The 72,089-nt window shown below is 32.7% G+C and overlaps 2 protein-coding genes and 1 long non-coding RNA gene across 5 annotated transcripts; 1 reads left to right on the forward strand and 2 right to left on the reverse strand.

Annotated features, from left to right (window-relative positions):
* Positions 1 to 20,318: 20,318 nt before the first annotated feature.
* LOC112291522 (uncharacterized) lies at positions 20,319 to 24,089 on the forward strand. Of its 2 annotated transcripts, XM_024539062.3 has the most exons (9): positions 20,527 to 20,660; positions 20,940 to 21,009; positions 21,292 to 21,669; positions 21,836 to 22,056; positions 22,288 to 22,446; positions 22,724 to 22,754; positions 22,957 to 23,092; positions 23,304 to 23,387; positions 23,684 to 24,089. In XM_024539062.3, exons 1-9 carry the CDS (start codon positions 20,595 to 20,597, stop codon positions 23,748 to 23,750), a joined length of 1,212 nt encoding a protein of 403 aa, XP_024394830.1. In that variant the 5' UTR covers positions 20,527 to 20,594; the 3' UTR covers positions 23,751 to 24,089. The 2 variants fall into 2 exon arrangements, with proteins under 2 accessions (XP_024394832.1, XP_024394830.1); XM_024539064.3 differs by lacking the exon at positions 20,940 to 21,009 and having other exon boundaries at positions 20,319 to 20,532; positions 21,073 to 21,669.
* On the reverse strand, positions 24,039 to 27,814 carry LOC112291517 (putative inactive receptor kinase At1g27190). Of its 2 annotated transcripts, none has more exons than XM_090255842.1 (2): positions 26,902 to 27,814; positions 24,039 to 26,328 (listed from the first exon to the last, which is right to left on the reverse strand). In XM_090255842.1, the coding sequence occupies exon 2, from the start codon at positions 26,115 to 26,117 to the stop codon at positions 24,279 to 24,281; it is 1,839 nt and encodes a 612-aa protein (XP_090111968.1). In that variant the 5' UTR covers positions 26,118 to 26,328; positions 26,902 to 27,814; the 3' UTR covers positions 24,039 to 24,278. The 2 variants fall into 2 exon arrangements, with proteins under 2 accessions (XP_090111968.1, XP_090111969.1); XM_090255843.1 differs by having other exon boundaries at positions 24,039 to 26,752; positions 26,902 to 27,165.
* A 21,405-nt stretch (positions 27,815 to 49,219) lies between these two features.
* LOC141046158 (uncharacterized) lies at positions 49,220 to 50,550 on the reverse strand. The gene is made up of 2 exons (XR_012218886.2): positions 50,005 to 50,550; positions 49,220 to 49,576 (listed from the first exon to the last, which is right to left on the reverse strand). It is a non-coding gene; the product is annotated as an uncharacterized LOC141046158 (long non-coding RNA).
* Positions 50,551 to 72,089: the final 21,539 nt, after the last annotated feature.

Raw genomic sequence — 72,089 nt, forward strand, 5'->3', positions numbered from 1 at the left:
AGAAGACTTTAACAACAATCAAATAACAAGGTAGTCTTCCTTCTTTGATATGGAACACTATTAATGGCTAAGAGGACCTATCAACCATCTTTAAAGAGAACAAAGATCAAAGTATGTGGCTAATACAATTTACAGCATCTTAAATTTTTTCAACATATAATGACCGCTCTTTGTAGAACTTATTCCTAAAAAAGAGGGAGGATAATATCTCGGACATATATATTTATTATAATATATATATGATTAAATAGAAGTAAATAAAAATAAATTTATTTAATAAATATTTTCTAGAAAAGCTTCTTAGAAGCTTCATAAATATTTTTTTGACTTTATATATGTTTATAGTTGATTAATAAGATAGAAACTTAGTCAATAAGTTAACCACATGTTTGTAGCTTGTGAAATAAGATAATTATGTAGTATACATATAGAAAACTTACCTTGCAAGTAAAGATACGTGTCTTGCAAAGTCAACACGTTTTAGAGGTCCTATAGGATATTGATACATAGCTCCTATATAAGTTTATATATGGAAGAAAGAGTGAAACTTTTTTACTCTTTTTAATGTCTTTTTAATCTTTAGTCTTTTTTAAAGACTTTTTAGTTTTTTAGTTTCTTTCAATAACCATTCTAATTTAATACTATATCATCTTTGAATGACTTTCTAGTTCTTTAAAGTGAGATAACAGTATATTAAGAATTTGTTTCTTTGAGCTTTATGTCCTTAATATTAATGCTCCTAAATCTAATAAGGTAAAAGCTTTGTAATTTTTAGGTCCTAAAACAACATTTATTATAAAACAAGGAGAGGATTCTAAAGAGAGAATAGAACCTTCACTAGATATTGTACAAGGTTTTGTCAAGGACAAGAACTCAATGAAAAAACAATTTAGACAAGTGAGCCTTCACTCAAAGAGAGGTAACAAAATATATATAAACAAGTATATATATTGAAAGAGAAACTAGAATGGCTATTGCCAAAAGACAAGAAAACTAGAGACCCTTGAAACTAGACTAGAAGCAAGAAAGGAGTTGACAAGAGTGAAGAAGCCTTCACTCTTGTCTCTATATATACTATCTAACTAGGGGTTACGTGGCGACATTCTATAGGACCTCCAATATGTGTTGACTTTGTAGAACACATGCCTTGACTTACAAGGCAAGTTTTTCTACGTAAGGGCCACATAGTTAGCTTGATCTTCAAGCTAACAACATGTGTGGCACATGGCCAACTTGTTGACTACGTTTCTAATCCAAAAAGTCAATTAAAGACACCTATGAAGTCAAAGCAGCGTCTAGGAAGCTTCTAAAAAGCTTCCATATTAAATATTATAGAATTAACTTACTTTTACCTACTTTTACTTACTTCTACGTATTTATATATGTAATTATTAGCTTACATGATTATGGTCGTGACATTACCCCCCCTTCTAGAGACGAGTTCCATGAGGAGCGATCATCATATGTTGAGGAAATCTATGATGCGACGAATTGTATTCGCCACATACTTTGATCTCTGTTCTCTTCGAAGATGATTGATAGGGCCTCTCAACCATCGGTAGTGTCCCATACCAAGGCGGGAAGACCACCCAGTTATTAGATCATTGTTGAGGCCTTTGTAACTTCCTTCGAATAGAATATTTGGAACACCATTAGGAGTTGTTCCTACCTCTAGCAAAATCACCAAACATCGGGAGTCCCTTCCTAAATCGTGATACCAAACGCACTGTATCTCACCATCTATTCGAGGAAGAACATGTCATTCTTGAATATCTTCATCTCGATTGCGTCATCTTGAAGGTTGTGACAATCGTAATGTCTCGTCCGACAGGTCAGCAAATGAAGGCTCTTCAGTTGAATTCGCTGGTTATTGGTTCTCCATCTCTTGAGCGCCACTACTACAACGAAGCTACGAACAAGAATTGAAAGTAGAATGTTATCTTGCCTAGATGTTGTTTCTTTTATAAAGAAGGTTTTCATCTTGATTTTGATGGATGTCGTCGATGAAAAGCCTCCAACCGCCTTTGCTGCATTTGCAAGATTCTTTATTGGCTCCCATGTGCGTTCACTAATACCATATCCACGCCAATGGACAAGATATTCTAATTTATTTCGGCGTCGCCTTGTATCTAAGACTTCTTCTACTTCAAACTCTTCATTATTGTCCACTTCTATAGGATGAGGTGGAGCTTGTCGTCTTCTTGGTATGTCCACTGTCTTGTATGGTTCAAGAAGATATACGTGGAATACTGAATGGATTTTTATTGACTCCGGTAGATGTAAACAATATGCAACTGGATTGATTTGTGCAGAAATAGAAAATGGTCCCAGCCTTCGATAGTCCAACTTGTCATAAGGACGAGTGGTCTTGATATTGCGACGAAGTAGCCATACCTTATCACCCATGACGAATGATGGTTGTTCCTTTCGATAGACATCCACATTGGCCTTTTGTTGTTCTTGAGCCTCTTTTAACTACGCCTTCATCGTTGTATGTAGCTCTGATACATGAATTGCCAAATCTTTCGCAGCAGGATTATCAACTTTTGAAAAGTCAAAAGTATCAAGTCGTGGATGATAACCATAATTAGCAAAGAAAGGTGTTTGTTTTGTAGAAGATTGTACCGTGTTATTGTAAGCAAACTCTGCCAATGGAAAAAGAGTTGTCCAATCATCTTATTAGTAATTAATGGTACATCTTAAATATTGCTCCAAAACTTGATTAACACTCTCCGTTTGTCCATCAGTTTGAGGATGGAATACCGAAGATAGTTTTATATCCACTTTAAGAATCTTGAAAAGAGTCCGCCAAAATCTTGATACAAATTGAGTTCCCCTATCTGATATAATATCCTTGAATAATCCATGATAGCGATAGATATTGTCAAGAAAGAGCTTAGCTGTTTCTTCATCTATGATAGATTTTGTACATGATACAAAATATGCCATCTTGGTAAAACGATCTACTATCATGAATATAGAATCATAAGAACCTGAGATTGGAAGATCCATGATGAAGTCCATAGAAACAGAAGACCATGGTTGTTCTGGAATGGGTAATGGCTGAAGAAGTCCAAAAGGTCGATGACGAGGAGTTTTTGATCTTGAGCAAACTCCACATGATTGTACAAAATCTTTAACTGCCTTCCACATTTGAGGCCACCAAAAATCCTTAGATATCAGCTCCAAAGTCTTATTATATCCGAAATGTCCTACTGCTGAGAAGTTGTAACGAGCTTGAAGAACACGTAAACGAGCTTTTCCTTCTGGAACATATAGGCATCCTTCGAAATAGAGTAGGTTGTTCTTGAATTCAAATTTAGATGGATCATGAGATTTAGAAGAATTGTTCTTGATATCATGAATAAGAGGGTCTGAAGACATACTTAACTGGACTTGCTTAAGGAAAGTTAAATCAACAGTCAATGTTGATTTTATTGCTCGAAGATGAAATTATTCCGGCTTCAAGAGAACCATTCTTTGTTGCTCAAAAGCTGCATCTCCTTCTTTTGGTACAAGATAAGAACGTCTAGACAAGGCATCGGATAAACCTTATTATTTTCCTAGCCGATAAGTGATGATGAACTCGAATCTTGATAAAGACATGCTCCAACGAGCTTGGCCACGATTTAATACTCGTGCTGACATAAAATATTCGAGGTTCTTGTGATCTGTATATACGGTGACTGGACTAGAAGCGCCTTTTAGATAATGATGCCATTCTTGAAAAGAATCCACAATTGCAAAAAGTTCTTTGTCGTGGATCTCATAATTGATTTCTGCTGCTAAGAATTTTCTTGAATGAAAGGCTACTGGATGAAGTTTGTCATCTGTTCCCATTTGTGATAAAACCGCACCCAGAGCAAAGTCCGATGCATCTGTTTCCATAAAGAATGCTTTGAAAAAATCAACACGATACAAGATTGGTGCAGAAACAAATGCTGACTTCAAAGATTCAAAAGCAACTTCCGCTTCTTGATTCCATTGGAGTTTGTCTTTACAAATCAAATGTGTAAGTGGAGCTGCAACTCGAGAGAAATCTTTGATGAAGATCCGATAGTAGTTGGCAAATCCCAAAAAATATTGGACATCTCTTACCTTTTTTGGGATCTTCCAGTCTATAATAGTTTGAACTTTCTTAGGATCCATCATAAGTCCATCATTTGAAATGATGTAACCTAAGAAATCGACTTGAGTAGTGTAGAATACACACTTTTCTATCTTGGCATAGAGTCTTGCATCTCTTAATTTTTGTAACACACGACGAACATGAAGTTCATGTTCTTTTGGATTCTTAGAATAGATCAAGATGTCGTCTAGATAACATATCACAAAATCATCTAAAAACTCTTAAAAAACATCATTCATTAGATGTTGAAAAGCTCTTAGTGTATTTGTAAGTCCAAAAGGCATGACGTTGTATTCAAAATGTCCATACCTAGTTCGAAATGCAGTCTTCCATTCATCTCCTTCTTTAATGCGTACTAGATTGTATGCTCCTCGAAGATCTATTTTTGTATAGATCTTAGCTTGATTCAGTTGATCAAGAAGTCTGGATATTAAAAAAAGTGGATACTTATTTTTTATGGTAATCTTGTTGAGTCCTGGATAATCAACACACATCCTCAATGATCCATCTTTTTTCTTCACAAATAGAATTGGAGCTCTTGCCAGAGATTTAGAATGGCGTATGAAATTCTTGGCTAGATTTTCTTCAATATACTCTTTGAGTTCAGCCAACTCATTTTGTGATAAACTATAGATTGATCCGAATGGCGGTTGTGCTCCTTCTTGAAGGTCAATTGAGCAATCATAGGGACGATGTTCCGGGAGTGTATCTGCATTTTTTTTTTCGAATACATCTTGAAATTCTTGATATTGGCTTGGAATGCCACTTGAAGTCTTTTCACCAGTAGAAATAGGTGTAGCATAAATAATGTATGGTGATTCTTTCATAGCAGCATGCAAGAAAGCTTTTGCACCTATAAATATGGATTTAATTGAACTGGACTTATGACTCTCTACTTGCTTAACTACACTGTTAGTTATACTTTCAGAGAAAGTGAGAGTTCGGGAAATCCAGTCTATTTGAGGGTTGTATTTTTCTAACCACGATAAATCTAAAATGACTGGATTAGAGGAAGATCTAATGATATTAAATACTACAAAACTATTATGACCATTGATTATTACTTCTATAGGAAGGGTTTCATGAGTAATATCTCTAGAAGACAATGGACGACCATCTATGACTTCTACATGAACAGGTTTAGTTTTCTTTACTAAAGATATGCTATGTCTTTTAGTAAATTCTTCATCTAAAAAATATGCTGAGGCTCCTGAATCTAACAAGGCAGAGACTTTATAATGTTTAGGTCCTAAAATAACATTTAATGTAAAACAAGGAGAGGGCTCTGAGGAGAGAATAGGATCTTTATTAGAAGTTTTGCAAGGTTCCAGCCGCACGGTCCCTATTGTAGCTGGATAAATTCGTTTTCCGACATATTATCTTCTTTCACAGCCATACTCCTCATTTTGTGATTGCGTCGTTTCTTTGGACAATGCTGAGCAGTGTGCTTTGGTTCTCCACAATATAAACATAATCCTTCTTAACAACGATGAGTCTTTTCTTGCTCAGTAAGAGGTTTGAAACGTACTGCATTAATTTGCATATCCTCTATTTCCGAATGTATGTGTTGAAGAGATGTTGGTGTTGCCATTGAATTATAGTAACGTTGAGGTCCACTTATATGTTTCTCAGATCGGAATTCAAAAAGGTGATTGTTGCACTTCATAGCAAAGTCAATTGCTTGACTCAATGTTTGAGGATCACGTAAGTTGAGCATTAATTTTTTTACCTCATATTATAATCCATAGAGAAATTGGCTAATAAGTACAGCATCATCCCACTTGATATCAGTTGCAAGTTGTCGAAATTGTGAAGCATATAACGTTACTGATCGATTGCCTTGTCATAAAATACGGATCTTATTGGTTGCAACATGAACTGCATCATGTTCTTTATACATGGATCGAAACTCCGCCAAAAAAGCCTCTAGATTATCCAATATTGGATCTCGTCATTCAAGAAAGGATGAAAACCACGATAGTGCCGAACCTGAAAGAAGCGTACCAATGAATGTAACTTGTGATCCTGGAGTTGGATAGCTTCGGGGTTGAAGTTCAATCACAAGTTGCACTTGATTGATAAATCCTCAAAACTTGGATCTGGTACCATCAAACTTCTCGGGTAGGGCAATTCTTGGTTCTCTAACATTTGAAGGGCGTTCCACCATAGGAGAAAGGACATGGTTTGGTGCAGATGTTGAAGCAGCTCCAACCATTTCTATATCTTCACTTCTTGCCAATCTTGTTGCTCCTTGTGGTGGTAAATTGAGTTGATGCATTACAAGCATTAATTTCCTCAATTGCTCTTGCATTTGTGCCATTGCACTCTTCATTTCAAGAAGTTTTGCTATAATAACACTTTGAAGAGAGAAGATGTCTAATATCGCTCAAGACAAATAAAAGAGAGGACTTGTGGACAAAGAAAATACTAAGGACAATATCAGTTTAGAAGAGGGTAATCCGCAACTTCTAATATGCTTATATCTTATCAAGAAAAAGGGGTAATCTACTCTTAATCAAGATTAGACAAAGCTCTGATATTGTAGGTGTACTCTTATCAATCTGTCAAGGACAAGAATTCAATGAAAAAACAATTCAGACAAGTGAGCCTTCACTCAAAGAGAGGTAACAAAATGTATATAAACAAGTATATATATTGAAAGAGAAACTAGAATGGCTATTGCCAAAAGACAAGAAAACTAGAGACCCTTGAAACTAGACTAGAAGCAAGAAAGGAGTTGACAAGAGTGAAGAAGCCTTCACTCTTGTCTCTATATATACTATCTAACTAGGGGTTACGTGGCGACATTCTATAGGACCTCCAATATGTGTTGACTTTGTAGAACACATGCCTTGACTTACAAGGCAAGTTTTTCTACGTGTGGGCCACATAGTTAGCTTGATCTTCAAGCTAACAACATGTGTGGCACATGGCCAACTTGTTGACCACGTTTCTAATCCAAAAAGTCAATTAAAGACACCTTTGAAGTCAAAGCAGCGTCTAGAGAGCTTCTAAGAAGCTTCCATATTAAATATTATAGAATTAACTTACTTTTACCTACTTTTACTTACTTCTACGTATTTATATATGTAATTATTAGCTTACATGATTATGGCCGTGACAAGTTTCAATGTCACGATGTCGTACTACATGAAGCCTTACTTATAAATATATCGAGCACTTGGTTGTAAAAAGTAGAAAGAATATTGCAACAATAAGATTTTAATTCTAATAGAATCCTAAGTAATTCCAATTAAATCTTAATAATGTTGATGAAGCATTAATCAATCCAAAGAAATCTCAAAGAAATTATTAAAGAAGCATAAAGAAATCTTAAAGAAATTCAAAAGAAGTATTAAAATAAAATCTAAAATATATCTTAAATAAATTTTAATCAAATCTTATTTTAATTTTATTTTAAATCCTAATAGCCCTTATTTAAATCCTAAGTCAAATCCTTACTAAATCTTAAACAAATCTTAAATCCTAAATCAAGCCTAATCAAACTAACTTAATCCTAGGTAATTTAGAACCTCAATACCTATCAATTATATTGTTGATCTTACTTAAGATTTTATACTCTTTTCAACAATTAAGTTAGCAATAAGCACAAAAAATTTGAAGAAGATTGAACTTACTAAATAGAAGATTGATTCTAAATTTTGCTTGAGTATTACTTGGCCTCTTACTCCAATTTGTATGTTGAACTTCTAGTTCCAATATTTCCTTTTTGAATTGTTAAATTGCTTCCAAAATATACTTAAAATATAGAAAATCAAGTCTAGTCTCTATATAAAAAAAATTATTTCAATCCAATCAATAAATTATGAAAGATATTAAAAATAGTCACTTATCTTTAGATTCCTATTTTTGAGACCTCAACCAAAAAAAACCTTTATACACTTTGATCTAATCATTTGATTGACCTCAAAATCTTTGCATATGCTAACAACTAGAATACCAACATATTATCCGAAATTCACTTATACATACACCACAAAACTCAAGAAATCTTTAATTTTGTGAACATAATTTTATTTTTTAAAATCTAATCCAACCAAAAATATTATTAATTTTGAAAACCTCCCAAAAACTAAGTATTGATTTCATTGGCAAAAAATCAATCTTCAAAAATCTCTTTGCTAGTTTTCTATCAAGTCTTACTTTTTGATCTACCAAAAAACCTTGTAATTGTAATAGGTACGTGGTTTTGTGCCTCAGGATTTGGTTTTGATCTAAGTTGATAATTAGTCCTCTTCAGGTATTAATATTTGATAAATTGAGTTAATTTTTACTTGAATATATTAGTAATTTTCTTCTAAATATGTCTATATCAATTAATTATTTTATTTATTTTAATTGAGGCATTGATGCTCTTACAAAAGAAATAGAAGCTCTTTTTCTAAAAGACAGCATTAAAACTAAATCTTTTATTACCTTCCTAGTATTTATCCTTATTTTTCTACTACATATTTCTACTAGGATCTTCTATAATAACATCTATGTTTTTATTTTTCACCATATAGTCGTGTTACAATACAATATCTTGTGGCTAGAATCTTGCATAACTCCTAATCAAGGTCATATTCTCTTTTCAAATTCCTCACCTTGTTTTATGATAGAAGTTTATTTAGTACCAAAAAATCACAAAATCTTAGCTTTATTAGATTCAAGAGCCTCACCTTGTTTTATACATAAAAGTTTTGTCAAAAAATAAGAAATATTGTTATTCAAAAAAACTAAACCAATGCATATAAAAGTCATAGTTGGTAGTTTGCTATCTTCTAGAGAAGTTACACATAAGACTAATCTTTTAGATGCAACAATTAAAGATCATGATAATATAATAATATAATAATATTTAATATAATAAGATATTTATCTAATCTAATTATTTTAAAATTATATTAGATAGAAAAAAATAATCCTCAGATAGATTGGATTTTTATAACCTTAATTTTTTTGATAATTTAATATAAAATACCATTAATCAAGTAGAAATACATCACTCTAATACATCCAAATCCTTATTAAGAGGTGCAAGAGCTTTCATATATGCCATAAAAAAAGGTTATTTTTGCTATATATATCATGTTCATTTCTCATAGTGAAGAAACAAAAACTAGTATTCCTAGCTAGTATCAAGATTTTTAAGATGTTTATAAAAAGAAAAAATGTAGATGTTCTTCTAAAGCATCATTTTTATGATTAATCTATTGATTTTCATGAAAGAACTCAACCACCATTTATAATAATCTCCAACCTATCACAAAATAAGTTGGATGCATTCAAAGAATACATTAATGAAAACTTGGCTAAGAATTTCATACTCTATTTTAAATCTCTAATTGAGGCTTCTACCTTATTTGTGAAGAAAAAAGATGGATCTCTACAAATGTGTATAGACTACAAGAAACTCAATAAGATCGCTATTAAAAATGAATATCTATTACCTTTGATTTTAAGACTTCTTGATCAACTCAATCAAATAAAGATCAATATAAAAATAGATCTACGTAAAGCATATAATCTGGTATGCATTAAAAAAGAAGATGAATAAAAAACTATATTTTAAACTAAATATAGATATTTTGAATATAATATCATACCTTTTGGATTCATGAATACACCAAGTACTTTTTAATATCTAATAAATGATGTCTTTTGTGAATTTTTTAATGATTTTATTATCTATTATTTGAATGATATCTTAATCCATTCTAAAAATATAGAAAAGTATGCAATTCATGTTTGTAGTGTGTTATAAAAATTTAGAGATATTAGATTACATGCCAAGTTAAAAAAGTGTGTATTCCACACTACTCAATTTGACTCCTTAGAATACATTATTTCCAACAAAGTGTTAATGATGGATTCAAAGAAAATCTAAACTATTATGAATTGAAAGATTTCAAGAATAATAAGAAATGTGCAATACTTTTTGGACTTTGCCAATTACTATTAGATCTTCATCAAGAACTTTTTTCAAGTTGTAGCTTCACTTATTTATTTTATTTGTAAAAGCAATTTTAAATGGAGCTAAAGCATCATTTGATGGTTTAAAAAAAAAATTTAATTTTGCACCAATTTTATATCATGTTGATTTTTTTAAGGTATTTTTTATGGAAATAGATGCATTAGACTTTGACTTAAGATATAGTATTATGACAAATGGCACCAAATAACAAATTCCATCTATTAACTTTTCATTCCAAAAAAATTTCAGCAATCAAGATTAATTATGAAATCTACTACAATAAAGAACTCCTTGCAATTGTGGATTCATTTCAAAAATAGCATCATCATCTAGAAGGTGCCTTGAATCCAATCACTATCTATACAGATCACAAGAACTTCTCATACTTCATATCAGCATGTGTTTTGAATCATCGCCAAGCTTGTTGGAATATGTCTTTATTAAAATTTGATCTTAAAATCACTTATTGATCCAAAAAATAATAAGGTTTGTTGAACGTCCTTTTTTAATGTTCTTATCTTGTACCAAAAGAAGGAGATGCAACTTTTGAATAACAAGAAATGATTTTCTTCAAGCCAAAGTATTTTCACCTTCAAGCAATAAAATCAACATTGATTGTTGATTGAATCTTTGTCTTTGATCCTCTTATCTATGATATTAAAAATAATTCTTTTAAATCTCATGATACTTCCAAGTTCAAATTCAAGAACAACCTACTCTATTTTGAGGGATGATTATACATTCCAGAAAGAAAAGTACAATTACATATACTTCAAATATGACTTTCTAACAACTACATATTTTGGATACAAGAAGACTTTGGAGCTAACATGGAGAGATTTTTGGTGGTATTAAATGTAGAAGGCAATCAAAGACTTTGTATTATCATGTAACATTTGTTCAAGATTCAAAACTACTTGCCGTCAACCTTATAGACTTCTTCAGCTTTTATTAATTCCATAACAACTATAGTCTTTTGTTTTTATGGATTTTATCATGGATCTTTCGGTCTCAGGTTCATATGATTTTATATTCATGGTAGTAGATCATTTTACCAAGATGGCACATTTTGTATCATATACAAAATCTATCACAGATAAAGAAATAATTAAGTTTTTTTTTAACAACATTTATTGCTATGACATATTACGTAAAGATATTATATTGAATAGAAGAACTCAATTTATATCAAGATTTTTGAGAATCTTTTTGAAGTTTTTAAAGGTGGATATAAATTTTTCTTTAGCTTTTCATCTTCAAACTAATGGATAAATAAAATAAGTAAATCAAATTTTGGAGTAGTATTTAAGGTGCACTATCAACTATCATCAAGATGATTGAAAAAATCTTTTGTGATTTATAAAGTTTGTGTACAATAATTTCATACATTCTTCCACTCAACAAATACCTCTTTTTTGCCAATTATGGTTATCATCTATAATTTGATATTTTTAACTTTTCAAAAATTAATAATCTTGTAGCTAAAGATTTGACAATTTTTTTGTTAAAAATATATGCAATAATGAAGGCTTAATTAAAGGGAGCTCAAGAATAAAAAAAGGTTAATGCAAATGCCTATCATAAGGAATAACCATAATTCAAAGTAGATGAAAAAGTATGGTTACTTTGTCACAATATCAAGAATATTTATTCTTGTGATAAATTAGACTATCATAAGCTTGGACCTTTTTTTATTAGTGAATAAGTCAATCATGTTGCATATCTATTATATCTACCAAAGTCCATAAAAATCCACCTCTTATTTCATGTATCTCTTCTTGAGCCATATAAGATAGTGAATATCTTGAAAAGAAGACAAATGCCATTTCTTTCTATAGAAGTGGATAATAATCAAGAATTTGAGATAGAAGAAGTCTTAGATTCAATGCAATGTCAAAATAGGTTAAAATATCTTGTTCATTAGCACGGATATGATATTAGTGAATCTACATGGAAGCCAACAAAGAATCTTGCAAACACAATAAAGAGAGTAGAGACTTTTCATTCACAACATCCATCAAAATCAAGATAAAGAATAACAAATCTTTATTATAAAAGAAACAAGATTTAAAAAAAATAATATTCTACCTTCTATCTTTCTTTGTAGCTTTTATATATTTGTGATGCTAAGAAGATGGAAAACCAACAATCAATAGATTCAATTTAAAAGCTTTTAATTATTGAATTATTGAACAAGACATTGTGATTGACACAATCTTTAAGAAAATATAATCAAGATGAAGATCTTTAAGAACACCATATTCTTTCTTGAATAGATGGCAAGATACAACATATTTGGAATCATGACCTTGGAAGTATCTCCCAATGTTTGATGATTTTATTAGAGATAGAAACAACTTCTGATAGTGTTCTAAACATTTTATTTGAAAAAAGTTATAAAAGCCTCAATAACGATCAAATAATAGGTTGGACTTTTTGCCCTGTTATGAGATACTATCAATGGCTGAGAGGACCTATCAACTAGCTTTGAAGCAAACAAAGATCAAAATATGTAACAAATATAATTTATGAGTTAATTCTATTTTTATTTATTTTATCCTATTTTGTGATGAAATTTTATGTTGTTGTGGAATAGAAGGATCTTGGATTTTTGAGATAGTTTGGTTCTGTTTCATTAGGATCAAAATAAGTATTAGACTGTTTACTTTTGGTAGCGTGTCAATAGTCATCATTTAGTCTAAGATTAGTTATTGTGGTCATATCGGATATTGTATTGAGGCTACCACGAGCTACTCTTAAAATGTCAATCAGGAGAAAAAAAAATATTATAATAGTAGAGTCGAGTGGAGAAATTATAGTATAGGAGACATGGCAAAGAAATCCTAGATTGAAGCTCAAATACAACACCTCTTAGGCCAATTAGCTACTTTGCAAGGGCAAATAGAAGCCTTGAAGACAAGAAAGTCGACATCGACTAGGTTGAAATTGAGTAAGCTTAGTACATACTCTAACTTCAAGATAAGAAGATGTATGTCAATGGCTCTTCAACATGCAATAATACTTCCAATTATTTGAGATAAATACCATTGAAGGAATTATATATGCAGCCAACTATTTGAAAGATGCGGCAGCCATTTGGTGGCAACATTGAGTTCAAAGCTATGGAGCTCAAGGTGGACTTTGTGACTAGGAAGAGTTTGAGACTAAGTTTAAGAATCAATTTTGGCTCATAAATGCAGAAAAGACAATATGTGATCAGTTGGTAAATCTTATACAAGCTAGGTCGATGCAAATTTATGTCTCCAAATTCAAATTCATATGTCTCCAAATTGACAATGTTTTAGAGGTAGAGATGATAGATTGATTCCTACAAGGTTTGAAACTTGGAATCCAATAAGAAGTGGAGCTAAAGGATCTATAAACATTTGAAGAGGCAATTTGGATTGCAGAGAGAATCGATACTATAGATTTCAAAAATTGTAGAGCATGACCTACAGTACGAAGTTTTATGTCGCTATCTAATATTACGACACAAAAACCAATACCAATGGAAATTGATGCCTTATAAGAGTCATTGATAGTATAAGGATGACAAATATTAATATAAAAAGGATTACATTTTTATTGTCAAGAGCCAAGCCATCAAATTGAAGGTTGTCCAAAACTTCAAAGTACAAGTATTAGCAAGACAAGGCAGGTTCATAGTTTCAAAATTCACCAAGCTGATAATGAATCAGAACAAGAAAATGGGGCTCTTTAATAAAGGCTCTGAGGACCAATATTAGGGATAGCTATCCTTTCTCACAAACAAATGGCATAACCTTGGACAACTATAAAAAAAAATTAACTAGTGCATCTAACGGGACTACTAAGAGGACAACCATGTCGAGTGCTTGTAGATTAAAGCTTTACAAAAAATTGTATCTCAAATAAAATTACCAATTAGTTTAGAATTAAAATCAAAGAAATCAAGGGAGGAAGTGTATACCTTGCAAAGGACTGAGAAAACGTATTGAATGAAACATATGAAGAAGAAATCTTATGATTGATAGACACCTATGTCTTAAGACAGAGATTTAAGGTTACAAAGTTGAGGTATGATACTATCTTTGGTATATCATGGTTAGAGATGGAAAATAACCAAGTTGATTGGATAATAAAGACAATCTCCTTCAAAGATGGAAGACGTAAGGTGATTCTTTGCACCTCCACATCAAGTGAAGAGAAAAGATAATCTGCAATCAAAGACTTACTTATATGGACAACATTTGTGAAGAGGCAACTATAATATGAACAACCAGTATATATATGGTAGTTTCAAATCTCATGTGAGTAGTAGAAAAGATAGTTGAAGGAGTAGAATGGGTAGAGCAACTTATATAAGAATATCATGATGTCTTTTCAATCAAGCTATCAAATGGCATACTTCTTAATCGAGGTGCTACCTTTCAAATAGAACTATTGTGTGAAGTCAAATCAGTAAATCAATCAATTTATCACCTAGTACTAAAAGAAATTGAAGAGCTGCAAAAGACATTAGACGAACTCTTAGAGAAAGGCCTCATTAGAGAAAGCACATCAGGATGGCGAGCATCTATACTCTTTGCATGTAAGAAAGATGGTGGACTTTGCCTTTGCATTAATTATTGAGGTCTCAATAAGCAGACTATTAAAAATGCATATCCACTTCCACGCACAGATAATCTTCTTAATCAATTTTGAGGTTCAACCATCTTTAATGAATTGGATCTTTAAAATTACTACTGGCAAACACCTATTGCAAGAGAGGATGTAGAAAAGATGATATTTTGTATGTGCTATGGACATTTTGAATGGTTGATTTTACTCTCTAGCCTCACTAATACTATAGTTTCTTTCATATATCATATGAGCAGATTATTTTAAGACCTTTTAAAGAAGTATATAGTTGACTTCATTGATGATATCTTCATATATAATAAAATTCTTGAAGAGCATAAGCAACACTTACAAGAGGTGTTGTGCCAACTACAAGATAGTCACTTCTATTGCAAGTAGTGAAAATGTGATCTTTGGAAGTTAGAAGTCACGTTTTTGAAGCATGTAGTATCCTCCAAAGGCATGCGTATGGAGCAAGATAAGATAAAAGCAATAAAGGATTGACCAACTCTCAAGGATGGTTCTCAAATTTGCTCATTTTTAGATCTTGTTGGATACAATTGCTATTTTATTTGGCGATTTGCTCACATTGCTACCTCATTGATAAACCTATTGGAAAAAGATGTGCCATTTGCATAGAAACTGGAGCAGCAAAATGCCTTTTATAAGTTGAAAGTGGTACTCATTACCGCTCCAATATTGCAACCATATGATCTTAATCTTCTTTGTGTGCTTGATGTTGATGCTTTCGACTTTGCTATTAGAGTGGTCTTTCAACAAGACTTTGGTAGGGACCTTCAATTTGTAGTGTATGAATCATGGAAGCTCAAAAGGATAGAGTACCATTACTTTGCATATGATCGAGAGCAATTAACAATTGTATACGCCATAAAGATGTAGTGATACTATCTATTGGAGAAGCCAATGGTTGTTTAGACTAACCATCGACCCTTGTTACATGATTTGCATCTCAAAAACATGAAATCTTAGTATTATCGTTGAGAAGAACAGTTGCATCTTTTTGATATCCAACTTGAGTATAAACAAAGGTGACAATATATTGTACCAAATAGTTTATTATAGAGAGCAGATATGAAGGACAAATCAAGAGATGAGACAAAATTTACTACTATTAATAGTATCATTTTAGATCTAAAGAGATAGAATAGAAGAAAGCTATATAACAGATGCTTATTTCAAGATGGTTAGCGATCGGCTAAAAGTGGACAATATATAATATTAGGATTATACTTTTAGTGATGGCTTGCTCTATTTTAAGAAGCAAATTTATGTATCCGACAATGCCAAATTCTAAATGGGTATACTTCACGAAAGACATGACATTCCAATATCTGGACATCTAGGATGAGAGAAGACCCTAGAATAGATCTTAAGGACATGATTTTGGGTAGGTTTGGACTATGATGTTTGAACCTTTGTACACTCCTGTGGATCATGTTAACATGATAAAACATGCAACATAGCATCTCCTGACTGTTGTAGCCAACAATGGCTTACAACGACCTTACAAGAAGCATGGCACCACCACCACCAGTTGCAATTGATGATCAACAAGAATATGAAGTGGTCAACATTTTGGAACATTGCTACCTTTGTCATGGCAATGGACATCCACAACTTCAGTACAAAGTTCTTTGGAAAGGTTATCCCATTCACAATGCAATGTGAGAACCTACACAAAACTTCACCCATTTTTAAGAAACAATTTGGAGATACCATTCGGAACAAAACAAAGATGTTCCGTAGTAGTGGAAAGGAATTAACTATAACATGGTATAAATAAGATAATTATATAGATAATTAGAACCATAGAAGTTTCTAGAATTGAGATTAGGTTAGTGGACCGTATAGGATCCATTAAGGAACATTCTAAAAAGAATTTAGGATGGTTTTTTAGATGGATTCTATGATAGAATCTTCTAAAAAAGGCTTAGGATAGTTATCTAGGTGGAACCCATAATAAAATATTCTAAAAAAAGAAATTTAAGGTAGTTTTTTAAATAGAGCCTACTATCTAAGAACATTATAAAAAGTTGAGGGTGGTAGGACAAGGTATAAATAGGACTAATCAGGGCCTTTTGGGACATCTGGTTAGATATAGCTTTAGACTCTTTCTCTTAGTAAAGTTTGATTTTGCATCCTTTTGTTCAATTCTGTTCAATTCTGTTTTTGTTTTTTCAGTTTGTCTTTCATTTTTTATTATATTTAGTTCTGTTCAATTTTATTCTCCTCTAATTTATCATATTTTGTGATGAGGTTTTATGTTATTGTGGAATAGAAAGATCTTGGATTTTTGAGATTGTCTAGTTTTGTTTCAATACATATAAAAAAACTAACCTTACAAGTTAAGTTACGTGTCTTACAAATTCAACATATTTTGGAGGTCTTATAGGACATCACTATATAGTTCTTAGTTAAGAGTATATATGGAGGCAAGAGTGAAGCCTTCTTCACTCTTGTCAATGTCTTTTTAGTCTTTAGTGTTATTTTAAGACTTTTTAGTCTTTTTATTTTTGGCAATAGCCATTTTAGTTCAATACTATATGATTTTTAAATAACTTATATTTCTTTTAGTAAGAAAAGAGTCTATTGAGGATTTCTTGTTTTAAGATTCATGTCCTTGACATCCAACCATATAGTTGCTATTGTAGCTGGACAATTTTTTTTTCTAATATATTATCTTATTTAATAGTTGTACTTTTTATTTTGTGGTTGCATTGTTATATGGCATAATTTTCTATTTAAAAATATACTAAATATCTAGCTGTAGAAAGTTTAGCTTTAATTTATTAGACAAGTTTCAATAAGTAATGTTTTTTTTATTATAGAGATTATAAAAATATAATAATATTTAAAGATATTCTATTGATAAAAATTTTTATATTTAAAAAGATTTATACATAAGACTTCCTAAAGTATCTAGAAATTTCCTAATATCTTTTGCTACACCAAATCATAACTAATTTTTTGCTGGTAAGTTTGATTTTCCATAAGTTCAAAGAAAATATATAATCTTCTTATAAATATCCATCTTTATATCATAATTTTTCCATAGCTCCATATCTCTATCTTTAACATATGTATAAAGTCTTGGCTCCCAAAAACCCCTTTACTTTGTATAAAATACTCAAATTGTAGCAAAACCACTTCAAAACATTTTTTTTGTGCAAAGGGTTTTTTTTCTTCTCTGAACTTTAGAAATTGATATCTCTTGATTCAATTGTTCAATTTTTTTCATAATTCTAGATAATGTAGAATTTACCTTTAAAATTTATTACTAAAAAAATAAACTATAAATCTACTACATATCATCTGGTATCTTAGAAATCCTAGTAGGTGCTTTAAACTTAATATACAAGCACCCAAATACTATTTTCTCCATATCTCAAAAATCTATATTTCAAATGTCATAAAATTTATATATAAAGTTTAGTTACATAATAACACATATTATTAGAAATTCTTAGCCAAAAGCTTATCAAATTGCTTAAGATATAGCTCAAATTACAACCACTAGTAAATTAGGTCTATGCTTAGATTGCAAGCATTGAATTCAACTTCCTATAACTCCTTCATTTCAACTTAAAATTCATCAAAAAATATACAAAATATATAATCTAAAAAGTACTTTCTTCAATTCCATCCATTGATTTTTTATTACTTTTTGTGCGCATGTGTTATATCCAAAAGAATGACAATAAGTACAAAATCCACATCTTAACTTTAAGTGCCTATATCTTTTTCATAAAAATTCCAAATCATCTAAAATTTGCACCAAAACCATAGCTAAAAACCTAAAATCTTTGATTCTAGCCTCCCAATTTGAATTGCCTTCAAAAAAGTAACCCTAATTCCTAATAAGGCCTCGAATGTCCTCCTTGAAGTCCATTGGACATGCCTTTAGGCCAATAGCAATAGAGATTTTTATTATCCATCTCCATTCATCCATATGAATGCCCTAATTACTCTTTTTGCTACCAAAATTCCTTTCTAATTCTTTTTTTATAATATTTACATAATATATGTCCTAAACATCAAATAAAAGAAACAAAATAAGATTTCAAGAGTCACCAATGTCTAATAAAGGTCGATCTAAATATATGAAAACTATTATCAATATAAAATCAACCTCAATAATAGCCCTTTTAAACAACCACTTTAAATTAATAATCTAACCATATTTTGTAATTAATTAAAATCTAATAATATGGCTCTTACTACATTATATAGTAAATTATACATTAAATATTTATATGTATTATTTTAACATAGTAATTGAACTACAACACAACAATGTCGCTTCTTTAAACAATGTTGAGTAATATGCTTAGGTTCTCCACAATATAAGCATAATCCTTCCTAACAACAATGAGTTTCTTCTTGCTCAATAAGAGGTTTAAAACATATTGCATCAATTGCATATCTTTTATTTCCAAATGTATGTATTGAAAAGATGTTGGTATTGCCATTGAATTAAAGTAATGTAGAGGCGTACTTGTGTAACTCTCAGATTAAAATTCAAAAAATCGATTGTCACACTTCACAACAAAGTCAATTGCTTGACTCAATATTTGATTTATTTTATTTTATTTTATGTTTTTTAGTGCTACAAAAGTCTTTTGCTTCTTTAAGGTTTTGTTATAATTCATATCCTTGACAATTTCTTCATAAAAAAAAAACTTCTTATAGATGCCCTAGCCTTTTGATATAATATAAAATAAGAAGATTCTATGAAATGGAAAAAATAACATTTTTATTACAAATCTAATGATGTCAATTTATTTCTTGATACAACTATTAGAAAAACTTGTTTATTAAAAATCAAGATTTTTTTTTGAATGGTTATTTCAAGTAGTTCTTTGATCTTACTTTTGGTTTTTCCTAAAAACTACTTCTTAAAATAGGCGCAACAAAAAAAAATTAAAGAACAAAGTTTTTTATGTTATGTAGAAAAAATATACTTTCTATCTTATTTTTCTTGTTTGGACATTTGGACTAGTATCTCTAAATATAAGGCTAATCTAGTGAGGCTTCTTAATTTAAATTAATAAAAGAGTTACAAAACTATAACCTCTCCACTTATCTTCAAAGAATAAATTCTCTTTAAGAGTCTAAAAAACTAATCTACTAATCTATATGGAGATTTCAAGATTCAATGCTAGCATACTAGATCAATTTCAATACTTACCAAAAATACAACAAACTTTATACCAAATAACAATTAAAAGCTAAAATATTCTAAAAATAAGAGTTCAAATTTTAAACCACTATTCAAGAATTATTCTAATCACAATCAATATTAGACATGGTACATATACAACAACATGCAAAATACTAATCATCAATGTGCAACAACTGCATTATAGCAACTTCTACATATAATGTTTCCTCTTTTGTAAAAACATATTAGAAAGGCTTCTCTAACAAAGCAAAAGACATAAACCTCCTCTTACGATGAACTTCTCACGAAATGAAGAAAAGTCCATTATCTTACTCATCCATTCCACAAGCGCCACAAAACTCAGTGGAATATACGAAATGGGTGGGGAAATGAGTGCGGAAATGGGTGCCGGTGAGCGCCGCCGGAGCTGCATCGAAACACTAAAACGGAAGGAAGAGTGAAGGTGAAGAAAGGAGAGCTATGGCGGCAAACCTCGCGAGCAGCGGGGAGGGCATGTGGAGCCTGCTGGGTGCCCAGATGATGCTTTCGAGGCTGCGCTGCTGCTTCATTCATTGCGCCTCACCCTGACCTTCTCGCTTTCCCTCCACGTCCCAAAGACGGCGCAGCACCGCTTCATACCGCCAGGTATGCGCAGCGTTGCGTGATTGCGTTTGCATTCTGGTTTCTGTTGTTGGCATCTCCTCTCCATGGCTTTTTCACCACTTGTTGCGGCGCAGAGGGTGAATGCGTGCTGTGCGGCCAGTGGGAATTCGGTTTGTTTTGCGGTTTTAAGCTTTGGTTTTGGATTTCTGAGTCAGCCCTAAGTGTGCTTTCAGCTCCCAGTTGCGTCGTTCGTGAATTGGGTGCTGAGATTAGTGTAGTTGTGGGTTTGAGGTTTTTAAGGTAAGTTGGTTGCCTGCGAAGGGGAGGCAAATGGTGGATCGCCGTAGGAATGTCATGAACTTGTGTGGGAGGTTTTCTGTCCCATTCGAAGGTTTGAGGTTTGCTGCATCGGGTGTTGACTGATTAGAGTGCAATGTGTAATTGCTCAGGTTTTGCAAAGAATTGTTTGCCAGAGGCTGCCACTTTGGAAGAAGCTGAGCGTCAACATTGCCTGGATTGGTATGGGGATCTTGTTGGCCTTGCTGGATCCATGTAACTAATGCATTTGGATCTTGTTTGTAGAACCACATTGGAGACACCGCGTGCTACTCCATTCGACAGCCTTCTTCCTACCGTTGAATCGTGGTTAAATTCCTTCGGAGTCAGAAACTGTGAATGCCGGAATTGTTGTTCATGGTAGCTCGTATGCTTTTGGCAGTGTGACGTGCCTCGTTGTGGATTTGTGTAAATTTAGGCTTAGCATAGAAATCGAAGCGTTTTTAATTAATCATTGATGGGCAGACATGACGTCTCAAAAAAGTATTTCAAGCTTTTTCCAAGCGCCCAAGAGATTGAAAGTGGTAGAAGAAACCGCAGCAAGCGCGAGGTCAAAAGAAGATTCTTCCAGCGATGTTACTCCAACGGAAGAAAATGACGACGTGTCTGTTGAAATAGCGCCGCCTGCGGAAGGCAAAAAGAAGCGGAAGGAACGTGAAGACAATGAAGAACAGGAAAAACCCTCGACAGAAGTGCCGGAGTTAAAAGATAGTGTTGAAAGTCAAGAGAATGCCTTGCCTGAAATGACCCTGGAGCAGAAGCAGAGAATGGAGGCCAATAAGGCGGGAGCACGAGCTAAGCGAAATCTCAAAACTTGTGAAGAGCATGTAGCTAATGCAAAAGGTAGTGGTCTCGGTGTCTGCAATACTATTTCCTGATAGTTTTTACTTTCATTTGGGTGTTTCTTGATTTCTAGGTGGTGGGTCTTGTTTCATAAAGCATATTATATCCTATTTAGAGGGCATGTCTGTAGATTGCTGTACTCATGTCATACTCGTGAAATTGGCAGAGGCTGGAGTTGCATTTCCGAAGTTTTCTCTGTTGCTGGTCGATGAGAGCTGGCTTGAAGTATTGCGAGAAGAGTTACAAAAGCAGTACATGGATAAACTGTATCGGTTTGTACTGGAAGAAGCATCTGGCAAGTTTCCCATCTACCCTCCTGCGGCTAAAGTGTTCAATGCTTTCAACACCTGCCCATTCAACTCTGTGAAGGTTGTCATTCTTGGTCAGGTGAGGACCTGTGTTTTAATGAGAAGCTCAAATCCTCTGAGTGGATTTAATCACTTCATAAAGTGGGGACTTGTTGCTTTTACAACCCATTTGTAATGCATACCTCAAGAACTCCGACATATGCATCTATATAATTATTGTCTTTAACCATTTGTGGGATGATTATTGTTGTTTCTCTACTCGCTGGATCCTAAAGGTCTAACACGCGTCTCATGGGATAAACACTTGCAGGATCCTTATCATGGTCCTGGGCAAGCAATGGGCTTGAGTTTTTCAGTTCCGGAAGGGATCAAAATTCCATCGAGTTTGGTCAATATTTTTAAGGAGATTAAAAATGATGTTGGATGTCCTATCCCTAAACATGGCAATCTGGAGAAGTGGGCTTATCAGGTGCGTAGCATACTGCGATGCCTCGTTAAAGTAGTTCAACTATACAAGTCCATTAATATTTCTCCACTTCTGCGGGTGAGGCAAGTGCATGACGTCCCACTTTTCTGCTTATTTTTTCTGTGTGCTTCAGAAGGTCCTCATGACTTAGAAGCTTGGTGTAATATATGGTAGTTTGATTTTCTTCTGCCGTTGGCCTTTCTATTTCGGCTAGCAGTGGTTTTATTGCACGAGATGAATAATGGTTAGCCATCCTGCTTAAACTGCTATGTACTTGCAGGGCGTGCTCCTTCTCAACACAGTGCTTACAGGTATTGTACATTGGGTAAAGGTTGGCACGACTGTGCTTTTGCCCATGCCTTAAGAAATTAGTCTGTCGCAATTACAGTTGATTTGCAATGCTTAATATTTTTGGTTTGACTGCCCAATTACATGCTATATGTATGTTACTCTTGTAGACGATTCAAGATGTTGCAAAATAATGAAGCTAATTGATTTCTCTGAAAATTGCAGTGCGAGACCATCAAGCAAATTCACATGCCAAGAAAGGCTGGGAAATGTTCACGGATGCTGCAATACGTGCCCTATCTCAGCAAAGGAAAGGCATTGTCTTTATTCTATGGGGCAATTCTGCACAGGAGAAGACCAGGTAGCTCCTTCGATTTGTCCTCATTCGACAGTGTAGGTCAATTTTCTGGTTGAGGGGTAGCCTTTTCTGGAAGGTTTTGAATGATGGATGCCTTGCTTTTCATTATGCATTCCTTCCTGTATTTGGTCATTTTGGACTTGAACGCCATGCTTTTTGTCGCAAAAAAATATTTAAAGGCGTTCCGATTACTCCTGGGTGTCATGTGAAACAGGCTGATTAATGCCAGTGCTCACCACATCTTGAAGACAGCTCATCCTTCTGGTCTCTCAGCAAATCGAGGTTTCTTTGGTTGCAGGTACATATTTTAATTTCCGCACTTCTGATCTGGTCTTTTATGTGACTTTTTTATTTGAACCGTTTGATCTTTTGTTGCATTGTTTATTTCTGAACAGAATCTCAACACAAAGATTCCTTAACAGTATCGAAATGGCAGAGGCCGAACTCCATAGCAATGTGGTTATATTTCGTGAAGCTCAAGGACATAGTGTGATGGCAGAAAATATTCTCAATAATCTCGTGCCTTGATTGAGCTGCCGAGAGATTGGGATTTCAATTTTCTGTCAGAACTGACTGCAATGAATCTCTTTGCAGGCATTTTTCTCAAACAAACAAGTTTCTAGAAAACGCTGGGCAATTGCCAATCGACTGGCAGCTGTAATGATTTCGCCGCATTGGGCAGTGCACATACACTGCCTCGACATTAATGCGTACCATATCGCTTTGTGATTAGTATAGTGAACATTGGCTTGGAATTGCTATCCTTCAAGATGTTGGGGCACGACTTTCCGTGCAGTTTGGTGAACGGAAAACTTAGGACTTTTTGATCATGCGTGGTGTTGTCACTTGTGAAAAGTTGACGCTATCTATTTTGTATTTATCAGTTTAATAGATTTGACAACATATCTTCCTGGATAGATTTTATCTGTTGTCTTGAGAACACAGTATGTTACAGGGATTTGTTCACTCTCTTTAAGTAATGTCATCAACATTTTTTTGACATGGGTGAACTCTTAAAAGTATGTAATCAACTGTCATACCCGCACACTTTGGTTCACCTATTCAAATATCCTGTTGCGAATTCAACTAGATCCTATACATCCACTCAATCTGGTACAGTAACCTAAAGACCTACATGTTAAGACAGTCTGCAGGAAAAGATGGAAGCTGCTAGTGAAATCAACTTATGTTACGTTACAGATACAACGAGTCTATTGTATCGTCTCTCCGTCTCGGGAAACACTGGGAACTCATCACAGTCGTCGCTGAAGTTGTAGTGCTGGCCAACAGCATGGAGCAATCCCGACACCTGATACATGGACGGTCGCTCTCGTGCGGCGGCCTGCACGCACGACAAAGCGATTTTGAGAACTTGCAGCATTTCGCCGTCAACCCCCTTTCCTCGAAGGGAGCTGTCCAAGGCATCCGTAATGCAGCCGCTGGAGACCAGCACCCCGACCCACTCGACCAGAGTGCCCTTGAAGTCACTGTCGACTACATCCACGGGTTTTCGCGCAGTGACAAGCTCCAAGAGCACGACGCCGAAGCTATAGACATCACCCCGCATGGTGGCCACGAGGGTGCGGACATATTCCGGCGCCACATAGCCCACGTCGCCGAAGTCGCCACTGATGGCAGTGTTGATGTGTGTATCAACCGGTTTCATGACACGCGCGAGACCGAAGTCGGTGATCCGGGGCTCGAATTCATCGTCGAGGAGGATGCAGTTGGAGCTAATGTTGCGATGAATGATGCGGGGATTGCAGCTATGGTGTAGCCATGCGAATCCCCTCGATGCGCCGATAGCAATCTTGAGGCGTGTCTTCCAGTCCAGTGGCTCCTTCTCGAATGCGTCGTGGAGGCGGTCGTTCAAGCTCCCGTTGGACATGTGCTTGCAGACCAAGAGCCGTTCCTGGCCAACGACACAATACCCAAGTACGGGGACGAGATTGCGATGGTGAATCTGACCGAGAGAATCCATTTCGCCTCTGAATTGGCGCTCAGTGCGTGTGGGACCTTGCAATCTCTTGATTGCCATGACGGATCCATCTGTGAAGTCGCCTATGTACACTATCCCGGATCGACCAGACGCTACGATGTTCTCCTTGCTGAATCCGTTGGTGGCGTCCATCAAATCACTCAACCTAATCATGACCAGCGGCTTTTCGAACATGGACACGATGACAGACTTGGGCGCCTTAATGCGGGAAGCCCACTTGCTCTCATCGCGTAACATTGTGGCTCTCTTCTTATTCGTGCTGCGAACAATGCAGCAGAATATGATGGCCCCGATGAACAACACCCCGACAGCGCTTCCAACTGCTCCTCCAACGATCACCTCCGCGGTTGCTCCCTTCCGGTCCCCTATCCTCGCACATTTATTTTTGAGTGGGCGTCCACATAGGCTTGTGTTGTTCAGAAAACTGCTGGCGTCGAATCCAGACCGATTCTCGAACTGACGCTCCACCAAAGTGCTTGGAATGAACCCTTCCAGTCTGTTGCTCGACACATCGAACCTCTGGAGGCGGTTTAGATATCCAATCTGCTCGGGAATTGTTCCCGACAATTCGTTGTTGTTTAGCAAGATGTCATTCATGAACTTGCATTCTGCGAGGCTCGAGGGAATACTCCCTTGGATCTTGTTCCGCGAAAGGTCGAGGTCCACCAGATTGGGGAGGTCCGAGCATAACTTGTTCGGAATAGGTCCTGTGAAGCTGTTATCCGACAAATCCAGCCGGGTAAGTGCATTACACCCTTTCAATCCCTGCGGGAAAGAGCCATTAAGACGAGACCCTGAGAGTTTGATGAAGTAGACAGGAGGTGCGTTGTTACCATAGCATGTCACTCCATACCACGTGCAGATTGAACGAGGAGAGGAGGTTGTGTTCGTCCATGTGATGAGGTGTCCCTCGGGATCTCCTACTGACGCCTTGAAATTTAGCAGACAGCTCAAGTCGTCTCTTAGTGCACAGGCTGTTTGTAACATTACCAGCATTCCTAGACAGAGCTGGATCAACAGCAAAGCCATGTGGATGGCCGGATTGAGTCGCACTCCTCAAGTATTTTGATCTCGTTGTTGCCGCCAATTAGTATTGACCAACTTCTACTTTGCTACATGATCATGTCTACCCTGAGCTTCGCCTCGATGGGTGCGCATTTTCATGCCTCTCAACCTCTTGGAGGGGTTCAGATTACAGCAAATGAAAAAACGCGTGTTTTGCAGGTGTCATCCGACTCTCCTGCATTGTAAAGATCATCACGAGAATATTAGCCTTGCAACATTGGCTATGGTGAAAACCATTTCAGCTTATTGTCCCACCTTCTACATCCACGTGGTATAGCTAATTAGAGGATTCAGAATGAATTTTTTTGAAGAGGACTTTGGTGGTGATTCTCTTCGAACATCTAACCATCGCATCATCTTACATGTCACTTTGTCCAATTTGCTTTAAGAAAACATCAATGAAGAGCGTGCGCACCATGCGTGACAGCATACTTAAGAAGAACCCTAGGCGAAAGGAGTTATCATTCACGAAAGCATGGCCACAGAAACTATTTGGATCACTGTTGACAAATATGTTAGCGGGCAGTAACATGGTCTGGTACTCAACAAACCGAGCTGTGTAATCGGCCACCAACATTGCCCCCAATGAAAAGCTAGTGCTGCACAAATCCACGTTAAGTGCTTGCTTGAGAGTTTTGAATTCCAAGAGTGATTGCAGATAGCACGCTTATTACCTGCAAACAGGTTTTGGAAGCATATGCTACCGAGATCGTACACATAATCACAGCATAATGAAGTGAGGAGGTACCTTAGAACACTAGGAAAGCTTGCATGTGCGTTGCTCACACACCTTGACGCTTTCCTCTCCAATGATAGGCACTTCTCATTATGGCCAACTTTGGGAGTCGCGAAGGAAAGAGCAAATCAGGCCCTAGTGTAAAGCACTAAGCCAGTACACCGCTCATAGCACACCGAAAGACGTCATCAGTCCAGCACCTTCACAAGAAGATGAAGCTGTATATTCCCGTGGTATTCGAAGTGCTGGTAGAAGTACAAAACTGGACATGCCTCCCTTGAGCCAGAAAAGAAAGCAGGCAAAGCGTGTAAAGGTTTAACCACATTGTATAGTCACGAGAGCTGTCATCAAGTCACAAGAGACATAATCAACTCCTGTCTTCTCCCCATACCTTGCGACACCTTCTGACTTCACAAAAGTACCGACTCCAGGATGTTCCACGACTCCAATATGATTCACACTGTCTTCACAATGCCCACGGGGCTACCTCGAGCTAAGAACATCGAATGTAAACATCAACCACCAGGAAAATTTGCAGCACAAAACTCTGCAAACACCTTCCACTGCCTTCAAACCTCCATAGTTGTCGCCATTACCATCACTACCTCTCACCAGTTCGGCTCTCTCGACAAACAAACAAACTCGGCCAAAGATATAACATTTCTAATCACTACTCCTACCACGCTCCCACAAACAGCCCCTGGAAAACAAACAAACAAACAGAACAAAACAAAACAAAGTTGAAAAAAAAAAAAAAAAAAAAAAAACACACCCCTCCGTACTGAACTGCAGCAAGAGGAGGCAGCCTCCAATGCAAGCTTTAAACAAGAAAACGCATCCCCGACGTCAGCTTGCAGTGGAACACCGACCCAGTGGGAAAGAAAAGGCAAATACAGCTAACAAAAGGGGGGAAACAAAGTAGTCATGTCTAGAGCGGTGGAGAACCTCTGCCACTGCTGCTGCTGCTGTTACGTCAGTTGTTGCAACAAGGTTTTGAAGGGCAGCTCCGAGGAATCAAAATGAGAGCTGGGTGACGAAGACAAAAGCAGGCATTGACTGAGGTTGACTGACTTCCTGACTGACTGCTTGACTGGCTTGGCCCAAACCCATCGTTCATGTCTTCCTTCCCATTCATACTTACTCTCTGCTACTCCTGCTGCTGCACACATGGTGGCCAGAATCCTCCTCACCTATTAACTCTCATCCACTTATTCTTCTTCTTCTTCCTCCTCCTCCTCCCTCCTGCTCTCTTGCCTTCTTCATGACCTTGCCCTCATCCTGCGAGAATCACTGCTGGTGAATAGTTTCACCTGCAGGGATGGACACGAAGTTCCGTTACCACTGGATTAGGGTTATCTACTTACTGATCAGTGACAGTCTTGTGCAATGCTGTGGTCTCATGGTTGCGGTTAGACTTGGGTTTTTTCAGTAGCTGCGGTCTATTTGTTTCTCAATCAATCTCATGTGTAGATTTGTGTGTTTGAGATGATCATTTAGAAATAGAATAATTGGTTTGGTTAGTTGGATTGTTATGGAACTTGAGCTTGGATGTTGAGGTGGGTTGCTTGTGTGTTATGGTTGTATATGTGAGTATCAGGTTGGATTAAAAGTTCAACGCAATGTGAAAATGTGCACTTATTGATGGATTAAATAAATAATGCACTATTTGTTAATAAAGTATGAAAACTAGTTACACTTAAAAGATTTATGATTAAATATATATATATATATATATATATATACACACACACACATATATATATATATATATTATGTTAGCTTAGCTGAATAGGTTTTGTCATATTAATCAGTACATCATTGGCTTATGATGACTTGAGTGGCTTCTTTTTATTTTGAAATAAAATTTATGAGTAACTATAAATTTTGATGTTTTTAAAAAGACTGAAGCACCAAATCCTGGATTTAGAGTTTACAAGACCTTCATTCAAAACACAACTTGATATTTTAAAACAAAATTACCAATTAGGTATTTAATAAATATAAGATGTTCATGTGAAAAACTTATGTTAAGCATTATGTATATATACATATATATATATATATACATATACATATACATACTAATCAATCAATCAAGCTACAAGATGGATTAAATAAATAAGACTTCACACAAGGTTAATGAAATTCAAGATAGCTTCAACCTTGCATTTATCTTTATTTGCTTACAAGTTAAGAGTTAAGAGTTAAGAGTTATATTTTTAATTATTTTATATAATTAATAAATCACAATTTATTTGAAAATAACCAAAACTTTCAAAGGATTTTTTTATTTAATGTTTTCATAAATGGTTAAAGAATTATGATCTTTAACTTAACTCATAACATAACTTAATTATAATTTTGGCATAGATTTGTAAAATAAATCAAATCAATTAAAATTATTTAAATTCTATTTATTTATTTCTCAATAATTTTAAATTTTAAAATAATAATCATCTATTTATTGAATATAAATGATAAACTGTATAAAAAAAAATTGCTGTAAAAGCTTACAAATCAAAGAAAATTGTGCTAAGAAATAAAAACATAAAATTTGATTTTTTTGAATTATTCTTTAAATAATAAAGCAGTCTTAAGACAAAATATTATCAAATATTATGTATGCAATTCTATATTGTAATATATATGTACACAATGTATTACTAATGCCCCCACAATTTTTGCTATTGCCAGTACAATTTGTCATCTACTCAACATACTTCTAATCTTTTTTAATCCAATAAAATAAATTAAAATTCCTAATACACACATATATTTTTGAAATTAATATATATATATATATATATTTAATTAAAAAATTATGAATCAATAAGGATAAATTATTTTACCAAAAATTTAGTAAAAAAATATTAAGAAAAAAATTATTTTTAAAATATTAAGAATATATAAATGATTAAATTAAATTTAAATTTAATATATTTAGTATTAACAAAGAGTGTGGGTGGGCATGGGGTACACGGCAGATTGAGGTGGCAATAGCAAAAGTTATAATAACATATAGTGAATGGCTGGTGGCATTAGTAATACTTTGTATATATATATATATATATATATATATATACATTAGATCACCTAAATTTAAAAAATTTAGAGATCACAAATAGAATTAAAATCAAACTTGACAAGTAATAATAAACTTTGAGTAGATTGTAACTAATTGGTGTATTACACAAATTGCAATGGTTTCTTCAAAGGAGATATTATAATATGTGTATTCATAATTAGAAAGTTACAATTCTAAAATCCAATAATATTAAACTACATCTGTTCTTAAACGTGATGTCTTGAGGTTCAAACATAGAACACATTATCTTTTTTTAGAATGTTGTTAATAAATAAATAAATAAATAAACTGAAGCCATAAAGCATTGATAATTTACAAGACTTGAATCTCCTAAATCTCTTCAAGTGTTAAAAATCCTGGTATGGTATTAGAACTTTAAAGGCGCCAACTTGAACAGAAGAGAATGAAAAAGCAGTAGAAAAAAATGAAACAAACAACCCAAAGATATGTGTGGAATCATTCATGCAGTGATCTGCTTTCTGTTGTCCAAACAACGCAATAATACAAAATGAAGCCTCGGCGTTGAATGCTGAATTGTTGGGGCCCTGGATTCAGAGAGAAGAAATTTGTCATTTGGCACCAGTTTAAACAGCCATAGCAAGTTCAAAGGTGGAGGAAGATCCACAAGCATGACAAGAATAAGAATCATAGTCAGCTCGCCATCGTTCGAAGCCAACACAACTACAAATTCAGGCGCACATCAAAACATACTAATCAACATCTACATCTACATCGACGACGCGATGGCCAGGGACACCAAAGCCAAGTCCATTAACACAAAACCCCTCTGATCTCCACTCCCCTGTCGAAGACAAGAGCATCAAATAAAACAAAATACCAGTCACCGAATCAATGAACTGTTCAGTGTGGACAACTTCGATGTTTCACCAGACAATGCAAAACGTGACACACGACTTTCATGCAGTGTTCACTAAGATAGTAAAGCTCATGGTAGATGTTCGCATGAAGAAGACCACGGAGTTTTCTCCCCACATCCAATCGTATGAAGCTGGATCATGGACAAGACTTGCAGATTTCTGAATCTGGATTAGATGAAAAGAACTACCCATCTGAGTGAAACCAGTGAAAGTGTTGCGAAACTCACACAGGGTTGTTTGAATCAAAAAGGCTTTATTAACGAAGTGGATCAATATACACAGGAGGACAGTCTTGGTCCACTACTAGAGTGAAGCAGATCGACAGTTTTCATCTACACACAGGGGAGACAAAAATGGATGCTTTAGAGTGGCGCCAATGGAAGCAATTGATTGTTTGGATGCATTGGCAGAAGAAATGGCATTAGTACGTGTTTTTTGTTTTCTTGAACTGCACATGGTTGTTGATTTGCAAGTGTTAGCAATAATGCTCTATTTGTGTTTGGTGCACAATTTCAACTGTTCCTTCTTGTTATGTGGGTAGTTTCTCTTGTTTGTCGCAAACTGTGCAATAAGTCGTTGCGGACTTTGCTGTCATGGTTGGTGGCATCATTCACTCGTGTTAGAGTTTCTATAAGAGTCAAGGTCAATTTTGTGGAGAGGTTAGAGGTGCAGAGCTTACAAGACAAGAAAGGAAGTTCTTTAGGGTTTGAGTTACCTTACCAAGTAATCCATTGATCTTATTAGGATTCTTTTGCAAATTAGAGAGGATTCTAGGTTGGTGTTTATTTATCATTGCCAAAGTCTGATGCATCTGTGAAGGAGTTTTGTAGAGCATCTTTCAAGAAATTCAATGCTAGGATAGAGGTAGAGAGGTTTATAAGCACCAAGTCTAGTAATTGCTTCTTTCTTTCTATTGGGATGTCCTTGAGTTTGTTGTGAATTAAAATAAACCTTCATTAGTTAGAAGACAATTATCATCTACAAATGAGTTTTCATTTAAAAATTCATTCATTCAACTTTCATCCATAATTTATCATCTGAATTGATTGAAGTTCATCTTTGATTAAAATTCATCCAACATTCAATTGTTTATTCAAACTAACATAATTCAATCTTTACCCTAAATTAACTTCACCACTTTCAGGTCTTACAAAGGAGAATTGTGGATGAATATTGGTCATTGTGTTGCCACCATAGATTCCATCATCTCGTCAAGCGACAGTCACAGTAGGTTGCAACTGTAGTGTTGAGGCTTATAGTGTTTAAAGTTATTGGTCTTGTAAATGAATGTAGGAGTGTTGAAATAAATAGCAAAAAATAGGATGTCAATGCAAGAATGGATCTTTTGTAGAGTTTTCTTTGAGAAGAAATTTTGAAATAAATTTTTTTCCCTTAAATTAGCTAATATATATTTATGATTTTTTAATTGTAGTTTTTATTGTCATTAAAATATTAATTGAGCTCCTTGATTCAGGATCAAAATTTTAATTGAGCTGTGACTTGCTTCAGAATCAAGATCAGTGTGACTAGTCTGGTAGAGGTAGAGAAAGAGGCGAGTGATCGGCTAAACTGTTGGTGTCAAGGTGTACGCCCATTGAAAGTCACTCGAACAAAATCCGACAGAATTTCATGTTGTGAGGCCTTTTGGTCGATGCGCACAACATGAAATTTGGAGAACTTTGAGAGAGTCAAGATCTACGACAGGTTTGGGAGCTTGTTGCGTGATTACTCTGCCATCGTAACCCGATCTCCTTCCCAGTCGTCGCTGCAATTTGTCGATCTCTATCCTCCCTTGAAATCCTTTCGTAGCATCGTGTTGTGTCATGTGCGCAATCGTCACTCTGACATCGCAGATCGTCAGTTTTGCTATAGTTCTGATGGTCGCAACAAGAGAGGGTTTTGTGAGTTGGACGGACATCAACCCCATGCTCACGAGTGTTTGATTTCTTGGTGAATGTTGTCGAGAAGGTGCTTCATTCGACCTTAGTCTCTGTTATCGGTCGGTCGATCACGTGGGTAGGCTCATGTCCTGGTTTGTTCCGTTTGCAGTATCTATTTTTGCAGTGATTTGTTGTTTTGAATCTCTAGAATTATTCATGGAATGTTTTGGTGTAGTAGTGCACTTAAGTCGAGTTTTATTAGCTCCTTTTTTTTTTGATCGTGCTGTATGCTTCTTGACGGAGATTCTTCGTACATGACGGATCTTCAAGCACATTCTCTGAGGCGCAGCTAGTTTGTTTTTTCTATTAAGTTCTGTCATTAGTTCCTTCTTGCCATTAACTAAATCTCGTTGTAGTGAACTAGCGCGTTCTATTTCCAGAGGTTGAGAACCGCCGTCGATTTTTCTACTGCAATCCGTGGTTTTTTTTCCACAATTCCATTTTTGCTTGCATCCGTGAGAGGAATCCTCAACTTTTGGGATCTTCTTGGGAAGGTGTGTAGTGGAGGTCGAATACCTGTGGTTTTAACCACACTGCAGCTTTCCACCACTTCTCACACTGGTGATTTGGAACTTGGGTGAGAAGTAAAGGTCTACAGCCGCTGTGGTTTTGTGAATCTCCCTCGCACGGAGAGAAGCATGTCCTGCTGGTTTCTTCGCACATAGGCTTCTACTGCACCTTCAGTCTTTTTTTCTACCTCGTCCTCAATGAGGAGGTGTGTGTGATCTCAAACAGAGATGGATTTAGGAGTGGCAATGAGGAGGTATTAACATAGCGCCAAAGTCAAGGTTCTTGCTGGGTTTTGTTCGGATTCTGCTACTGTGGCGGCTTGTCTAGTACCAGAGGCGAGTTCTCCATCAATAAGGAGTCGACTTCTTTTGACCTGGTGAGGCTCCCAAATGGACGAAGTTAAATTAGAACAATTGAAGTAGATTTGGATGAATTAGATTAGAATAAGTATAGGTTATATTGGATGAAATGTTATTGGATGAAAATTAATGAAGTGGATGAGAAATTATTTGTAGATGATAACTTATATTTGGATGAATTTTTGGGAATAGATGAATTTTAATTAAATAAAAATTAAATTAAATTAAATTAATTAAGTGTTAAGAAAAGAAATTACATAGGGATGCATTTTGTGAATGATTCACAATTGTAAGTGTGATTTAGTGGTAGAAGTTGATTGACTACTTAGATGATTTAAGGATTTTAAAGAGTGATTTAATTTGGATTAAACAAGAGTTAAAAATTCTAAAATTTACATAGTTGTTTTACTTGTTGTGAACTAAAATAAACTTCTAATTAGTAGAGATTTAGTTAAACTCACAATTATACTCCAATTCTTAAGCCTTATAGTTTTGAGAAGGTAACATATCCAATGCTAATCAACCACACTCTATTGCTTCATAGCTATTTCACAAATGCACTACTTACTTCTATTTGAACACAAAACAATGTGTATTTGCCTTATAACCAAGCTAATCCAACTCAATGGTAATTCTAAATAGATATAACAAAAAACTCTAAGTCGGTGTAGACTTTGATAGAAGTATAAGCTACTGTAGTACTTAGAAATATGAGAGTTTCTTGTCCTTCTTTGCTTTTGCTGACTTGGTTTTGAATGTTGATCTTTCTTGAAAAAATGGTGAAACTTGAACTTGTGCTCTTAAGATTTAACATCTATAATCTTCTTATTAGTGATTTGTTTTGATTGGAGAAGGTAATGGCAAGACTTGACGTAAGCTCAAAAAAAAAAAAAAAAAAAAAAAAAAAAAAATGTAATTTTTCAAGTGTACAAGTCTAAATTAGCATCAAATGAGTTAAGCCTTGTTTGAACTAGGAAATTAGCAATCAACAAGCACAACTTACACATTTTCTTTAAAAAATTATCATTGCAAAATTAATGTCTTTTTGCTATAAATTTATGCAAGACAAATCTTGCAACTTCTAATATGAAATAGTTAAAAAACTCATCTACTAATTAGTGTAATGAAAGCAATTTACAAAGTTGTCAATCTCCTTTTCTTGAGTACGATAAGAACTTAATTGAAAGAATATGCTTGCATTGTCAATATACAAGTTGAAGAAAATATGAAGTATCTCCATTTGGACTGCACCCCTCAGTTACATCAATCCAACAACACCAAAAGAAAGAACAAAATAGGAATCATGTTAATATTATTTCATTGCATTACATTATATAAATTGATTGATGTGCACAAAATTCCTTAGCGTTGCCATACAAGACCTAGATATAAGTAAGAGTAGAGAAATAGAAAAAAGAAAATTAGAATAATAACCAAGGTAAATCTTGGTTGCTATAACTTGGCCAAGCTACCGTTGAACTGCCAACAAAAAGAAATGCAATCAAGAATACTAGTACCATAGCTCCCCCTCTCCAGTACAATTAGTAGGAGATATATCACTTCCACTACACAAAGTCGCACTTCTAGTGCCAACATCTCCATTTCGACAATATTAAACCTCGGAACTTCACAATAATCATAGGAAAGAAATAGTATTCTATAATATTCCAATAGAACAAAGATCCTTCATAGTTACACACATATAGAGAAATATGAATCGCTTATTGCAAACCACTTCAATATCATACACCAATGAAAGAACAAAAGAAAAAGAAAAATAAAAATAAAAATAAAAATAAATGATTTAGGCCAAATTTCTATTGTAGTAGCTCCATTGCAATTAAGGAGGCCTTTGCCATATTGAGTGTCAAACTCTGCCTTCTTGAAATTGGGTGTCATGTTGGAAAGTGTTATAATATGTAAAAATAATATAAAATATTATAAGAATTTATTTTGTAATAAATAAATAAATAAAATAATATAAAAAGATTAAAAAAATGATAAGGAAGATCAAAAAAATGAAATAGAGAAAAAGAAATTGTGGTTATAACCACAAATTTTGAATAGACTTCATTTTGTCAAAATTCAAGGAATATGAGACCGGTTGATTGTATTATATTTCTGCCTATTATTTATAATAGCAATTCCAAACCACTCTTCAAGGTTTTTTTCTAAATGTTATTTTATAGTAGATTTAGAATTTGGAATTGAAATTTTGATGAGTTGATCTTTTTTTTATAAGCTTTTTAAAAAGATCTTACTTACTTTAAGAGGATTTAGTATGATGCTATTATGCTTTTTTGGATAAAAAAAGAGCCAACCAATCTTTAAGATTTTTCTTTAGAAGTTTTTTCATAGTGAGTTTAGAATAATGGATTTGAAAATTTGAGAAGTTATTTTTTTTCTTTGTAAGCTTTCCAAAAAGTTCTCACTTACTCTGAAAAGAATTAGTTTGAAGTTGTGGTGTCTTTTTTTTATAAAAAAAAATCAATTATTATTTGTTAATATGATTCATGGCTTTATTTGCTTATAAAGTATGTTATAGAGAATTTTAGGAAGTGAGATTTGATTTATACATATAAAGATTAAATAGTTCTTTAAAGAGCCATTACATGCTCAAATATAATGATATATGAAGTTATAGTATTTATTTGAGTGTAAAAGGGGTGTCATTTGCCACATACTATTAAGAACTACCATATATACATGAAGTGATGGAGTGCATTTGAATAAAAGATAATATTTGACTATATCTAATTACAATAAAAAATCCTATATTTTCTTGAAGAAAATTCTCTCACCTTAATATTTGGTGCTTCTAATGAGAGAAGCTTTAGGACTATTAGATTGATTAAGGCAAGATAGGAGATATAGAGTAATAACGCTTAAATAGAAGAAATAGTCAAAACCTTGTAGAGGAATTTTTAAGAGCTATGCAAATATTTATAAGCAAACAAGTTGCTAACATAAATAGGCAAGATGCCACCAAAGCATTGAAGAATATAGTTGGCAAAGTGAAAAGATTTTATAAGAAGAATATCATTAGATTTTTGAAAGTTCACACTTGTAAAATAGAAATCTATTAAGTTCCAAAAGAAAGGATGATTGAGATCTTTGATCTAGCAATTATTTCAAAAACCAAAAAAAAGGTGAAATAAATATATCAAAGCATCTACTTAGATATATGGACTAGATTTGAAGAAAGATTAAGAGATGAATACTTTGATGAAGATACTAAAAGAATGTCTAAGAGAGATTTTCTTGATTGGATGGAACAACAATCAGGCAAATGTATTGGACCAAACGAGCAACTAATGGACTTTGAGAAGAATTTTGGACAACTTCCATTATCTAAGAAGTGCCTTCTAGAGGTGAAGAAATCAAAGTTGTTTCTACAAGCTGCATAAGAAGCACTAGAAGATTGTTTTTTTCTCTTTCTTTAAGATGAAACAATAGAAGGTGATTTTTTCACCAATTAGAGAAGGTTAGGGAAAGTAGTGAGCCTCATTGCCAAATAACATCATTGTTGTGATGTAATACGACTATATAGTGAAAATATAATCAAAATTAAATATTTAATTAAATATCTAATTATCTTGATTCAATAATGATTCAAGATATTTAAACATGGCTCTTATAAAAGCCTCTTGATTTATTTTCTTGTCTTAATAGTTATTAGGTTGAAGGTTGGTTATTAATTTTACCTTCTATGATGTAAAGACTCTTTTAATGCCTTAAAAAGACCATAAATTGATAAAATCAGATTAGAAGAAATAAATAATTAATATGGTTGATACTAGGATTAATTTGAAGGTAGGATTGGGCTAAAATATCCCTAGGATAGATTAGATTGATGCCTAGAGGTTGACGTTTGTGAGACAGGGTTGAAATCAGATCTCTGGCAACCAAAACAATTGCCTAGGGCAAAATAGAGATTTATTTGAAAATTAGAGATTAGGATTTAAGAATTAGCTTGAAACTTATTCTAGAGACATAAGGCTTGTTTTTTTAGGATTTTTTGGGACTTTGCAATTGTTGTTCAAAATCAGGGTTTGTATTAGCAACCTGAGATATATGTAATACAATTAAGGCTAGTACTCTTGACTACTTGTAAAATTGGTGTCACATCTATGATTTAAATTTTGATAATTCTTGGTTAATTGGGTGTACTAAGTGTAAGTAAAATTTTGTAATAATCCAACAGTGTAATTAAGAGATATCTGGGTTTTGCTACAAGAAGGTACCGGAAGTTGGCAGTTTGGAATTGGGTAGGATTTCTATGATATCTAAAGATTTATTAGTTGGATCAAGGTGAAATTTGACATCATATTAGAGAACTTAAAGTTCAAGCTATGCACCAATTTTGAATTAAATTAACAATTGGAGAAGGAAAAATCATTGTTGGAATATTTATATCAACTTTCAAGTTGGCAACTAAGTAATATTAGTGTGATTTTTGGGCATTTTTTCATGATTTATAAATTGGATTGGAGTGAATTATTTTTGAACATATAGAATAATTATAGTGGCATTTTTGTACAAAATTTTGTTTCAAGTAGATGGTTAGATTAGGAGCTATAATTCTCTAAAGCTTGTTGATTAAGATTAAGGTTTGTAAAGAAAATTCAAAATTACTTAATTATGAAAGTAATAAGGCAAATCGAGTTTTTTTATGATTGAGACTACCAAGAAGAGTATTTTTGATAATTTTTATTGGATTTAAGCACTTTTGAATTAAAGTTCAAATTACATTCTTCTAATAAGGGTGATACAAATTAGAATTCTTAGATACTTGTAAAACAAAATCCTATCTTCCAGAGTTAGATGCTCGGTGCATTTCCAAATAGGACGACACATAATATAACACCATGTGAAAGCTAGAAGATTAGAAGAAAGAATTGAAACAATATCAAAGATAGTTGAGAAGGCTCCTACAAAAAATTTGTCTGCTTCTATTCTAACAAGTTCTTCAAAGATAAGACTATAGTCAAAGACATCTTTGAGGAGTTAATGAAGGGCATGAAAGAATGAAAGTAGAAATGAATGCTTTGAAGAAAAATACAAAGTTAGGTACTTCATGATTAATTGAAATATCAAAGAAGTTTGTGATTTAGTATATTTGACATAATGATCCAAATCACAAACTTGGTAACTGTAGATCATATGAAGATGCCATAAAAAGTTGTATTATTACTTTCAAAGAAGAAAGAATTAGAGATGCTGCAATGGATGAACCTTTAAATATTAAATTTTAAAAATATGGTATGAAGAAATTGAAAGAAGATAGATTTTAAAGGGACAACTTTTCAATTGGTAGAGAAGAAAAGACTATTATTATTGAAACTAAATTCAGCAAGGTGAGAACCATTATACATGTATCTAAAAAAGTGATGGTGAGGAAAGCATAAACTATCAAAAGATTAACTGGATGGAATGATCCAATTGATGCAACCACCATCAAGGCCCATTTGATGAGATATATAGTGAGAAGGAATCCTATGAAGTATTAGTGGATGTCAAGAGGAACAAAATTAGTAAAAAAAAAAAATAGAATAGCTAATTAATTTGAAAAAGGTTCCAAGTAGTAGAAAGGCTATTCCAAAAGATGGACTAATAAGCAGTCTAAGGCAAGAAGCACAACCTTTTGTGAGCCATAAATTATGCACCAAAATTTTATTTAATTAATTTTTAATATTTTAATAAGATATAATATTAAGTATTTATTGATTGTAAAAAAAATTGAAGTTGTTAGGAAATATGGAATTAATTTTAGTAAGAATATAGTTTAAAAAAAAATGTGGGAAGTTATTCTACTCTTAAAGCCATAAGAGATGGTAAAAGAAAAATATGGAGATCTATTCTATCTTTTAACCATTATTTCCACAACAACAAATTAAGTTGGCTCCTAGCAAATTCCTTTCAAAAGTTAATAAGTTTTTTTACATATTTTTTTGGTTAAATAAGTTATTAGGAACTAAAACCTATCCATTGATTGATATTCATGGTGATTTATAATCACATTGTGGTAAATGGATGCCAACCATTAGTTTTTTTTGCAAATGACTAATGGTACTAAAAATATGAATTGATTGAAGTGACATGCAAGTTATCGGACTTGCAAAGATTAGTTAATAGGAAGGCTCCTAAATTAATTGTTACTTGCAAGTTATTGATAAAAAAAATCGCTAAAAAATGGCTTAAGGCCTTGGGTATATAAGGCCCTCTCAAAGCCTTGTTCTTCATTTCTCTTTCTTTCACCTTTGATTTCAGCCTTTAGTAAGAGTGGCCTATTGAGGCACCAAAGAGTTGTAGTGTTTTATTATTATAAACTTATGTTATAAGTTGCTTGTTTTATATCCTTATTGGTCCTCTTGGAGTTCACTGTTAGTAGGATCTTTTTTTTCCTTTTTTCTTTTTTTTTCTTTATTCTGATTAAATATGTTCATTATGTAAGGAAGAAAAAATCAGTAAGATTGGGTGAAAGAATCATGAAATTTGGAGTTGAAATGAAAAAGTTATGATGGTTTGAAGTTGAGAGGTTTTTTTTTGTGCTAGTACTCTACCCTGGAAGTTTGCTACTGCTATGCATTGTTTCCATCCTACAATGTTGTTTTCATTTGATAGTGCTATTTTCATCCAATAGTGATGTTTCATCTAATGATATTGTTTCCATCCAGTAGTGTTATTTTCATCCAATAGTGATGTTTCATCTAATGGTATTATTTCCATCCAGTAGTATTATTTTCATCCAATAATATTGTTTTATCTGGCAGTACTATTTTTATCTAATAGTGTTGTTTCATCCAATGGCATTGTTTTTGTCCAGCAATATTATTTTCATCCGATAGTGTTGTTTTATCTGGTGGCACTGTTTTTTTCTAGCAGTGTTGTTTTTTGTATAATAGTGTTGTTTTCCATCCAGCAGTGTTATTTTCATCCAGTTGCTTATTCTCTCTTTTCTTCACATGGCTACTTCCATTTTGTTATTTGTATCTCATTCTTTTCTTTTCTTATTTTATTTTTTATCACTTGGTTTATATTACATCAAATAGTAATCATTGCTTGAAAGACATTATTCAAAGAGTTGGAACTACAAGTACTTGATTAACTAACTTACTATTAAAGTAATTACACAATTAATCTCTACTATCTTCCAAACTTATTGTATAGTTATTTTTCTTCTTAAAATGGATAGAGAGGATTTTTGCTCAAACTTTTTGCTTCACATTTAAGGGCTAATATTTCACTTTCAAAAGAAAAGTTGAAAAAAAGCATGAACAACAGTAAGAACAAAGGTAAGGCAGCAATCTATAAACTCCAATCTAATATTGAATCTTCAATTGACATGAAGAACATTTTAGAAAAGAGGATTTTAGATACCAAGATTAAGTTTACTTTGAGAGAAGCTCTTAATATTGTCAAAAAAGATTTTTATGAACTCATCATTAATATAATCATGATGAAGAGAGAAATGACAATTGAAATAGTAATGATAAAGATACTGTATATTTTAGTAATCAAGAAAGAAGATGAAGAGATTAGAAAAGTATTTGACTTGATTTGTGATAATTTCGACAATAGTAACCAAAGCAAAAAGTATGGAGTTATTTCCAATAAGACTCAAAATATAAAAGTTGAAATCATGGAGGAAGTTTTATTTAAAGAGATAGAAGATGAAGCATTACAAATATTTTTATATGATGAAGTAGCTAATATCAAGGTGAAAAAAAACACTAACAAGAACTAAGAAGAAGGAGTTACAATGGAGGCTAAGGTGTTACAATGTAAAATTAATAAATTATAGAAGAATAATGGTGACATTTTGATAATTTATACTCATCTATATTAAGGAAGAGCTATTATAGAGACATTTGTAAAGATTAGAGGCCTTGAAAAGTTAATCTTAGCATTAATAGATTATGGCTCTAAAATCAAAATCTAATCTAAAAAAATTTATAAGAATGGCAAATGGCTAATTAATATCAATGATAGATGGATGTTGAAATTTTCTTATAAAAAATGATGTAACTTTTATAGAATATGTCCAATAGTGGATATTAAAATTAATAATATGGAGGTGAAGCAAAATATTTTTTAAAAAAAATCAAAGGAGTTATCTAATCATTTTAGAATAGTTATATATCATTGCAACAATGATGGAGACCAAAGTATTGGATGATGGCTCGCACTATGCTAAGATGTGTAGTTGTAATGATAAGAAATTAGTCCAAATTCTCAAAATAAGGCTAAATCATCAAAAGCATAGAAATCAAATTAGAAAAACTTCTATGGACTATAAATATAATAATTTTTTTTATTTTTAGATTGCTCATGTAGAATATGTTATGGCATAGATGTAAAGAAGGCATTTAGTGTTACATGCTTTGATATATAAAATAATGGATATATATTTTAGAATTTAATATTAAAAAAGATTTATGAATTTTTAGAAAGTTGAGGATTTGGATTCTATGTATAGAAGATCAATTAAGAAGATTGAAAAAAGATTAAAAAGAATTGGTATAATTTTGAATTATGAGTTTGTATTTGGAATTGAAAAAGAAAGATTTTCAAATGATTTTTTATAAGTTTTAAAGATTCTATAAGAATAAGTCTATATCTGATAATGTAGTAATGGAGATTCATTTAAGAGGCTTACATAAAGAGATATGGAAGATAGTTATTGAAGCAAGATTAGTTGGAAGTTATAGCTTGAAAATTGAAGCAATGGTGAATATTAAGTATAAGATAGTAGCAAAAAGATGAAGACGGTGGCAACTTAACTACCATTGAATTCTAAAGATCATATTAAGAAGGTTGAAGAAGAGCCTACATTCAAGAAGACAAGAAAGATTAGGCATAATTTCATGGAAGAGACATTAAACAAGCTTAAGATTAGAGAGAGTGAGTTCTAAAAGAACTTGAAAAGAAAAGGTTCTAAGAAATGATCTTGAAGCATGATTAGTTTTTTGTCTCTTCAGTCGATGAAATTAGATGTACTAATTCAAAGGCTATTGTATCAATGGTCATTTTTATTATTCTATATATTCTTTAGGATTTGAAGCTAATTCTTATGCCAAAAGTATTGCTATCTTAATTAATGAATCTATTAAAAGATAAAATATATAGAAAGATATTTAAACCATCTATAATTTCATACTATAATCAATGGTTTATAATGTCAAAGAAGTTTAAAACTTTGAAGTTCATCCAAAACATACAATAAACTAATAAAGTGAAAATTAAAAAGAAAGAATCGAGATTTATTGTCGATGAAGTTGTTGAAACTTTTGCAAGACATGCCATCTATTCTATTAGATATCTTTATTCTAATTTTAATAAGTTTCAACTTGCATCAAAAAATAGAGATTTGCCAACCAAAAAGACTCCATTGGAACTTATGAAGATGTATACTTTACCTTAAGGTACCACAAACTTAGTAACTCAATGTAGAGTGCCATGAACTAAATCTTAAGAAAATTTGTACTTAAGAAGACTCTTGCTTTTGTGGATGATATACCTATCAAAGGCTACAAAAAAGAGACCAAAGACTTCATATTGGATGTTGATGGATAAAAAATATTTGTGAAGGATTATATTAAAGATGTAGAAAGGATTTTAAAGACACTTAAAGATGTAGATGTAATCTTGTCAATTAATAAGTCTAAGTTTAAAGTAGATGAAATTATGATGGTTAAACACTTGTGTGAGAGATATGGTAGAAAACCTAATCTTGAAAAGATTGATGCTATTACTAGGATGAAGGCATATAATAGCACTATTAAAGAAAGAAGATTTTTTGGAGTTTTTGTCTTCTATCAAATTTAAGTTCTGTATCTTATTCATATAATTGAGCCACTATACAATGCCTTAAAAAAAGATACTATTTTTAGATGGAATTAAAGTAAGAACTAGCCACAAAAGATTTGAAAGAGATTTTGAAGTTACTACCAATCTTGAGGCAAGTTAACTATAATTGTAACAAATAAGTTGTTACTATTGATACAAGCCCAATTATTATTGGTTGGACTATTGATTAAGATGATGTAAAAAAGAGAAGGTTTTCTATCAAATTTGGAGAAAAAAATCACAAATAGACAATGCACATATCCTCAAGTGAAGAAGGAGCTTTTGGAAGTATTCACAGCTATGAAGAAAAATGAAAATTACTTAATTGGAACCAATGTGGTATTAGAAACTAATCTCTTAATATTATTAGGTATGATTGGTAATTATTCTAGTCATGATATTATCATGCTAAGGTAAGTAGTCTACATTAGATCATCCAAATTTATATTAGTTTACATTTCTATTAAGATGAATACTATGGAAAATATGTTATTTAGAACTAAATATATTTATAAAAAAGAGATGGAAACATAAGAGATTGGTGAAGATAATAAAAGATGAAGACTATAGCTATATATTAGCTATTAATAGAAGAAACCTAAATAATGAAGATCATCATTTTAAAAAATATCTTTATAGAAATAAGTTGAAAGATATTGGCATCTATTTGAATATGATGAAGAAATAAGAAGGTTAATCAAACGAAGCTTTGAAAGACATCAAACACTAATCTTATGGCTATATTGCAATAGATAGTTTTTTGTAGATGAGGCCAAAAAAGAAGAATGGAGTACCATTGAGAGTGGTAGATGATATAAAGACCAAGAACCAAATTTTCAAAGAATTTCATGATATACTTTAGATGGGCCACAAAGGAGTTTAGACTACTTACTATAAGATCAAAGAACAATGTTGGTGGAAGGATCTCTACAAAGATGTGAAAGACTTTGTAGCTTCTTATATTGAATGCCAATTATAATCTAAAGTTAAATTTAGAAATGAATTGCATTCTACTTATCTACTTACTATATATTTCCAATGGATGATTGTATTGGTGGTTACGCTATTGGGATTATGGGACATAAGGTATCTTATGTCAAAAAAAGAGCTCTCAAAGTATGTTGAAGTTAGAACTTTGAAGGCTAAGACCAAAAATAGAGTATGCAAATTTATCTTAGAGATATCTTTGACAAATATGGTAGTATTGGAAGAATGAATGTTGATTAAAGAAAATAGATGAATGTAGTAGAGGCTAGAATATTTTTTCAAAGATATGGTGTGAAATTGAAGTTGACAATTGCTTATAATCTTAAGGCTAATGGCAAGAGTAAGAAAGAACATCCTACGATTATAAATGCTCTTATTAAAGCTTACAAAGATAAGTCAAAGTAGTAGCTAAGACTTTTATCATTTATTTTATAGATAGATAGAATCACTTATAATACTATTATTAGTTATATACCTATTGAATTGATGTTGGACTAAAAGCCAATTATGCTTATAGAAGATTTTGTACCTACTTAGATGTTGCTAGATTTAAAAGATGATATCACAACAAAGAGATTATTGGAGCTTTGAATTCAATAGCTTGAAAGATTGCTTGAATATCAAGGGATTGCATTGAAAAAATTAAAAGCTGTTAGATTGAGCAACAAAGAGAGATTTGACAAAAATCACAATTTGAAATCAAAATCAATTGAAGTTGAGGATTAAGTATTAATATTTGATAGTAGTTTGAAACATCAATATAGTACTCTTAGAAATTTTATTTGAAGATACTTTGGTCCATACGTGGTGGTGATAGTATATGATAATACTATCTATTTTCTTCATAAGTTGGATGGCACAAGGCTAAAAACACTTGTGGTTGGAAAATAAATAAAGGTATTTAAGAGGAGAAATAACAAATTTAGTTCAAATGATCTTGTAAATTTTTAAAATCTAAATCTAGACTATGCAAAAGATAAAGAGATATTTGAAGAAGATAAAGAAAATGAAGATATTTAGGTTAGAACATTTTGAAGGATGTATAGGTTTGGAGGATGTAAATGTCATACTAACAAGTAGTATAATATGTAAAAATAATATAAAATATTATAAAAAATTGATTTGTAATAAAAAATTAGAAAATAAATGAAATAAAATAAAATATAAATATAAAATAAAATAATGAAGATCATAGAAATGAAGTAATGAAAATAATGATTGTGGTTATTACCACAAATTTTTGTTAGACTACATCTTGTCACAATTCAAGAGATAAGAAGCCGATTGATTATATTATATTCCTTTCTACTATTCACACTAGCAATTCTAAGCTACTCATCAAAGATTTTCTTTTGAGGTTTTTTCTTAGTATATTTAAAATTTAGGTTTGAAATTTGAAGTATTTTCCCTCTTTTTATAAGCTTTCAAAAAAATTTCACTTTCTCTAAGAAGAATTAGTTTGAATTTGTAGTACTTTTATTTTTTAATAAAGAAAAGTTAGATGCTATTTGTTAACATGATTTGTAGCTTTTTTTTCTCATAAAGTATGTTACAAAGAATTTTAAGAAATGAGATTGGTCTATATATGTAAGGGCTGAATAGCTCTCTAAAGAGCCATCATAAATTCAAATCTAATGAAGTATGGAGCTATGGCGTCTATTTGAGTAAAGAAAGGATGTTAGTTGTTACATATTATCAAGAGCTACTATATATATATATATATATATATGAGGTGGTAGAATTTATTAGAATGAAAGGCAATGTTTGATCATACATAGTTGCAAACAAAAACCTTTTTGTTTTTTTGAAGCAAATTCTTTTACTTTAATATCACATGATGAGATTTTTTCATAATTGATACCTTCATAGATTATACTTGTACTAGATTTGGTATAATATTCCTATTATATACTTTATAATATTTATTTTTTTATAATATATATAATATAATATTTAGCATATATTTTTATTATATATAATATAATATTTAGACTATATTTAATATCACATATCATTATATATGAGTTTATATTCCATATAGAATTAAATACCATATCTTCTATATATTCAATTATTTATAGTTATATCTAGGCTGTATAATATTAATATTTTAAATGTTATAGATTCTTTCTAAATACTTTTAAGATATTGATGCCTTCAAGATAATTTTTATATAAAAAATTCTATTAGATTTTATACATTAGACTATGCTTTATCTATTAAATCTAATTGCTTTTATCTAGCATCCTCTATATCTAACTTCAACTATCAATTATTACTTCACATTCATATTGCATTGTTTTATCCTAAAACATTCTATGAGTCAAATTGGTGACTTATATTTATACTTTGTAGTCATTGTCAAATTTGTAAAGTAGACAAATGTAGTTTACAAGACTTTGTACTACAGTTGATAACCTTTTCAACATGATTGTTTCTTTTTTTGAATAACAACTAATAGTTCCAATAGTTTCATAAAAATGTCTGCTTGTTATGCTCAAGTTGGAACTTAGTTAAATTTGACACTTATATTTTGATGCTATTCTTGGATGTAATTGTGATCTGATTTAATATATTTGGTGTAGTGATGCATCATGAGATTTTTCATTAATTTAATGTTGTTCATATTGTTCTATAATAATGGAATAGATTTATATTCTTTGAATTATAGTTCTTTTAATAATTTCATATTATATGTTATATTATTGGTTATTTTAGAGAATAGACAAAACTTTGTTTTGATCAAGGAGATAGCAATTATAGATTGTAGTTTGCTTGATCATACTATTGAAGAAGAATCTAATTTGTACAATATATTAGATATAGATTTTTTAAAATCTAAATCTCTTGTTTAGTCTTTATGTGTAAAAGTGAATAATTTTCTTATGTCTTTGAAAAAGTTAAATATTCTAAATTCTTTAGTAATTTTTAGGTATTTGAATATGTTTTTTGATACAACCATGTATGTCAATTAAAGTTTAAATATGAATCTAGAAATATATTCAACGTCATATTATATATTCTATCAACTAATAGTAACATACAATAGCCCTTCTACTAAGCTTTGATATATTGTAGGATCAATAAAAAGTGTTATAGTTTTTTTTGAAGTTTTGTTTTCCAATTCATAGGTATTTTTGATAGTTTACAATGTGTGAGGTTGAATCTTTCCAACAATCTATCTATGTATTATTTTTGATAAAAATAGATTCTAGTCTTATCATAGCTCAACTTTGAGATAGATTTTAGTATTTTGAAGGTCTTTTATTAAAAATGTATTCATCATTTTGTATTTGAGTTTTGTAATATTATGTAAATCATCTCTAATGACTATAATATTAAATATGTAAAAAAATACTATAATATATAATATGGTTTTATGATAAAATATAGGTTTGAATCCTCCTTATTTTATTTAAATGCCTATTCTTTTATAATGCTATTTATTTTGCTATTCTAGATTCATGGTACTTTATGCAACTTATACAAGGCTTGGTATAATTTGCACATCTTTCCATAATTTTTTTCATTATCAATTCTAAGAAATGTGCTCACCTATATATTTTTAGTAATATTTCTATTTTAAAAAGTAATTTTTATATTGAGATGTAGCAAATTCCATTGTTTTTGTATAACAAGAGTTAAAATGCTTTGAATTGTGGACCATCAAACGATAGAAGCAAATGATTCAAAGTAGTTGATATCTTCCTCTTCTCCAAAGCATATGGCTACTATACATGCTTTTAAATTGTCACATTTGCCATCAAGACCCGATTTAATTATAAAGATCCATTTGGCCAAGATTGTTATATTTTTTGCAAGTAAATCTATTAGTATCTAGATTTTGTTTTCACAGATAGAATCTATTCCTTCTTGAATTGCTTCTCTTTATTCCACGTACTGTGTGAGTCACCAAAACGACTTACATGTTATGTTTGAACTAGGACAATGCGATTAGAGTATGACAAATACCCACGGGATCAGGTATGAACAGGGTATCGACGGGCCCGATACCGACATCCGATTATCAAGCCAGCCATTGAGGGCCCCCGGGCCTATCGATAGGGGTCTGGCTCAGGCCTAGGGCCCCCGCTTCTTCTTGGTTTTTTTGGATGTTGTGTCCTGCGAGAGCTCCAAGATACCAGGTGGTTGCGGCTGGAGGTTTTGCCTTCTTCCTTGTTTGGACTAGTTTTGGCAATTGTGGCGCAGTCAAAGATCGAGGTGGTCGACGTGATTTCTTGCGGTTGTTCGGTTTTCTCCCTCTCACTACAGACTTGGACCTTGAGTTGCTGATTGTTGGAGGAGGAGCGATTGGAATTTTTGGAGCTGATGGAGAGCTTTGCCTAGTGGGATCAGGGCGTTATCTACGTCAAATTGCAGCCGCATTTTGCACCTCCTTCTTATATTTTTTTGGTTTGTTTTGTGTGTAGAAGGTTAGCGTGTTCTCTACGCGCTGGATTGTGGCTGTGTGGGGTAACATAGTCAGCTTATTTGTTGTTGTTCGTTTTTTTCTCCCACTGCTGCAAAGCTCAAATTTCGCCTCATATTTGTATATCCGCATGCAACCCGTCACGAGCAACACCAAAAAAATACAATTTCCATAATACACTCCACCTACTTCTACAAATCTTTCCACCAGCCTAATTCGAATCATCCAAGATTGCCATGAAACACCAACACCGATTCCAAAATCCTACTATGAACTCAATATGGATTGTGGTGTCACTATTGAATGCTGATCTCTAATGCCTCTTCCAATAGCCCGCTCTAGACGAAGGTAGCTAAATTCTTTCTCGCATTCTGCTTTGCACTTTACTCGCTAGAGCTAGATGTACTAGGCATGTACAATGTATCTCACCAAAAATGATTTAAAGTTGTTTAAACTTAGAACGCTCTTAATCCTTCAATACTTAAGAACCATCTTGTCATCCGTTACCACCCCTTCGAGCCAACAATGTATAAGGTTGCAGATTCACAGTTGCAATTGGCACATCTACCGCAGATCTTGGCATAACTGACTAGGCTAAACGACTAGGTCGTTGTTGTCCCCAGCGATTTGCTCCACCATCGCGGACAAATCTTGCATCATTTGCACTAGAGATTCATGACCAACCACGTGGTGACCGGAACACTTTAATATTGACGTTCTGCCCAGGTCGTGTGAAGGCCTCCAGGATGGATTGAAAGAGGAGCTCGCAGAATAGTATGCAAAGCAAACTCCACACAATGCCTACAGCCACTAGCCGATGACACTATGCAAACAAATTGAGGACAACCACACCACGGTCCTCAACAATGTGATGTGAACAACAATCTCCGCCAGCAGACAAAGCCGCCTCAGCCGTGGATCATAGACCGATGATGACTACTACAAGGAAGAATCAACAATAACTCATTGTACACATTGCCCGAATCAAACACAAAGAAAAATGAACACCAGGGCCGAGCCTCCCAATGCCAGAGATTCCAAACACAACACAATCGCTCTAAAATTGCCAACAGCTTACCACCGCAATGCTGCCACCTTTGAATCTAGTATCACTTGGTCCTTCTCCACGAACAATGTGCTAGCAACGCCAAGACAACAGCCAATCTCAAATCCTAGCTCCGCTCTCCATAGATTGTTGTCGCTCTAGATCGCAGCAACAACGTCGTCGTCACCACAATAACTAGGATGAAGGCACCACCGCACCCACCGGCCCCTCCGAGGAATAAGGAAATAACAATAGGAAAAAGAAATAGAATGTGGACTTTCTTTGTCGCACTATTGTAGTTGACGACGAGCTAAACTGCGAAAGGTGAGCCATACCCACGTGGTCGATGACGATCACTGCCTCCACGGAAGAAGCTACCGCATCCACTAAAAAAAACACTCCAGAACGCCACTTGATGAAGACCACACAGAGTAAACCCAGGAACAAGAGGGCGAAGCAAGGTTGCACCAGAAAACTCGAACCAAAAACACAAAAACAGAAAGAGGGAAAATACTGCATCGCAGTCCGTCCACCATGTGAATGAAACGGAAGAAATTTTCGGAGCACCCGGAGCTCGTGAAGTCGTGAAAAAAAAAAAAAAACCAAAAAACCAAAAAAAAACCAAAAAAAACCAAAAAAAAACAAGTCCGAGAGAAATCCGGGCGGCCGGACCTCTATCCAACTAAGAGGCTGCCGCCATTCTTAGGCAGTCTCTTGCTCTTGCTATTAATAAGCAATACCAGTCTCTTGCCCTTGCTAATCATCCTTCTAATTTTATATAATTTTCTTTTTGTCTTGCTTTCTTTCTCTTTCTTTTTCTTCTTTCTTCTTCTCTCTTTCTTCTCTTCTCTTCTCTATTCTTTTTTCTACTCTTTTGATCTTTTTATTTATATATATATATATATATATATATATGATTTAAGAAATATTAATCAAATAGATTTTTTTTTCTTTTGACAATGAGAGCTACTGTCATTCGCTATCATCTATTTGAATTGCTGACATAATCATAATAATTGCTGCAAATATCATTAGAATGAATTCTTTCTTGCCATCATCAATAGACCATTTCAGTAAAATCTATGTTTCTTCACTCCAGTTATCTAAATCAAAACCAAATAGATATCAGGCATGTTAATCCATTAAAATATCATAGTTAGTAGTACTAGTCACTACATACTTTAGAGACAAGTATGAATAAAGTGAATTAGATTTAGTGTAAAATATTAATTACAAAATTTGTGTGGACTAGCTAGTAGCTTCCTCTATGCCTCCTACTAAAGTGATGATGGTAAAAAGGTAAGGTTCCAAGTTTGTAAAATTAAGACCTAATCTGTGAGCAAGTTTTTTATCAATCATAACTAACTAAGGTCTAAAATTTAGCATAATAAGCAAACGTATGGCACAAGTAAAATTGCCACTAGTACCATTAACAACTAAAATATTATTATTATTAAATAATCATACATCTCTTAGGTACAAATTTTCACATTCTTGAGTAAGTCTAGTTGTAACATCAAATAAAAATGCTACCTCTATAGCTAATGTCTCTTTACTTGAAGGATTTATGTTTATGGCCTTTAAATAACATTCATCAAATATGGCAATAACTTTAATTATAAGTTTTTCTTATGATTTAGGTAAATCTTCTTATATTAAAGGCTTTGTTACTACTTGAGTCCCCTCCAACAATGGCATAGATACTTTGCCTTTCAATATTTTACCAGCCATTTGAAAGATCCTTGCTGGTTTAAATTTTGAAGCTAATAAATTAATATTATAAAATATAGACATATTCAAAACTTTGCAAGCCAAAGTTTGTATTGTATTTTTAATACTAGAATCTTCATCTTATATTAAAGTTGAAATAGAAGGCTTTATTATAGAATTAACATTTATAAGGCCAAATGTTAAATGCAATTGTACATAAGTATTACGATCTCTATAATTACTTGGATGATCAAACAAAGGTTCTAATATTTTACTTGTTATATGTGCCATATTTCTAGTTTTTGTTTAAACACATGTAGCAATTGCAACCACCATTTGTCTTCATGCACTAAACATATAATTTTTTGGAAAAAAAGAACTTTTTTGACTTCTAGAAGTCATGTGAGATCTAGTAACTTGGCCTAATAAGACCACACTATTAAATTACTTTTTTAGTTCAATAATTTTAGCTTCTAAAGCCTTTTCTTTTTATCTATAGCAGGTCATTTGTATAGATGTTATATGAAGTAATTATCTTTATTGTAATTAAGCTTATTAAAATGAATATACTTCAATTGCTTCTTCTTAGATTTATCTCTTATTTTAGTCATCTCAATTTTTGGCTTAAATTTATCCATGTAAAAGGCTTATTTCTTCTTAGAATAATTGAAATCATTCTTTCTGTGATTAGATTCACCACACCCCCAATAATGTATAGTCTTTTCAAATTGAATTTTTGCCAAGCTACTAGTGGCAATTGTCTCTTCTTTGGTATAGAAACATCTATCATTCAATCTACCAGGTCAATAAGATCATGTTGACAAAGTATTTTATTATATTTTTTAACTTCAACAAATGCCTATGCAAAGATTGCCTTGTCGTCATTATTAAAAATGATTTTTTATGTAACTAAATCTAATAGTGTTTTGTCAATCTTAGATAAGAAAATGTTAGCAAGTTGGCTCTCAACAAACAAACTTCTTAATTCTATTACAAATCAAGTCAAATAAGTATATATCGTACGTGGAGTATCTTCTTTTTTATTATAAAAGTTTTGAATGCATTGTATTTGATTATGCCTAAAACCTCCATACTTGAGCTTCAAGTACTTAATAAATATTTGGAGAGGTTTAAATGATGGCGGCTCTGTGATTGCAAATAAAGCTACCTTCATTTCTTGAGCCATGCAAGACAAAGTAATTAGATTATAAGTTAAGGAGGTAGTTAATTCTTTTTCTTTAATATCTTCTAAAGGTGTACTAGTTTTTTTTTTTGATTGGATCTTCGTCCTTCATCATAGGCATGAAGCTTAAAATAGCATCCTTCTAAAGAGCTAAAATAAGCTCTATGCAAGCCTCTCAATAATGTTCTACTTCACGCATCTCAATTGAGTATTCTTTACTCTATTTTGCATAGATTTGGAGAACTTCATGCTCCAAGTATTGTAGTAAAAGTTCAAAGGCATACCACTCATTGAAAAAAGGAGATCTTTGATGCTTTTCTTTTATCCATATTTAAAACATGAGTTTCTAATCTAGCAAAGAAATACCCCCAACTCTTCTTGAAAATCTATCCTTTACTATGTTATAAGTGTCATCTTCAATCTTATAAAATGTGTCCACTTTTGAGACTTAAAGCCTCCAAGTCACATTCAACATTGAAACAGGCTAAAAAGCCTCATTAGTATCCAACTCTAACTCAAAATCTTTGGCGTGGTCACTATCTAAATAATCTAGTAAAGGAGATTCATATTATTGATTTTTAGTATGCAATATAAAAAAGACTACTTAAATACTTGCAACTATCTAAAGACTAAAAGGACAACTCGTACTAGTAAAACCTCTAAGCATTACAATTCACCAACAATTATCTCTAGATCATTACATGTCCAATATATCTACAAACAAAAGGTCTTTTGGGCCATTAATCCAACTTTATTCTTACAATATGCCTACCAATACAAACTAGTATAAATATAAAATAGATTAACTATAGAAAATCTCTAAAAATAATATCTACAACTAAGAAAAGATACCAAAATCTAAAAATCTACACTAGATCATCATTTTGAATAATACATAAGTAAAAATAAAAAGTGAATCAAAGCAACTAACACGTGCCTATGATTGATGGTTACAAATCATAGAACCTATAGTAATAAAAGGCTATTATAATAAAATAAAAATAAAAAATTTTAAAATTCACTTAAAAAATAATTGGTATTTAATATTACTACTTCAATGCTTTAAATAACCTCTACTCAAAAAATTAACCATGTAAATAAATTTATTGTGTCTCTTCTATATAAAATTGATTAAAAAATAATAAAATTTGAACTCTATATGTACTTAGAATAGACTTCAAAATTTTATATTTAAGAATTCTACATGATTTTTTTTTTTTAAATGCCTTATAATTATACATTAGATCTATGATTGTGAACCACTATTACTGTAGTCCTATAACCATAAAGGACCTTTGACTATAATAACTTATCACCATGGAGTTATGATTGTAAGGATCTTTTGACTGGGATGTCTATTCATGATAGTCCTATGACCATGGATTGCAGCCTTATGCCAAAAGCAAATATCATGTACTATCATCTATTGCCATGAATCTTTATTATTTTTTGTACAATTTGTATCAAATCCTTGTGTCATACTACCTAGTACGAAGCACCTCAAAGAAACGTCAATATTGCTTCCAACACTCAAAATCAAGAATATAGTGCCTTGTTGCAATCAAAACAAGTCTTGCAATAATCCTTGCAAAAAAAAAAAAAAAAAAAAAAAAAAAAATCAACATTGTATCTTCATAGCTTCACATTGCAACTCCATTTCACAACTCTAATATTACCTCGCCACTTTACAATTGACCTCTATTGTTATGTAGTAATAGAACTATATAGTAAAAAATAAAAATATGGATGTTATTATAGAAGAGCCTAATAAAAAGATGTAGAAAAATAAAGATAAATGATAGAAAGGTAGTAAAAGATTTAATCTTATTACTTTCTTTTATAGAAAGAACTTATATTTATTTTGTAGAGACATAAATGAGCCAAATTAAAGTAAATAAGATAAGAAATTGATATAAGTATGTTTAGAAGAGAGTTAACAATTACTTAAAGTAAAACTTAACTCAAATTATCAAAAAATTGATACCCGGAAAAGACTAGTTGTTAATCTAAATCAAAATCAGACTCCAAGGCACAAAACTACACCTATATAGTGTCTTCAGAGTTCTTTGGTAGATCAAAGAGTGGAATTTAAGAGGAGACTTGAAAAAAGATTTTTAAACATTAGTTTTATGTCATTTAAATCAATATTGAATTTTTGAGAGATTTTCAAAGTTAGTAATGTTCTCAATTAGTTTAGATTTTGATAAATAAAAATATATTTACAAATTTGAAGGTTTCTTGGGTTTTTTGAGGTATATATAAATGAAATTTGGACAATGTATTGATGTTCTAGTTATAAATGTGTATGCAAATTTTGAGGTCAATCAAACAATTAAATTGAAGTATATGAGGATTTTTGTCGGTTGAGGTCTCAAAAATTGGAGTTTGGAGGTCAATGAGTGTTTTTAAGTTTTTCAGCAATCTATCAATTAGATTGAAAATAAATTCTTTTTATATAGATATTAAACTCAATTCTCAATATTTAGATGAAATTTGAAAGCCATTCAATGGTTCAAGAAGCAGATATTAGCATTGAAAATTTATCATTAATATTGGAGAAGGAGGCCATCCAACACCTGATTAGATTATCTTGAATTTCTCTCAATTCATAAGTGTAATCAATTTCATCTTTTTTGTGCTTATTTTTAATTAAGTTATTAAAAAAAATTCAAATTTTGAGTTGATATCAATGATTTGATCATTAGTTGTTGAGGTTTCAATCTACTATAGGATTTGTTAAGAGTTTGTTTAAGATTTTGATTTTGATTAAGGTTTACTTATAATATGGTTTAGGATTTTATTATGATTTAATCTAAGATTTGATTAAGATTCAATTAGGATTTTGATTAGGATTTGATCTAGAATTTGATTAAAGTAAAATTAAGATTTTAATTAGGATTGGTCTAAGATTTGATTAAGAATCATTAAAATTTTAATTAAGTTTAAATTAGGATTTGATTAAGATTTATTTAAAATTTTTATTTTTAATATTTTTTTAGGATTTTTTATTATTTTTTTTAAAAAAATCTATTTCTAATGTTTCTTTAAGATTATTGTTATTCCTTTGAAGATTTATTTTTATATTTTTATAATATTTCTTCTTATTTTTCTTTAAGATTAGTTTAGAACTTCATTGTATTTCTTTTATAAATTCTTTTAAATTTATGTTGAATTGATCAAAGTTTAATTATGATTATTAAAGTTTATTTAAAGTTCATTTAAAATTCTATTATACTTGATAGGATTGTTGTTGTATTTCTACTTACCTTCTACAATTAGGTGTCGGGTGCATTCTCAAGCAATAGTATATATATTAAGACATTACAACTCAAACTAGCCACCTATGCAAATTGTGACTTTGTATTATAATTATGTCTCTTTTACAACTATCATGTATAGCATTGCAACGTTGTGCTACAACTATACTTCTTTTGTGATTCTATTATATAATACTTCATGACTTTGTGTTCCTACTCCACTTCTTCCATATTACACCACTTTCACAACCTGCATGATTTGCATTACAACTTGCCTCAATGCACTTTATCCAATGATGAAATCTAGCATAATTCTAGTCTAACAACTTATATTACATAATATTTATAATGATCAATATGGTCTTATACAACAATGCAATAGTGCAATCAAACTAGATTTCAACATCTAGTACAATAATGCCTAAAATCCAATAACAAAACAAACTCAAATTGTTTTTTTTTTTTTTTTTTTTTTTTTTTAATCTACTTCAATTTAACTTATTATATCATAAATTGAAGAGAAGGAGAGATTCTTGTCAAGTAAAAGATTAGAAATATACAACAAACTAAATCAAGCTATCTCTCATATCATAGAAGAAGAATCTAAGAGTGGAAGTGTGAAAATAAAAAAAATAAAAAAAAAATCCTAAAGCTTTACTAAAATAGCTAAAACACCATATCAAGCAAATCATTACAGCAAATTTTCTCACTCTTAGAATCACTCACAAGACTCGACTTGACAAGAATGTTAAGTGAAGGATTTTTTTTCACTTAAGTATTTAAATTCTAATTGATATGAATAAGTTAATTAATAGAAAAAACTATCAATGGATGAAAAACCACTAACAAAACTAAATTACATATATTCAATGGAATTTAGCACGCAAAGCCATAGCATGTAACAACCTTATAAAAGACTTTTAGTACTTGGTGATTTTATTGGCAGTAGAAATAGCTCTTAATAGTATTACAAATATTCATTTGAAAAAAGTTACAAAGATGTGAACAATCATCAAATAATAAGGTGGTTCTTTTACCTTGAAATAGGATATAATTGGTGGTTGAGGGTACCTATCAACTACTTTCAAAGAGAACAAAGATTAAAGTATGTAACAAATATAATTAATTGCATCTTGAACTTATATAGTATGAATAGATAGAAATAATAATAAATAAATAAAGTTGATAATATCTTATAGAATAGCTTTCTAAAGCTTCATAGATGCAATTTCACCCAAATATGTGTCTAAAAGTGACTCATAGATTGAATACTTGGACACCAAATTAGGCATGGATTATATGTATTAGTAGCTTGTAGTACAAACTTACCATGTAGCACACGTTGTCGTATTACATGCTATCTTGCTTATGATCGCATCGGGCGTCTAGAGGTTGCAAAAAAATGCCGTTAATCCAGACTCATGTATCTTGACCACCGCCTAGAAGTCCTCGACTTACTACACCAAAAGTCACCTTATTCTAGTGAGTAGATCTCCAGATATTACAAAAATCCTAAACAATCCCAATCTGCTAGCTTCTGATACCTCTTTATGCTAATGGTCAAATATCCTCTATCTGTTCCATCAGATTAATACAACTTTTTGTATGCACTCAACATATTCAACCTTCTAAACACCTCTAAATTTCAACCGCAGAAGTTTCTCTGATTTCACAAAACAATCAAGAGTATCAACCTTAATTTTATTACAAAAACCCAATTCACCAACACAAACACTGACTTTCAGCAACGATTGCCAAAAGTCCTCCCAAACCCTATGAATCCAATTCTATACCTTTCGAAGAAACTTGAAGCTAGCTCTCCGACCCCAAAATCCTGATCTCCGAATGCCCCTTTCCTTATCATCTCCTCCCTTTTAACTCCATGTGGTCCCTTTTTTCTTCCGCCCTAGACTCCGAATTAGAACAACCGATGGCGCTTCCCCGGAATTCTTGTCTCTAAGAAGATCTTTCCACCGAAGGGACGTTTCTCTCAAAAAGGCATAGAAAATGGAACAGATTGAAATGGAACCAAAGCCTCCGTATTCGGGACCTCATTGGGTTGCTTAACCAAGTCAAGTCTCATATTGGATAAGACGCCTATACTAGGACCTAGATTGGATGTCCCCGTAATTGGGTCATATTGGCCCTTCACATCAAACTCACCCAAATATTGAATTGGTCTTTTCTCCTTTAGTCGATTCTTGATAAGAATGGCTCAGACTCATTCCATCCGATTTATCAAAGAATCTTGAGGACCTTGATTTATCTCCTCAATTTTTCCTTGGCTTTGGATCTGCTGATTCCGTTTATTGAAATTGGACAAAGCATTACATTGTTGATAAGTGTGCCTCATCTACTTGCAATTCCTACACTGGCGCATAATCAACAGTGGCTTTGGGATTGGAACATTCATTGGCATAATGATCAACCTAGTCTACAACAGAAACAACGAAGTGATCTTCTTGCACCTCAGCATGCATATTGGTAGTCTCCACTGGTATATACCTACTAGGCTTGTTCCATGTAGGATTGGAAAATAATCTTGGTTGTCCCATTGGTATGGAGGGCATTTGGTTTGATGACGTCGGTAGGGTGACATTAACTGACCTTGACTATTGGCACTGGAATTGGCCACTATTTCTAACATCCAAGATGACTAAATATTAATAATATCTTTTTTATTTATATTTTCACCATATAGCCGTGTTACAATATGACATCCACCCCCTCTGAACCTGGGCATCCTCTAGTATGCATCAAATAATCTTGTTGTTGTTTGATTCATAATATGTTCTCCAAGTCTTTGTCCAAATTTTCTTCATCATTTTTGCTATCCATGTCAAATTCATCTTCCTATTGAAGAATATCTATATCTTCACAAAGGTCTTTTATATTTATTTTTGTATATCTTTGTTTAAATATTTTTACTCGCTTCCTTGCAATTGGTATTTTTATCCTTATTCCATCTAACTCATGTAGTGAATAAGTTGCATGATCATGAACAGTTGTTACCACATACGGTCCAAACCATCATTTAAAAAACTTCCTTAAAATACTATGTTGATTGTCCAAGCTACTATCAAAGACCAAAATCCAATCACCTTCTTCAATTGCTTTAGACCTCAATCGATGCTGCTTATTAAATCATCTCTTATTTTCTAACCTCGCTCTTTTTAACCTTTGTAATGCTATTTGAAAATCTTTTGATTTTTGCTCTTATTGTTGAATTCTAATAGCTAGAAGTTCTTCTCTTGTCAATCCATCTTTCTATGGTAGCACACTCCAAGTAGGTACTTTTTCTTCAATTGGCATAATTGGTTTTTGGCCTGTCATAAGCTCAATAGGCATATATCCCATTACTGAGCTATGAGTTGTTCGATCAATCCATAATGCAAATGAGAAAAGTTATGACCATTCTCTAACCTTCCGATTACAAGCTTTAACTAATGCTTTAACAATCGATGGGTGACTACGTTCACTTTTTACATTTCCTTCAAGATTATAAGCAATAGTCAGTGATAGTTTAGTTCCACATCTTCCAAAGAATTCATAAGCTTCTTATGCATTTAATTCTCCATGATCTGCAGTGATTTTTCTTACACATCCGTAGCAGTAAATAACATCTTCAAGCAAAAATCTACAAATTCCTTCTGTAGTTATTGTTCTCAATGCTCTTCCTTCTACTTGATTTAATAAATCTTCACGGTCTAAGACCAAATATCTTATTTGTCATAATCCGATTGGCATAGTAACCAAATCAACAACCTATTTAAAATGAATAGCTAGATGATATGTAGCATGAAGACCATCTGGATGTCGTATATTAGAATACGCTTGACAAATTTCACATGATTCCACAAATAAGAGTACATCTTGATACATATTTCTCCACCAATATCGTTCCTTAAGTTTAGCAAAAGTAGCCCAAATTCCTCTATGTCCTATCCATAAACTATCATAAAATCCCTTTAATAATTTTTGTTTCTCTTCCTTATTGCCTATCACTCTTTGTGGCATTCCAATTCCTTTCTTTGGTCTATTCCATATGCTTTTTTTCTTATTTTTTTCAATCTTTCTGTAGACCAATTTTCTTGCTTAGTCATGGTATTCAAGTAATGACCAATATCCAATAATTCTCCTTCATAATTTTCTTCAAGAAATAGCTTGTCTTCTTTGTAAAGATTTGATATTGAATAGAATTTTGATCCAACATCATCAATGTCTTCAACCATTTTGTCTTCTCTTTCATATCTTCTTCGCGATAGTATGTCTGCTATTAAATTATCTTTTCTAGTAACATGCTTAAATTTCGGATTTAATGACTTAATATAAGCAATCCATCTTAACATTGCAATATCCAATGTTGAATAATTAGTAATCATTCCAAGTAATGGTAAGCAATCCATTTCAATTACTACTGCTGCACCAATCAAATAATCCCTTTCAGCTTTCATAGCCAAAATAACTCCTCAAAGTTCTCTTTTGACTAACAAATATGCACGTTGATGAGTACTTAAAACTTTAGCTCCAAATCGAACTGTAAATCTATTTCCACTTAAATCATCTTGACCCACAGTCCATCTAATAGCAATAGGACTGGTATCCACAATAAGAATTACTTATCTATTATAGTCATAATCAATTTTTCTTAAAATTGGAGGTATCACCAATAACACCTTTAGCTTCAACATTACTTCAGTATGCTTTCTTTCCCATTTGAATCGATAACTTTTATGTAATAATTCATACAATGGATCTGCTACATGAGCATAATGAGCAATCCACATACGATAAAATACACAAGCTCCTAAAAACCTACGTATTTCTATTAAAGAGTCATATGAATCCTTCATCCTTCCAATTGCATCAACTTTGCTTGGATCTAGCTTTCTCCCATAAAATCTATATAAATGCCCAGCAATAAGAACTTCCTGCATTTCAAATGTAGATTTTGCTCCTGAAAGTGTAAGATGAACATCTTCAAGTCGACTTAAAATCTTTTCACAATCTTGTATATGATCAACAACATATTTGCGACACCTCCTCTCATCTAAAGTTTCATCTTTTTCTCCTTCTTTACATCCTTTGATAGGAACATCATCTAAAAGGGGCATAGTTTTTTCAGGAATGAAGTCTTTTAATACCTTGTTCATCTCATTCATCATATGTGCAATTGAATTAGTAGCACCTTGAGGGAGAGTATACATTTTAAGTAATCCAAGTGGCATTCTCATTGTTGTTAGATCTCTACTCCCATGCAGAAGTGGAAATTGATTATAACCCGAATATAAATCACCCATTGAATAAATTGTCCATCCCGCAAACGCTTCTACAAACTCGTCTATTAAAGGTCCTATATCTGCATTTCTTATAGTTACTGCATTGATTGGCTGCATATCTTGAATAAAACATAATGATCCATTTTTCTTAGGCACCGTAAACCAATGACTAGAATATGGAGCAAAAAAAGGCTTCTAAATTTTCATTCGCATCTTTTCATTCAATAATTCCACCAATTTAGGTAAATGTACCCTTGGTACGAAAATTGATCTTAAGTTCCAAGGCACATGAGGTACTATAAAGATAACTATAGGAGCAACAACATTAGGATCTACACATCCTATGTCACGAGACCCAAAGGCAAATGATTTACTTCATTTTGCAAGCATTTTTTTAAAATATTCAATTTCTATTGGAAATAAGAAACTATCACATCCAATCTTCAATTCTTCAAAAGTCTCCTTTATAAACCGATGTCCAATCTTCTTTCGATCTCTTAAACTCTTTTCTTTTGATGCTTCTTCTATTTGTTCTTTAGAATCTTCTGATAAAGGTCCGACAAGAAGTTTTTTTTTTTTTATCTATTATTTTATATTTTTTCTCTAGAATAACTTCTGGTGCTTGAAAAGATTCAAGTATAGAATAAACCTCCCTTGAATGAATTTCCACAATCTTATCATTATCCTCTAATCCAATAGATGTAATTAATTCTAAAGAATCCTCAAATCCATTTTCTTCATAAACACCTAAAATCTTCTCATCATCTTCTAATGTCTCTAACTTGCGTAATTTCTTTTCAATATTATATAATCTTTTCCTTTTTTTTAAAAAAAAATCATCAACTTTCTTATACATAGTATTTCCATTCTCAAAAATATCAATAAAACTCACATCAGAAGTACCTTCATCTCGCGAGAGTACCACCTCTTTTGTACCTCTATAATCCCGCTTTATAGTGGTACTTGTTCAAAATCCTTAAATCCTTCAACAAATCTTGACAATGTTTTCTCCTTTAATCTATCTCAATTCCGTTCATGATTAGGAGATACTGTCATAAACTGTACAGCTTTCCTTCCATCTTCACTGTGTATCTTTGCAAAAGCAGAACCATCATCTAATACTTTTATTTCCATCCGTGTTTTCGTGATATAAGGTTGTCCTAAAATCAATGGATAAGATGTTGTATCTTGAACAAAGAAATATTGCTCTGTCGCAACATCTCCAATCCGAATTTTGACATGTGGACAAGCTCCATATAATTCACCTCCTGTATTATTAGCTGCTCGTATTAACCATCCATGTTCCATATCAATTGGCCATTTCCGCTTCTTATAAAGATCCTTAGATATAAGATTTATTTCAGATCCATAGTCAATTAAAGCAATAATTGGTTCTTTTATATCTCCTACTTTCACCAATACTTTAGTAGTTGCCCTTGTCCAATGTTTTTGAGTATAATTGCTTGAAGCTTCCATTTCCTTATCACTATGATCTTCAAAATGTACTCATTGATTACATCCATTCTTTTCATTTGTTGATTGCTTGTAACCATTATCAAGCTCTTCTTCATCTTTATATAATCGTACATCAATAGCATGAGTCATTCTAGCTTTGTCCATTAATTGCCTCTTTCGCTTAATGTTGTCAATGATAACATCATGAAACTCCTTCTTTGCAATTTCTAAAATCTCTTTCAATGTGAATTCCACTTTAGCATTTAATATACGTTCTTCCAACACCTCTTTTAAATTTGTTGCCACTTCAATATCAAAAAGTAGCTTATAAGCAATTGATTTACCCTTATCTTTTATCTCCTTTGTTTTTTCTTCCAATGATACTGAAGTATCCTTTATAGGCAATTCTTGTGAAACCGCCTCACAAGCCTCATTTTCTCGAGTCTGCCTCTTAGAAGAATTTCTTTCTCTTGTATCATCAAAATTTCCTCATCTCTTTTCTTCCATCAAAGCTTCATGTTGGCTCTTGGCAATATATGCATGAATTAAAAGAGACTCAACATGATCTTTTCAACTTGTTGCACCTTGTATTGTAATTGCAGTCCTCAATAATGCTTCCCGAGGCATTTTCCCCTTTTGTATTGTAGAAATGGTAGAAGCCCAAAATTCACTAGTTTCTATATTTCCACCAAAGTCATCATATACTCTAGCACCATAATTTGTACTCTCTCATGATGCTACTCCATGTTCTGTTAAGTAATCTTGAACCAATGCTCTCATACCTCCTTTGCAAAAATTGATTTGAAGGAGATCTTCTGTATCCTTTAATACAATCTTTCCATCTTTCTAGAAAATAACTCATTGTTGTATCATATTATTAAATTTATTGCAATCCTTCTTATAATATGAGGCGTCATCACACTAGATATATCTTTGTACATACTCTTGTTTTGAAACATTCTTCAATTTGTTTGTAGAAGTATTTTCTTTGAGTCTTGCCAATTTGATTTGAAGATCTTGTATTCCACATATAATTTCTTCAATCCCCATGTCTCCTTTCTTTGATAAAGATGTCAAAGGTTAAACAGTAGGCATTGTCGAGCATGTTGTATGTATTGGAATTTTAGGTACTTGAACTGCATTTGAAATATTACTCCTATCCTTCCTCCTTTCTCTTTTTGCAAGTAAATCCACTGCATTTTCAACATTTTTCCACTTTGTTGCCAATCCTTCATCTTCCTCTTTGCCTTCAAGAAGCAACTCCAATTTCTCTTGTAATTCTCCATGAGCAGCTTGAAGAAATAATTCAACCTTGTTTGGCTCTAATGTCAATTTTTCTACCTTCGATAATTGAAAATATTGCCTCTCAAATTTCCTTAGTAGCTCTGTTGCTTGCAAATTCTTATTAGGCTACTCAATCCATTCTACAAATAGTTTCTTAGTAACACAAATAATGTCTTTCAAGAAATATTTGTCTTTTAATGCATGTGAAAAAATCTCCCATGAATTTCCATAATGCTCTATAATTGAGGTAATATGCTCTCTTATCTCCGATATCATGGCTAATTCAAATAATTCAACCATCTTCTTCTCAGAAATCTAATTTAACTACATTTTCTAAACATAACATCTTAAATACTTTGAAATATCCCTTCCATCAAACTGGTCAATTTTATTGACCACTGCTTCGAAAGCTTTGGTTGCTAAAGCTTCTTTGCAATCATTGTTTTGTTGTTGCTGCATAGACAATCATAAGGCTTGAAACATACTAGCAATGGATGGATCCATATATATATATATATATATATATATATATATATCTCCTATCTTTTAGAAGAAACTCCATTAGAAGCTCTACTTGAAGCTCCTCTTAAAGATCCTTCAAAATTTTTATTCTCATTCTCTATAAAATAAAATAAAAAGAAACGAAATCCAATACCTTCCACCTCAAGCTTTCACGTCAGATTCACCACTTATGTCATATTATGTGCTATCTTGCTTGAGAACGCACAGGGCATCTAGAGGTTGCAAGAAAATGTCGTTAATTTAGACTTATGTATCTTGACCGCCGCCTAGAAGTCCTCGACTTACTACACCAAAAGTCACCTTATTCCAGTGAGTAGATCTCCAGATATTACAGAAATCCTAAACAATCCCAATCTGCTAACTTTTGATACCTCTTTACGCTAATCGTCAAATATCTTCTATCTGTTCCATCAGATTAATACAACTTTTTGCATGCACTCGACATACTCAACCCTCTAAACACCTCTAAATTTCAACTCCAGAAGTTTCTCCGATTTCACAAAACAATCAAGAGTATCAGCCTTAACTTTATTGCAAAAATCCAATTCACTAATACAAACACTGACTTTCACCAACGATTGCCAAAAGTCCTCCCAAACCCTATGAATCCAATTCTATACCTTTCGAAGAAACTTGAAGCTAGCTCTCCGACCCCAAAATCCTGATCTCCGAATGCCCCTTTCCTTATCATCTCCTCCCTTTTAACTCCATGTGGTCCCTTTTTTCTTCCGCCCTAGACTCCGAATTAGAACAACCAATGGCGCTTCCCCGGAATTCTTGTCTCTAAGAAGATCTTTCCACCGAAGGGGCGTTTCTCTCAAAAAGGCATAGAAAATGGAACAGATTGAAATGGAACCAAAGCCTCCGTATTCGGGACCTCATTGGGTTGCTTAACCAAGTCAAGTCTCATATTGGATAAGACGCCCATACTAGGACCTGGATTGGATGTCCCCGTAATTGGGTCATATTGGCCCTTCACATCAAACTCACCCAAATATTGAATTGGTCTTTTCTCCTTTAGTCGATTCTTGATAAGAATGGCTCAGACTCATTCCATCCGATTTATCAGAGAATCTTGAGGACCTTGATTTATCTCCTCAATTTTTCCTTGGCTTTGGATCTAATGATCCCGTTTATTGAAATTGGACGGAGTATTACATTGTTGATAAGTATGCCTCATCTGCTTGCAATTCCTACACACTGGCGCGTAAACAACAGTGGCTTTGGAATTAGAATATTCACTGCCATAATGATCAACCTAGTCTGCAACAGAAACAACGAAGTGGTCTTCCTGCACCCCATCATGCATATTGGTAGTCTCCACTGGTATATACCTACTAGGCTTGTTCCATGTAGGGTTGGAAAATGATCCTGGTTGTCCCGTTGGTACGGAGGGTATTTGGTTCAATGATGTCGGTGGGGTGATATTAACTAACCTTGACTATTGGCACTGGAATTGGCCACTATTTCTAACATCCAAGATGACTAAATATTAATAATATCTTTTTTATTTATATTTTTACCATATAGTTGTGTTACAACACGACAATATATAGGAAACTTATATTACAAGTTAAGACATGTGTCTTGTAAATTTGACACTTGTCAAAGGTTCTAAAGAACATTGTCACATAGCTCTTAGTTAAATAGTATATATAGAGGCAAGAGTAAAGACTTCTTCACTCCTATCAACTCTTTTTTCACTTCTAGTCTAGTTTCAAGGGTCTCTAGTTTTCTTGTCTTTTGGCAATATCCATTTTAGTTTCTTTTTAATATACATACTTTGTTATTTCTTTTTTTTTATCTTTCTTTGAAAAAATTCTCACTTGATTATTTTCTTTTAATTGAGTTCTTATTCTTAAAAGTTGTCTCAAAAAAATAATGTGATCCCAAATTGGCCACGTTGTATTGTTTCTCTTAATTGAACTCTTCTCTAAGCTTTATCGCTTGTTGTAGCAAGAAAAGTTTTTGGATTGCTCTTTTCTACCACTAACAACTACAAATTTTCTCTTTCCAATATGACCATCATTCTATGCCTCCAAACATTGAAGTTCTATGGTCATATCAGCTTGTTGTTGTTGCCAACCTCATAACTTGAGGTTTTATCTTTGATGTTTGCCCTTATGTCTTCACACGTGGTGAGTTTTTAGTTTCTGACTACTGTTGCTTATTAGCTATCGATTAAAGAGCAAATCTCTCTAGCTATCCCAAGCCTGATATTGCAACCCTAAGCCCTAAATCTAAGCTATGATACCATGTTGCTGAATTCACACAAAGTTGTTTGAATCAAGAGGCTGTATTAACAAAGTTGATCAAAATATACAGGAGGGCAGTCTAGGTCTACAACTGGTGTGAAGCAGATGGACATTTTTCATCTACACACATGAGAGACAAAAATGGATGAGAGCGTTCGTAGAAGTGATGGCGTCAGCACATGGTAATGCCAACAGAGAGTTGAGGGGAGTAGTGTCTGATCCATACCAGATTGCACAAGGGCCGTGTGATCGTCCGGGCTGAAGAAGCTAAATAAAAAGCTTGCGATTCTTCACCACCTTTACCTGCACAAGCGAGCATCTTCCCAGGATCCCTCATTCTCTTTTTGCTGCAAATGCTTCAGTATTGCCGCAAATCGATCACACCCGAAGATTGTACCAACTGGTTTTAAGCTTCTCATGGAGTGCAGGAGGGTCCAAGTGTATCAGAAGTTGTGCCTTCTGCATTGAATCAAATACTAAAGCTTGTCATTCCTCGAAGTTTGTGAGATGTAGCGTTCTTTTGATTCATGTGCACTGAGGTTTTCTGACATGAATTTCACTAGTATGTGGGTTGCTGTTTTCTGACATGAATTTCACTAGTATGTGGGTTGCTGTTTTCTGACATGAATTTCACTAGTATGTGGGTTGCTGTTTTCTGACATGAATTTCACTAGTATGTGGGTTGCTGTTTTCTGACACATGGTCTTCTGTTTGTTTGTTTGTTTGTTTGTAGAATAGTTAGATTGATTGCAAAAACTTATTGCCTGCTTGATTGTGGGGATTTTGAATTCCCAACGTTTGGAAAATAGGACTTTGTGCACAAATTTGTGAGAGTTATGGTAGACATTTTTGTTGGTGAAATACTCATCGAATGTATGAGAACCAGAGTTAGTGAAAGGTTACAACAATTCCATGAAAAGACAACATTCAGGAATACTTTCCTTAAGATACTAATATCATAGTAGTATTAATGGAAAACCATAAAATATATTTAAATGTAAATATGAAAAATAATAAAAAAATAAAAATAAAAATAGTAAGAGTAAAAATATGAACTACACTATTAGGTAATAGGAGGATATATATATATATATATAGAGAGAGAGAGAGAGAGAGAGAGAGAGAAATGCTTGTGTTGTTGGGCAGAACACTAATTCCTGTAAGCTCAATTTAATCTTCCAATTAAACAATTAAAAAAAAATGTCTTTAAAGCTCTGGTTGTTGTGTAAAGCTATTTAAGGAAAAATAAATTAAAATAAAATTCATCCATTCTATTTCTAAAAATAATTGTCTAAATTAAGAATATATTGTTCTGGGCGTAGTTTTTCTTTTCAAAAAATTGTAAGAAAAAATAATCCACGGGTAATTGTAAGAAATTATTGAAATGAAATAAGTAGTCATCATCTAAAAAAATGAGGTGCTTAAATTGCGAATGTATAACACATAAATAATAATAATAATAATAATAACTATACCTTATTATTAACTTTAAGAATAATACTTTGAATTCAAGTTCAAAAGAGAAAATAATTTGAAGAGTAGTTTGAAGAGATAATAATTAGATCCTGTATGAGATTGACAAGAAATATCTTTGATTAATAAAGTTAACTGAAACTACTTTAAAATATCAGACTACTTTTAGTTCACAAATATTGTTTTCATTCCCAATAGCACATTTTTTTATTTTTTATTCACATAACTAAAATGAACAATTCTTTTTGTATAACTGTATATGTATAGTCTTAATGATCAAAAGATTACGTTTACTATAACTTCGGTATGAATAAAAAAAGAATAACAAACATATAAAAATAGCCCAATGTGCAAGCCACTTTGTAGGCCAATGATGTATTGCTCTTTACAATTAATAGAATATTTTTATTCGAGTTTACAAAAACATGTTTTCTTTGAAAATATATTTTAAGATATTTACATTTGAATGTGATTTTAAACATCTTCAAATGAAAATAGATTTTTAGATATTTTGTTTTATTTAATTTCATTCTGTATCAAAATAGGCTAACTGAAAACATATGTGGGTGAAATTTGAATAATTTTCTCTGCACCATGATATATGAATATATATATATATATATATATATATATGTATGTAAGAAACTGTTTATTTGTTTGATGCACACAACATTATGTGAAAATTTTAATTCTTCATGTTAAGCTGCCTATTTTATAAATAAAGATGTGTCATCAAAAAAAAATCATAGTTTGACTAATTAGATGTATTGTACAAAGCTGGCAAAATTTTACATGATAATTGCATTAAATACACCAACACTATCACTCAAATACACACACACATGCACATGTAAACAATGCAAACATTGATCACCATCATTTTCATACCATGTGATGTGATTGAAATGAGATACAACAGAAGATATACATATACATGTAGAATGCATAGTATGATATGGTAGAATGATACATAATATATGAATTGTAACATTTTCTGCACAATTTATGACTGATATACATGTTAAAATTAGAGTGTTAAATAGTTTCAAAAATGTAAACTGTGCAATAAATAAGAGTTTCCAAAGTCTACAGAACCTGGTCAAATGACGAAGAATCCATGATAAAATAAAAATAATGGTCAGTGAGAGAGGTGGGTCTCCAGAACTTTAAACAGAAAGAAGAAGCGGATGCGGGAAGGGAGGGAACGGTCCCCGATGGAGGTCGGTTATCGGGGGCGGGGTAATTAAATAATGTGCCACGTGGGGTAGAAAGGCACGGGAGCCAGTCCTTGCTGTTGCAGCGCTGGCATGTCCCAGCAGCGGCGGAGGAGTCTAGGCTCGGAATGAGGAGTGGGGGCAACGGTGAGGGCCCTGCTCTTTGAAACGGAGCTTTCCCCAAGCCTACGTGGGACCCACAACCATAGACTGCCTCGGGAGGGGAGCCCGTATCTGTCTGAGCACCTGAAGCATTCGCCAAACCCATGCCTAACGCCAACCCTTCCACGTGCGCATCCCCTCCACTTTGACCTGGGGAAACCCTAATTAGGAGTCGGATTAGGGCTACAGTTTCATTGCCATCAGCCCTACCTCTCTGACACTGATTGAGTGAGTGAGTGAGTGGGTGGGCCTTCTTAGCTTTGCTTTGGTTTTGGTTCATTCCAGAGTCCTAGTTTTTTTATTGTGTTCATGGTGGATGTGGAGTGAATAACAAAAATATTGATTCCCAATTCATTGTTCACTTGTTTGCATGTGTAATTGTTTTGTTCTTTATTTTATTCTTTTTAGTGATGGACTCAGATTCTGAGTGTTTGAGGATTGTACCAATTATTCAAATAAAATCTGAGAAACTGTATTGTAACAGATAAATTGCTTGATTTGAAAAACTGAAAATGGATTTGTTTGTTATTCATACATGCTTCAAAGTTATGATGGGTTGGCTCTTGGGCTCGCTCAGTAAAATGGGTGATAGAGTTCAAGATGGTTTTAAAATATTGTTTTACTTGTTTGTGTCAACAAAATATTCGAAAAGAAACAGAAAGAAAAAAAAAAAAAAAAAGGCTGTGTTGAGTTCATTCAAACATGTAAAATCTTTCCTTGAGTCAATATGCACATATGTACATTTATATACACACACACACACACACTGAATAAGTGAGCATGTCTATTTTATTTATTTATTTTGGTAATTCCATAGTATTCATATTTCTTCTTACTATGTCATATGTTTAAATGTAACTGGTTCTTCAATTTCACATTTTACAGTACACAAACTAACTGTATGGATTCAATTATTATTTTGGCATAATTGAATTAAAACGTTTTGTATTTTTTTTTAAATGATTCTTGGATACTCGATAGTGACAAATAATGTAATCAGTGGATTTTAATCCTGTTCTTAGAAATGGACATTTACAAGTTTTCTCAGAGAAATTTTTGTTGTTACTTTTGAAAACGGATTTAAACTTCATCATCTCTAACTTTCTTCTGTTTTAATGTTATTTTTTGAGTAAATTTTCAAAACTGGAATACAGTGGGGAACCATAATGAACCTTTTATCTATGTGAATAACATCACATCACATTCAAGGATTTCATACTTTCCACAGAACTTTGTATTCAGTTGTTATCCCTTTGAACTTGAACAATTCAAAAATATATTCTTTCAAATCATTTCACTGAAGTCTTTCTGAAATCCTTAGATCTAGTGGATCTGGATAGCAATGTTTCATCACCACTTTATTAAAATATCTACAATCCAGATTCACATGAAATGGTGTTTTTGCTTTTCTTTACTTTTCTCTTTTCTCTTCTTTTTGTAAATAACATGGTACTCCCATTGGAAAATTATGAACACTTGTTTTACTTAGTATTTGATACACTGTAGAAACCTGTAACTATAAATACATCAATTTGATTTGTGGAAATGTTACATTATGAATTTGATGTTATCATTTAAACAGTATGTCAAAATATTAATTTAGATACATTTCAAGAAGTTCATTGTTGGTGTGAATGTGTTAGTTTCTTTTTAAACATTGCAAGTGTTTATGGAAAATAAATAAATAAATAAGATATTTCGTTCACTGAATATTCTATGTTGTGTATCAGCCTTTATTATTTCATTTTATTTTATCTTTTGAGGAGAAATGCACCTGTTACTGCCATTTTAATTTGAAAACTTCTTGAAATGGCATGAACTTCAAATCAGCATTAAAACTTTATGTTGGGATTATGGGAAAAACTTTGAAACTTAGAACAAAAAGGCACAATATTGTATTAACTATTCCGACCTCAAACAACCTCTGAAGGGCTAAGAAAATCACCCACCCAATTCCAGCACTGGGAAATTTCATTTGGTTTGTGGGAAAACCATAAAAAAAAAACAACCAGCACACCCAGAAAAATGGTGGTTGGGCAACTCCCCAACACACACCCACTCACACACAAATAAACAAATAGAGATATATTATGAAGCATTGTATGGACTGTTGTGCACATGCACTATGAAGCCCATGAATTGCCACATCAGTGTGATATCACAATATTTTCATGGATAAAATGGATAGAATGAATGGTCACACACGTCATCCAATAAATCCAGTGATTCTTTTTTGTATTATTCAATTTTAAGGATCCAAATTGTATGGTGGATTGATCCACAACTCCAACTAATCCGCTTTAGACATCTGGTGGGAGCAATCC

This window comes from Physcomitrium patens, chromosome 14 (assembly GCF_059467195.1).
Source record: "Physcomitrium patens ecotype Gransden chromosome 14, ASM5946719v1, whole genome shotgun sequence".
Lineage (NCBI taxonomy): Eukaryota > Viridiplantae > Streptophyta > Bryopsida > Funariales > Funariaceae > Physcomitrium > Physcomitrium patens.

Coding starts and splice junctions, on each gene's coding strand:
- LOC112291517 (XM_090255842.1), bottom strand. CDS start 26,117: ATGGCTTTGCTGTTGATCCAGCTCTGTCTAGGAATGCTGGTAATGTTA.
- LOC112291522 (XM_024539062.3), top strand. CDS start 20,595: ATGGCTTTTTCACCACTTGTTGCGGCGCAGAGGGTGAATGCGTGCTGT. Junction 20,661..20,939: donor GTGCGGCCAGTGGGAATTCG/GTTTGTTTTGCG, acceptor GTAATTGCTCAG/GTTTTGCAAAGAATTGTTTG. Junction 21,010..21,291: donor CGTCAACATTGCCTGGATTG/GTATGGGGATCT, acceptor ATTGATGGGCAG/ACATGACGTCTCAAAAAAGT.